We start from the raw sequence: 72,089 nt of genomic DNA, 5'->3' as shown, positions 1-72,089 counted from the left end.
TTCCAGTGGTCCCTTAAACTAGTTTCATTTTTAAAATTTATTTTATTTTTTACTGTTCTGATTGGGTGATTTCCATTATTCTATCTTCCAGATCACCTATGCATGCTTCTGTATCACCTAATATCTCTAGAGTATCTTTCAATTATTGAATTCTTGAGCTCTGATTGGTCCTTTTTTATATGATCTAGTTATTTGTTAAAATTCTCACTATGTTCATCTATTCTTTTCTTCACTTTAGTTAGGATTCTTACTACCATTGTTTTGAACTCTTTATCAGGTAAATTATCTGTTTCAGTAGGGTTTTTTCCAGCATTTTTCTTCCTCTGTTCTTTAATTTGAAATATATCTGTCTTTTTATTTTGTTTAACTTCCTCTGTCTCTTTGGAATTTGGTGAAACATTTACTTATTCCAGTATTGAAGGTGTGTCCTTGTGTGGGAGTGTCTCTATGCAGTCTGCTTGTGCCCAGTAACTTTGTTGACAGAGCTGGACCTGAAATGAGCACAGGCTGCATCTTTTCCTGGGGTGTGCTGGCAGTCACCGCCTTGGTGGGAGGTAGGGCTGGAGTCAGAGGGTTTAGAACCAAAGCCAGGTACAAGTCAGGACTTCTCTTGTGCTCGATGGCCATCACTGCTTTATCATGGATGGAGTTGGGGGCTAAAGGCTGGTTCAGGAGACCTGAGGCAACTCAGGCTTCTCTTCCATATCCCAGACCAAGGCAGTTTCCATATTGGTCTGGTATATGGCTGGGGCTTGAGGGCTTGAGGGCTTGGGGTTGCAACTCTTAGCTGGTTTCATTTTTCCCCTTGCATACATGCCTTGGTTAGAGGTTGGGTCCTGGTCAAATGGGTTGTGTACTACACCACTGAGCTGCTCCTCCCCTCTGCCAAATGTGTACAAGGCTGTATGTTTTTGCAGTGGCTGTCTCTGCCCTGGAGTTAGTTCCACATTCTCTGGAGTGTGTACAGGAACATGCAAACTGGTAATGGCTGTGCTGCGCTAGTCAGAGGCAGAGGCGGGTCTGAGCAAATTTCCTTCAGGTATGTTCATTCTAATTGGCAATGGCACACTCCATGATAATGGGTAGCAACAATGGAGCACGAGGGGCTGGAGCAGGAACTTGTTATGGGCAGGGGTGTGGTACTGGAGCAGTCCTGGCAAATTGGCTAGATTTCCAGGCAGTTTTCAGTCTGTTGCCTCTGAGCTGTGACTGTGAGTGTGAAAGTCTATGCACTCTTCAAGAAGAGTGTCTTGGCTTCTTATAGCTATACACTAAATGCTACTGTTTTTAAAACAGCTAAGGGGTCTTGTGTTCCCAATGTTAGATACCAGAGGTAAGGTGCATCATATGTAGCTCAAACTTAATATTAATTGACCTATCAATAGCATTTAACACAATTTATTATACCTTTTCTTTTTAAAATAGATATATCTATTAACATTTATTTGACTATGACCAGTGTGTTCTCTTGGCAAAAGTTTATAAGCCTTTGACCTGCTTCATTTTGTACTCCAAGGCCAAACTTGCCTGTAACTCCAGGTAATACTTGGATACCTACCTCCTACTTTTGCATTCCAGTCCCCTATGATGAAAAGGACATATTTTCGGGGTGTTAGTTCTAGAAGGTCTTGTAGGTCTTGTAGGTCTTCAGCTTCTTTGGAATTACTGGTTGGAGCATAGATTTGGATCACTATGATATTGAATGGCTTGCCTTGGAAATGAACAGAGATCATTCTGTCGTTTTTGAGATTGCACCCAAGTACTGCATTTTGGGCTCTTTTGTTGAGTATGAAGGCTACTTCATCTCTTCCAAGGGATTCTTGCCCACAGTTGTAGGTATAATGGTCATCTTAATTAAATTCGCCCATTCCAGTCCATTTTAGTTCACTGATTCCTAAAATGTCAATTTCAATCTTGCCATCTCCTGTTTGACCACTTCTAATTTACCTTGATTCATGGACCTAACAATCCAGGTTTTTAATGCAATATTGTTCTTTACAGCATCTGGACTTTATTTCCATTACCAGTCACATCCACAACTGGGTGTTGTTTTCGCTTTGGCTCTGTATCTTCATTCTTTCTGGAGTTATTTCTCCACTCTTCTACAGTATCATATTGGGCATCTATAGATCTGGCAAGTTCATCTTTCAGTGTCATATCTTTTTGCTTTTTCATACTGTTCATGGGGTTCTCAAGACAAGAATACTGAAATGGTTTGCCATGTACAAGTCCTCTATACATGGACATCACCAAATGGTCAATACAAAAATCAGATTGATTGATTATATTATTGGCAGCCAAGGATGGAGAAGCTCTACACAGTCAGCAAAAGCAAGGCCAGGAGCTGACTGTGGCTCAGATCGTGAACTCCTTATTGCAAAATTCAGACTTAAATTGAAGAAAGTAGGGAAAACCACTAGACCATTCAGGTATGACCTGAATCAAATCCCTTATGATTATACAGTGGAAGTGACAAATAAATTGAAAGAATTAGATCTGATAGACAGAGTGCCTGAAGAACTATGGACAGAGGTTCATTGCATTGTACAGGAGGCAGTGATCAACACCATCCCCAAGAAAAAAAAATACAAAAAGGCAAAATAGTTGTCTGAGGAGACCTTACAAATAGCTGAGGAAAGAAGAGAAGCTAAAGGTAAAGAAGAACAAGAAAGATATACCGATTTGAATGCAGAGTTCCAAAGAACAGCAAGGAGAGATAAGAAAGTCTTCCTTAGAGATCAATGCAAAAAAATAGAGGAAAACAATAGAATGGGAAAGACTAGAGATCTCTTCAAGAAAATCAGAGATACCAAGGGAATATTTCATGCAAAGATGGGCACAATAAAGGAGGGAAATGGTGTAGACCTAACAGAAGCAGAAGATATTAAGAAGAGGTGGCAAGAATACACAGGAACTATACAAAAAAGCCATGAAATTAAAAGACGCTTACTCCTTGGAAGGAAAGTTATGACCAACCTAGATAGTATATTAAAAAGCAGAGACATTACTTTGCCAACAAAGGTCTGTCTAGTCAAGGCTATGGTTTTTCCAGTGGTCATGTATGGATGTGAGAGTTGGACTGTGAAGAAAGCTGATCGCTGAAGAATTGATGCTTTTGAACTGTGGTGCTGGAGAAGACTCTTGAGAGTCCCTTGGACTGCAAGGAGATCCAACCAGTCCATTCTAAAGGAGATCAATCCTGGGTGTTCATTGGAAGGACTGATGCTAAAGCTGAAACTCCAATACTTTGGCCACCTAATGCGACTAGTTGACTCACTGGAAAAGACTGATGCTGGGAAGGATTGGGGGCAGGAGGAGAAGGGGACGACAGAGAATGAGATGGCTGGATGGCATCACCGACTCTGTGAACATGAGTTTGAGTGAACTCCGGGAGTTGGTGATGGACAGGGAGGCCTGGCGTGCTGTGATTCATGGGGTCGCAAAGAGTCTGACACGACTGAGTGACTGAACTGAACTGATACAAAAAAGATCTTCATGACCCAGATAACCATGATGGTGTGATCACTCACCTAGAGCCAGACATCCTGGAATGCAAATCAAGTGGGCCTTAGGAAGTATCTCTATGAACAAGGCTAGTGGAAGTGATGGCATTCCAGCTGAGCTATTTAAAACCCTAAAAGATGATGCTGTGAAAGTGCTTCACTCAATATTCCAGCAAATTGGGAAAGCTCAGCAGTTGCCATAGGACTGGAAAAGTTCAGTTTTCATTCCAATCCCAAAGAATGGCAATGCTAAAGAATGTTCAAACTACCGCAAAATCGCACTCATCTAACACGCTAGCAAAGTAATGCTCAAAACTCTCCAATTGAGGCTTCAACAGCACAAGAATGGTAAACTTCCATATGTTCAAGCTGGGTTTAGAAAAGGCAGAGGAACCGGAGATCAAATTGCTAACATCATCAAAAAGCAAGATAATACCAGAAAAACATCAGCTTCTGCTTTGCTGATTATGCAAAAGCTTTTGACTCTGTAGATCACAACAAATTGTGGAAAATTCTTCAAGAGGTGGGAATACCAGACCACCAGATTTGCCTCCTGAGAAATCTGTATGGAGGTTAAGAAGCAACAGTTAGAACTGAACATGGAACAACAGACTGGTTCCACATTGGGAAAGGAGTACGTCAAGGCAGTATATTGTCACCCTGCTTATTTAACTTCTATGCAGAATACATCATGCAAAATGCCAGGTAGGATGAAGCCAAGCTGGAATCAAGATTGCCAGGAGAAATATCAATAGCCTCAGATATGCAGATGACACCACCCTTATGGCAGAAAGCAAAGAACTAAAGAGCCTCTTGATGAAAGTGAAAGAAGAGAGTGAAAAAACTGGCGTAAAACTCAACATTCAGAAAACTAAGCATGGCATCCGGTCTCATCGCTTCATGGCAAATAGATGGGGAAACAATGGAAACAGTGACAGACTATTTTGGGGGGCTCCAAAATCACTGCAGATGGTGACTGCAGCCATGAAATGAAAAGATGCTTGCTCCTTGGAAGAAAAGCTATGACCAACCTAGACAACATATTAAAAAGCAGAGACATTACTTTGCCCAGAAAGGTCCATCTAGTCAAAGCTATGGTTTTTCCAGTAGTCATGTGTGGATGTGAGAGTTGGACTATAAAGAAAGCTGAGTGCCAAAGAAATGATGCTTTTGAACTGTGGTTTTGGAGAAGACTCTTGAGAGTCCCTGGAAGGAGATCCAACCAGTCAATCGTAAAGGAAATCAACCCTGAATATTCATTGGAAGGACTGATGCTGAAGCTGAAATTCCAATTCTTTGGCAACCTGATGTGAAGAACTGATTCCGTGTAAAAGACCCTGATGGTGGGAAAGATTAAAGACAGGAGGAGAAAGGGACAAAAGAGTATGAAGTGGTTGGATGGCATCACCGACTCGACGGACATGAGTTTGAGCAAGCTCCAGGAGTTGGTGATGGACAGGGAAGCCTGACATGCTGCAGTTCATGAGGTCACAAAGAGTTGGACATGACTGAGTGACTTAACTGACTGACTGACATTTATTTGACTTCACCAAATATTCATTGTAGCACATGGGATCTTTATGTGTGGCATGTGAACTCTTAGTTGCTGCATGTGGAATCTAGTTCCCTGACCAGGGGATGGAACCTAGGACCCCTGCATTGGGAACTCAGAGTCTTAGCCACTGAGACACCAGGGCAGTCTCTACACCTTCTCTTTGATAAACATTTTTTTTGATCTCCAGAATGGCATTCTCATGTTTTTTCTCCAACTTCATTGACAGCTTCTTCTCACTGCCCTTTCTATTTTCCCCTATGGTAGATAACCTCTTAACATTGGCACTCCCCAGAGTTCAGTCTTTATTTCTCTTCTCTGTCTATACTTACTCCCTTGCTTATATCAGTCTTGTGGCCTGGTGGTACAAAATAAACAAGATATTTTTACCCATAGTAGAAATGTATAATTAGTAGGCAGACAGACATCTACCCAAATCCCAGATTGTTACTATAAAATTATATAAATATTGTAGTGAAATATATTTTTTAAAAAGGAATGTAAAAAGAGTACCTTTGAACAAACATGTAGTTTGTTTGAATAGTTTCACAGGATACCATAAAGTAAAACCCCTTAGGTTAGGATCAGATTGGATGTAGCTAGACCCACTGATAAAGAGAATAGCTAGGTGGGAAGCTTTTGTGGCTGGATGTGGAGCATGCATGGTAAGAGAAGGAGAACTCACAGCTAACCATTTGAGGTTGTGTGAGTCTCAAATATGTCAAGGCAGCACATGAATCTTCAGACTTTACAAAACAGAGCTAAAGAAACTAGACATAAAAGCCTCTGTCTATGGACTATTAAGAACATTTACATTTAAGAACAGATTAAACTAGCCTATAGTTATAGAAATGGAAACAATAAATGTTTGACATGGAGACTGATTGCAAAGGGACATGAAGAAATTTTATGCAAATATTTTATATCTCCATTTGAGGATGAATTTTGAGGGTGTATACATTTGTGGAAACTCATTGAATAATATGATTTCAATATAATTATTTCACTACATGTGAACTATATTAAAGATGAATGTACATGCACATGTGTGAAAGAGAAGGGGCAGAGAGAGAACAGAGAATGGGATGAGAGAAATTGTATATATCAAATATTAACAAAAATTTTTGTTATACGCTGCAAGTGATTAACCTGTTGCCAGATAACAGTGAAGTGATATCAGGGAACATTTCTTTTATGATGGAAGAAGTGATAAAAAATGTTATGTTTATTGGAATGATCCACTGGAGAGCAAAATGTAAAGATGCTTTTACAGGAGAATGAAGAAAAAATTGCTGGGGCTTAAGCAAATGTAGTTAAAAGAATATGCGATTTAGTGCCAAAAAGATTGGTTTTAGAGAAAAGGAAGGAAAAGATCATCTTTGTACAAGCAAGAAGTTAGAATATATAGATATAGATGCTGCTAAGTGGATAGAAGTAATGATAACGTATGTGGAAATCCCCTTTAAATGTTCCAGTTTATCTCCAAAGTGGGAAGCAAAGAAATCTGCTGAATGAGAGGATAGAGGGGGATGGTATTAGAGATTTGAAGAGAGAGAAGAAGCTGTGAACTAGTCACCTTTGTGGATAGGAGATTTAATGTATGTAAAACAAATAATATATCTAGAAAGGTTAAAAAGATACTTTAGGTATGTGGTCATTAATTTATTGTTATGCACTTTTTTCTCCAGTCATGATCAGCTTTTCAGGTGCAGGCATGAAAGAAAGTTGGATTTAATTAAGGTTCCAGTTTCCCAAGTAAGTGTGCCAGAATGAAACAAGAGCAAGAGAGTCAAGGACATATACGAGAAAATGATTATCATGATTGAGCACAAATTTGAGCTGGACAAAATACCTAGATACAGAGACTATTATTGCTATAGATTTCCTATAAAATTATTTGATAAAGAAGGATTGATAGTTTAGAAAAATGTATAATTATAAAAGCATCACATGTTCCTTGTTTTTTTAAAAGTAAAATACACAAAATAAAAAAATTTAATTCCCAACATCCACACCTCCAACCCTCACCAGAGGGCCAACTAATATTAAATGCTTTGTATGTATGCCTGAAAAGTAAAAGTCTGGTTGATTTTCAAATCCTCTCCCTGCAAATTCAGTGTTTTTGAGGAGTAAAAGGGCTGCAGTCCCAGAAAGAGGAAGATTCATGAATCAATGAATAAATAAATAAATCCAAGCTCCCCCATAATTAGCAAATTTTGGGAAGATAATTTAGGAAAACAATAGGAAAAGATAGTTCCTCTAATAGTTAAAGTCACTTTTATTAAAAGCAGAAATTTTTCTCAAGTGGTTCTGTTCTTGCAACAGGGAAAGAAACATTTGAACCCTGTCTTTAGCAAAACGTGTTGTTGCCAGATGGGAAAGGTAAAGTACTTAATGGGGAGAGTTTAAAGGTCCTCAGTGTTTTCAAAGTAAATACTAGTTAAATAATATTGACAAAGTGCTTAAGGACTCTGAGGCAGGCCATTACGAATATCATGAACCATAGGGACTATTCAGGTCAAAAATTTCACTGTATGCATGTTGGTAATGAAAACTTAATTACAGAAAACAATAGGGAAATGAGCACAGATAGGAGTATCTATTGACATCGCCTATAAAAAAATTATGTGGGCAAGATAGAACGCATCAGCTGAAACTATCAGGAAAATAACAAGGGAAGAACTCAGCATTCCATAACATCACACATACACCTAATTTATTTTCATTAATCCAAAGTAAAACTTATTGTCTTTGATCAATTACATCACAATGTTATATTCCAAAGACTCCAGTTCAATAACCAAAAATTATTGAAAATCAATTTTGAATAGTCACCTCTTCCTAGGAATGTCTCCTGACCCTTTCCAAGGTAAATTGAGCTGATCTTTTTAGGGCCCTTCAGTTCTGCAGCTCTATTCATTATTCCAATCAGCACAATAAAATATCATGTCAGAGAGCTGCCCCTGCAACAGGGGATTCCTCCTTATAATATGGTAATGAAGGACAAAAGAGTAGCAATACTTAATGTAAGAAAATTTAGTCAGCTAAAAGCTGTTTGTAAAAGCTAACATTTATTGGACACTTATCATAAAATAACTCTATGATGTAGGTGCCATTTTTATCAACTCCTTTCTACAAATGATAAAACTGAGGCCTAGAAAGTTTCAGTAATTTGTGGGATAGAATTTAAACCCATGCTCTGATGCTAGTACCCATGTACATCATTAGATTAGAGAGCTAAAATTCTTTGAAATTTTTAAATTTAGAAAAGTGAATTTGCTATAATGATATTAAAAGTTCAGAGAATGAACAGGAAACTGGACGGTTGGGCTAGGAATAACCAACAGTGATGGCATAGCATGATTGGTCTAATAAGGATACTAGCACATGGTTTTCTTAGACCTCAGACATTTTCAATCTTGTTTCCCAATGATTATGATCCAAAATCTAACCACAGAGCATTATATTATTCTAACTTATCTCAAGATATGCCTGCCTCTTGGTTAGAGGAGAAATCCCGTGATTTAAGTAGATTTCATATAAAGGACAAGAATACTTCTTTAAAAAGAAGCTGGACATTTCTCCAAAGAAGACATACAGATGGCTAAAAAACACATGAAAAGATACTAAAAATCACTCATTATCAGAGAAATGCAAATCAAAACCACAATGAGGTATCATCTCATGCCGATCAGAATGGCTGCTATCCAAAAATCTACAAACAATAAATGCTGGAGAGGGTGTGGAGAAAAGGGAACCCTCTTATACTGTTGTTAGGAATGCAAACTAGTACAGCCACTATGGAGAACAGTGTGGAGATTCCTTTAAAAACTGGAAATAGAACTGCCATACGACCCAGGAATCCCACTTCCGGGCATACACACCGAGGAAACCAGAATTGAAAGAGACACGTGTACCCCAATGTTCATCCCAGCGCTGTTTACAATAGCTAGGACATGGAAGCAACCTAGATGTCCATCTGCAGACGAATGGATAAGAAAGCTGTGGTACATATACACAATAGAATATTACTCAGCTATTAAAAAGAACGTATTTGAATCAGTTCTAATGAGGTGGATGAAACTGGAGCCTATTATACAGAGTGAAGTAGGCCAGAAAGAAAAACAGCAATACAGTATACTAATGCATATATATGGAATTTAGAAAGATGGTATAACGATGACTCTATATGTAAGACAGCAAAAGAGACACAGATGTAAAGAACAGACTTTTGGACTCTGTGGAAGAAGGCGAGAGTGGGATAATTTGAGAGAATAGCATTGAAACATGTATATTACCGTATGTGAACTAGATCACCAGTCCAAGGTCTATGCATGAAACAGGGTGCTAAGGGCTGGTGCACTGGGACAACGCTGAGGGATGGGATTGGGAGGGAAGTGGGAAGGGAGTTCAGAATGGGGGACACATGTACACCCATGGCTGATTCATGTCAATATATGGCAAAGACCACCACAATATTGTAAAGTGATTAGCCTCCAATTAAAATAAATAAATTATAAAAAATAAAAATAAATAAATTATTTTTTTTTAAAAAGAAAATAAGCTGTAACCAAATCTTTCGGTGGGTTCAAGAGAGAAGCTGCACTTACATATTCTTCTTTCTGCCATGGTTCAGGAGTAGAACTCGGAGGCCCTCTCACCTGAAACAGTTCTCATGGTGACCTTTAAGCAAAGTTGTCCAGTCTGTGCTTGAAACAAACTCTGCAGAGACCTTGCATCCTAGCCTGAGTATTCAAATATAAATTAATTTGGAAATCACAACTGATTAAACCTGAGTAGCATTATCTTGGCTGACTAGCAGATATTTGGTGATGAGATACACCTCTATTTCTGGAAATTAAAATCATCTCAGAAATAAAATTAATAAATAAATTGGAGCACAATAAGGACTGGAAAAGTTAATGCTAGGTTGTCCAGAAGCAATATATGTCTATTAGAAGCCATGCTTAGAGCTGCCTAACATCTACATACCCTTCTTCCAATATACTTTCTTCCAAAATTGTTCTTACCTTAAAAGATAGCATTATCTTATGAAATGGAGCTTCCCAGATGGCACTAGTGGTAATGAATCCACCTGCAATTCAGGAGACTCAGGTTCAATCCCTGGGTCAGGAAGATCCGTTGGAGAAGGAAATGGCAACCTACTCCAGTATTCTTGCCTGGAGAATTCCATGGACAGAGGAGCCTAGTGGGCTACATTCCACAGGGTAGCAAAGTGTCAGACACAATTGAAGCAACTTAGCACACACACAGCAAATATTTTATGTAATATAATCCAAAATAAATTCTGTCACTTTCCAGTATTTCTTCAGTCACTTCACTGAGCTTCAATTCCAGGATCATGGGTAATGCTCATACTTTCTCTAGATCTATTATGACTATGTTTCAACATCCCTCAACCTGTGGACTAAATTTAGCCATTTTAAAAACCATTTACTTATAGTTTTGGAAGAAATAGATTATATTAATTAAAATATATAGATATAAATCCATGACCAAGAAGAAAGAACCTATTTGTAAAGACCAAAGCCCTCAGTTCTGTAGCTGGCATTGAGGTCATATTTAGCATTTATGACTTCCTTACTCCACTGTCCATTTAATATATACTTTTCTTTTACCAGCACCTTAGTAGTTGGGCTTCATTGTTCAGTGGAGTATATGCAAACTAATTCTTGGCTGATCTGGGATGCACTGCCAGAGAAGAGATGCACTGATTTACTTTCTGATTCTAACTTTTCAATACAGATAACAAGTTTACATTGTTTTTCTAGCATATATCCATATCATGCTATTCAGGCAACAAGTGATTGCAAAAGTCCCCTACCCAGTAAGTGATAGAACCACGGTTTAACTCCAGGTTCCTCCGATTCCAAAATTCACACCTATAGTTCTAGTCTGGCTCCTTGAATGAATAAGAAGAGACTGAAATAAGAAGTAGGAAATAAAAGGAACAACATCAGCAGTCATAGGCCCATTATCAGCAAAGAACAGAGGTTTGGATGGGCAGTAGAGAGATGGAAAATAGGTAAGACAGCTGCCATAACAAGATAGGGGAAGGGAGGTGCAGGCTGAGACAACCCCTTGCAAAATCGTACCTTGCAAAGTTAATAATTTGCAAGGAAACAAAACAAATAGGTGATAGCAAGAGCAAAAATCAACTTAGACCTTGTGAGGGCATTTTCATCTCAAATTCTGGGAAGTGTGGTATATTAAACTGAAAGAGTAACCCTTGTTTCTCCAAGCTGCAGAAAGGCACCATTATATCCAAATTGCTTTACTTTTCCTTCTTCCTCACATTATTTTTCTCCATAATACTCATAGCCAAGTAAGACCTAGTATATTTTACTTATTTATCAATAGTTTACTGTTTTTCCACACTTGGAATGTAATCTTCACGAATATTTTATTTTTTTGTAGATAGGCCCTCTACTTAATGTCTGTTGATTGAATGAATGAATGTATCATCGAAAGGGTTTGTGCCCCCTGCCACCTGCTTTCGAGGCTCTCAAAATTTGGAATACCAAATTCCAACATTCCAATTGACTTCTTGCAAATGCATGGCTCCTTCTCAAAAACTGATGAAGATTTCTGACTGCTTTTGTTTATTGCTTTCTATTTCCTGCTACAGCTTGACTTTGGACAAATACCAGTATTGTTGGCAATGTCCCTATTTCTATTTCCATGGAGACAGGTAATGTCCTAGCCAAGAGCAGAGGCTCCACAGTGAGACGGCAGTGAGAATCCTTGTCTCAACAAAAAAGCCATTTGATTTAGGGAACATTCCTTAAGCCCCTGAGCCTTTATTTCCTCATTTGCTGCAGAAGTCCCCAATCGTTTTTGCACCATGAAAGACAATTTTTCCACGGACCCGAGGGAGCGGATTTTGGGATGATTCAAGTGCATTACATTTATTGTACACTTTATTTCTATTGTTATTGCATCATCTCCACCTCAGATCATGAAGCATTAGATCCCAGAGGTTGGGGACTACTGATCTACAGTGTTTCCTTTATTTTATAAATAAATATATATATATATATCTGTATGCACCTTCCTTCTCACATCTAGAATATATGGACTCCCTCTCCAAAGAAGATAAGCCAGTGTTCTGACATTCAGCTCAAAATCCAGGATCTCTGGGTGCTGAGCAGATCTATCAGGTCCACATGTAGATCCTTTTGAATTAAAAGTTATATCATCAAGCTCTCCCACATCCCCAATAGACAATGGTGGCATAGCAACAGAATAAGCTGAATAAAAACTATTATAAAAATGGAAGAATGAAAGATATACTGTGATCACTTATTCATTGCAATGATGGAATCCGATCACTACTCTGAAGACATTCTGCACTTTTAATGAGGGAAGTTCTCTGTTTAGATAGTAAATCTTCTCTAAGTGAGAAACTCCCTTGTCCATTGCTAACCATAGACATATCACAAGTGGGTTTGGCGGTTATTTCCTTCCTTGGTGGATACACAATTATCCACATCTCTCTTTCAGAAAGCACAAGTTTGGGGACAAAGCCATACAGTCATAAACTCTTTTAAGAACAAGTTTGTGGTTTCTTTGTTGATGAAATTTCCTCAAAACTCAATAAGCTTTCAGTTTATTTGCAACCAACACTATATGACAGCAAACTTATCCAAATCTTATTTCTAGACATAATTAAGTCTACCTTATTTCTTTCCTTCCTCACCCCCTGCCAACCTCTTTCCTTAATTGAGGCCATCTAAATCTGTTTGATTGGGTGAGAAGGAAACAACATTAATCTGATCTTGCTGAGGACATTTGTTTCAGTTCAGTTCAGTTCAGTCAGTCACGTCCGACTCTTTGCGACCCCATTACTGGAGCACACCAGGCTTCCTTGTCCATCACCAACTCCCAGAGGTTGCTCAAACTCATGTCCATCAAGTCACATCCTCTGTTGTTCTCTTCTCCAGCTGCCTTCAATCTTTCCCAACATCAAGGTCTTTTCCAAGGAGTCAGTTCTTCGCATCAGGTGGCCAAAGTATTGGAGATTCAGCTTCAGCATCAGTCCTTCCAATGAATATTCAGGACTGACTTCCTTTAGGATTGACTGGTTGGAAATTCCTGTAGTCCAAGGGATTCTCAAGAGTCTTCTCCAACACCACAGTTCAAAAGCATCAATTCTTCAGTGATCAGCTTTCTTCACAGTCCAGCTCTCACATCCATACATGACTACTGGAAAAACCATAGCTTTGACTAGATGGACATTTGTCGGCAAAGTAATGTCTCTGCTTTTTAATATGCTGTCTAGGTTGGTCACAGTTTTTTTTTTTCCAAAGAGCAAACATCTTTTAATTTCAAGGCTGCAGTCACCACGTGCAGTGATTTTCGAGCCCCCCAAAATAAAGCATCCCACTGTTTCCATTGTTTCCCAATCTGTTTGCCATGAAGTGATGGGTAGTTTGAGCATTCTTTGGCATTGCCTTTCTTTGGGATTGGAATGAAGTCTGACCTTTTCCAGTCCTGAGGCCACTGCTGAGTTTTCCCAATTTGCTGGCATATTGAGTGCAGCACTTTCACAGCATCATCTTTCAGGATTTGAAATAGCTCAATTGGAATTCCATCACCTCCACTAGCTTTGTTCGTAGTGATGCTCTCTAAGGCCCATTTGACTTCACATTCCAAGATGTCTGGCTCCAGGTGAGTGATCACGCCATTGTGATTATCTTCGTCGTGAAAATCTTTTTTGTACAGTTCTTCTGTGTATTCTTGCCACCTCTTCTTAATATCTTCTGCTTCTGTTAGGTCCATACCATTTCTGTCCTTTATTGAGCCCTTCTTTGCATGAAATGTTCCCTTGATATCTCTAATTTTCTTGAAAAGATCTCTTGTTTTTCCTATTCTGTTGTTTTCCTCTATTTCTTTGCACTGATCGCAGAGAAAGGCTTTCTTATCTCTCCTAGCTATTCTTTGGAACTCTGCATTCAGATGCTTATATCTTTCCTTTTCTCCTTTGCTTTTTGCTTCTTTTCTTTTCATAGCTATTCGTAGGGCCTCCTCAGACAGCCATTTTGCTTTTTTGCATTTCTTTTCCATGGGGATGGTTTTGGTCCCTGTCTCCTGTACAATGTCACAAACCTCCATCCAGAGTTCATCAGGCACTCTATCTATCAGATCTAGTCCCTTAAATCTATTTCTCACTTCCACTGTATAATCATAAGGGATTTGATTTAGGTCATATCTGAATGGTCTAGTGGTTTTCCCTACTTTCTTCAATTTCAGGAGAAGGGGACGACAGAGAATGAGATGGCTGGATGGCATCACCGACTCTGTGGACATGAGTTTGAGTGAACTCTGGGAGTTGGTGATGGACAGGGAGGCCTGGTGTGCTGTGATTCATGGGGTCGCGGAGAGTCGGACATGACTGAGCAACTGAATTGAACTGAACTGATGGGACTGGGTGCCATGATCTTAGTTTTGTGAATGTTGAGTTTTAAGCCAACTCTTTCAATCTCCTCTTTCACTTTCATCAAGAGGCTCTTTAGTTCTTCTTTGCTTTCTGCCATAAGGGCGGTGTCATCCGCATATCTGAGGTTATTGATATTTCTCCCGGCAATCTTGATTCCAGCTTCTGCTTCATCCAGCCCAGCATTTCACATGATGTACTCTGCATAGAAGTTAAATAAGCAAGGTGACAATATACAGCCTTGATGTATGCTTATTCTGATTTGGAACCAGTCTGTTGTTCCATGTCCAGTTCTAACTGTAGCTTCTTGACCTCCATACAGATTTGTCAGGAGGCAGGTCTGGTGGTCTGTTATTCTTGAAGAATTATCATCTCTTGAAGAGTTTTCCAGTTTTTTGTGACCCACACAGTCAAAGGCTTTGGCATAGTCAATAAAGAAATAGGTGTTTTTTCTGAAACTCTCTTGCTTTTTTGATGATCCAACAGATGTTGGCAATTTGATCTCTGGTTCCTCTGCCTTTTCTAAATCCAACTTGAACATCTGCAAGTTTACCGTTCTTATACTGTTGAAGCCTGGATTGGAGAGTTTTGAGCATTACTTTGCTAGCAAGTCAGATGAGTGCAATTTTGTGGTAGTCCAAGCATTCTTTGGCATTGCCTTTCTTTGGGATTGGAATGAAAACTGACCTTTTCCAATCCTGTGGTCACTGCTGAGTTTTCCCAATTTGCTGGCATATTGAATGTAGCACTTTCACAGCATCACCTTTTAGGATTTGAAATAGCTCAACTGGAATTCCATCACCTCCACTAGCTTTGTTGGCAGTGATGCTTCCTAAGGCCCACTTGGCTTCCTGTTCCAGGATGTCTAGCTCTAGGTGAGTGATCACACCATCGTGGTTATCTGGGTCATAAAGATCTTTTTTGTATAGTTCTTCTGTATATCCTTGCCATCTCTTCTTAAGATCTTCTGCTGCTGTTAGGTCCATACCATTTCTGTCCTTTATCGTGCCCATCTTTGCATGAAATGTTCCCTTGGTATCTCTAATTTTCTTGAAGATATCTCTGGTGTGAAAAGACATCTGTTTAAGGGAAGTCTTAATAAGCCGTTTTTCTTCAAAGACATTTTTCTTTTTGAGTTAATTAAAACTTCTTCTACTTGGAGTTAATTTTTGTATGTAGTGTGAGGTAAGGGTTCAACTTCTTTCTTTTGCATCCAAATATCCAGTTGTCACAACATCATGTGTCAAACAGACTATAATTTCTCATTGAATGGTCTTGGGACTCTTGCCAAAAATCAAGTCACCATAGATGTATGGGTTCATTTCTAGACTCAAATTCTATTCCACTGATCCACATGTCTAGCAACACCAGTACCACACTACTATGATTACTGTAGCTTGACATAGGTTTATGTGTAATTTCTAAATCTCTGTTCTTTTTCAAGATGTTTTGGCTACTCAGGATCCCTTGTACTTCCTGATGAATTTTAGGATCAGTTTTTCCATTTCTATAACAAAAGGTGGTTGGAATTTTGATAGAATTACATTTAATCTGTGGAATCATAATGGATGAGTAATGCCAACTTAATATTAAGTCTTCTAAACCATGAACCCAGGGTGACTTTCTATTAATTTATGTATTTTTTACTTTCTTTCAACAACATTGTATAGTTTCAATGTACAAGTCTTGCATTTTCTTAGCTAAGTTTATTCCTACATATTTTAATCTTTATGATGCTATTGTAAATGTAATTGTTTTCTTAATTTTCTTTCATATTGCTTATTGCTAGTATATAGTGTAGATATACACTTGATTTTTGTATGTTGCTTTATATCCTACTTTATGGCTGACCTCCTTTATTAGTTCCAGTGGTATCCTGTGGATTCTTTAGGGTTTCATCTGCAAACAGAGATAGTTTATTTTTTTTTTGAAATTTATTTATTTCCTTTTCTCACCTAATCCCTTTAGATGTAAATACCAGTAAAATATTGAATATAAGTGGTGAGATTAGGCATCCTTGTCTTTCCCCTGATTGGGGAGAGATGCTGCCAGTTTCTCGCTATTGACGATGGCATTAGCTCCGGGTTCTTAATAAATGTCCTTTGTTATGTTGAGGAAGTTTCCTTTTATTCCTACCTGGTTGATTGCTTATATCATGAAAATGTGTTTAATTTTTCAAACACTTTCAATTATTGAGATGATTCTGTGTTTTTATTCATTCTATTAATATAAAGTATTATATTGATTGAATTTTATATGTTGAACCACCTTTGCTTTTCTGGGTTAAATCTCCCTTGGGTATGGTGTGTAATACTTTCCATATTTTCTAGATTCAGCTTACTAGAGTTTTGTTGAGAATATTTGCATCTATATAAATGACATTGGTATTTTTTTCTTTTTTTGTGATGTCTTTTTCTGGCCTTGGTATCAAGGTAATATTGGCCTAATAGGATAAGTTAGGAAGTGTTCTTTATTCTATATTATTCCAAGAGTTCAAAAATAATTGATCTTAATTATTTTGTAGAAATTGGTAAAATTTGACAGTGAAGTCATATGGGCCTGCACATTTTGGAATTTTCTGTATGTACCTATTATGACCATTGGCTCTAGTGTTTTTTTTTTTTAATTTTTTATTTTTTTTAAAGTAATTTATTTTTTATTGGAGGCAAATTATTTTACAATATTATATTGGTTGGTTTTGCCATACATTGACATGAATTCACCCTGGGTTTACATAAGTTCCCCCTCCTGAACCCCCCTCCCACCTCCCGCCTTCCTTTATCCTCCCTCTGGGTCATCCCCGCACGCCAGCCCCAAGCATCCTATAACATTCATCAACCCTGAACTAGTGATTCGTTTCACATATGACAACATACGTGTTTCAATGCCATTCTCCCAAATCATCCCACCCTCACCCTCTCCCACAGAGTCCCAAAGACTGTTCTATACATCTGTGTCTCTTTTGCTGTCTCGTATACAGTGTTATCATTTGCATCTTTCTAAATTCCATATATATGCGTTAGTATACTGTATTGGTGTTTTTCTTTCTGGCTTATAGGCTCCAGTTTCATCCACCTCATTAGAACTGATTCAAATGTATTCTTTTTAATGGCTGAATAATACTCCATTGTGTATATGTACCAAAGCTTTCTTATCCATTCATCTGCAGATGGACTTCTAGGTTGCTTCCATGTCCTGGCTATTATAAACAGTGCTGCAGTGAACATTGGAGTACACGTGTCTCTTTCAATTCTGGTTTCCTCGGTGTGTATGCCCAGGAGTGCGATTGCTGGATCATATGGCAGTTCTAGTTCCAGTTTTTTGAGGAATCTCCACACTGTTCTCCATAGTGATTGTACTAGTTTGCATTCCCATCAACAGTGTAAGAGGGTTCCTTTCTCTCCACATCCTCTCCAGCATTTATTGCATGTGGACTTTTGGATAGCAGCCATTCTGACTGGTGTGAAATGGTATCTCATTGTGGTTTTGGGATGTTGAGCATTTTTTCATGTGTTTGTTAGCCATGTTTATGTCTTCTTTGGAGAAATGTCTGTTTAGTTCTTTGGCCAATTTTTTGATTGGGTCATTTATTTTTCTGGAATTGAGCTGCCAGAGCTGCTTGTATATTTTGGAGATTAATCCTTTATCAGTTGCTTCATTTGCTATTATTTTCTCCCATTCTGAAGGCTGTCTTTTCACCTTACTTATAGTTTCCTTTGCTGTGCAGAAGCTTTTGATTTTAATTAGGTCCCATTTATTTATTTTTGCTTTTATTTCCAATATTCTTGGAGGTGGGTCTTGGAGGATCCTGCTGTGATTTATGTCGGAGAGTGTTTTGCTTACATTCTCCTCTAGGAGTTTTATAGTTTCTGGTCTTACATTTAGCTCTTTAATCCATTTTGAGTTTATTTTTGTAAAAGAGACCATAGCAAAAATCAACAAAGACAAAAGCTGGTTCTTTGAGAAGGTAAATAAAATTGACAAACCACTAGCCAGACTTATCAAGAAACAAAGGGAGAAGAACCAAATCAATAAAATTAGAAATGAAAATGGAGAGATCACAACTGACAACACAGAAATACAAAGGATTATTAGAGAATACTATCAGCAATTATATGGCAGTAAAATGAATAACCTGGAACAAATGGACAAACTCCTAGAAAAGTACAACTTTCCAAAACTGAACCAGGAAGAAATAGAAAATCTGAACAGATCCATCACAAGCACGGAACTAGAGGCTGTAATCAGGAATCTTCCAGCAAACAAAAGCCCAGGTCCAGACGGCTTCACAGCCGAATTCTACCAAAAATTTAGAGAAGAGCTAACACCTATTCTACTCAAACTCTTCCAGAAAATTGCTGAGGAAGGGAAACTTCCAAACTCATTCTATGAGGCCACCATCACCCTAATCCCAAAACCTGGGATTAACCCACAAAAAAAGAAAACTACAGGCCAATATTACTGATGAACATAAATGCAAAAATCCTTAACAAAATTCTAGCAATCAGAATCCAACAACATATTAAGAAGATCATACATCATGACCAAGTGGGCTTTATTCCAGGAATGCAAGGATTCTTCAATATCCGCAAATCAATCAACGTAATACACCACATTCAGTTCAGTTCAGTTCAGTTCAGTCGCTCAGTCGTGTCCGACTCTCCGCGACCCCATGAATCACAGCACGCCAGGCCCCCCTGTCCATCACCAACTACCGGAGTTCACTCAAACTCATGTCCACAGAGTCGGTGATGCCATACAGCCATCTCAATCTCGGTTGTCCCCTTCTCCTCCCGCCCCCAATACACCACATTAACAAACTGAAAAATAAAAATCATATGATTATCTCAATAGATGCAGAGAAAGCCTTCGACAAAATTCAACATCCATTTATGATAAAAACCCTCCAGAAAGTGGGAATAGAAGGGACATATCTCAACATAATAAAAGCTATATATGACAAACCCACAGCAAACATTATCCTCAATGGTGAAAAACTGAAAACATTTCCCCTAAAGTCAGGAACAAGACAAGGGTGCCCACTCTCACCACTACTATTCAACATAGTTCTGGAAGTTTTGGCCACAGCAATCAGAGCAGAAAAAGACATAAAAGGAATACAAATTGGAAAAGAAGAAGTAAAACTTTCACTGTTCGCTGATGACATGATCCTCTACACAGAAAACCCTAGAAACTCTACCAGAAAACTACTAGAGCTAATCAATGATTACAGTAAAGTTGCAGGATATAAAATCAACACACAGAAATCTCTTGCATTCCTATACACTAATAATGAGAAAATAGAAATTGAAATTAAGGAAACTATTCCATTCACTGTTGCAACGAAAAGAATTAAATACTTAGGAATATATCTACCTAAGGAAACAAAAGACTTGTACGTAGATAACTATAAAACACTACTGAAAGTAATCAAAGAGGACACTAATAGATGGAGAAATATACCGTGTTCATGGATTGGAAGAAGAAATATTGTAAAAATGAGTATACTACCCAAAGTAATTTATACATTCAATGCAATCCCTATCAAGCTACCAATGATATTTGTCACAGAACTAGAACAAATAATCTCACAATTTGTATGGAAATACAAAAAACCTCGAATAGCCAAAGCAATCTTCTGGAAGAAAAATGGAACTGGGGGAATTAACCTGCCGGACTTCAGGCTCTACTACAAAGCCACAGTCATCAAGACAGTATGGTACTGGCATAAAGACAGAAATATAGATCAATGGAACAAAATAGAAAGCCCAGAGATAAATCCACGCACCTATGGATACCTTATCTTTGACAAAGGAGGCAAGAATATAAAATGGAGAAAAGACAGTCTCTTTAACAAGTGGTGCTGGGAAAACTGGTCAGCCACTTGTAAAAGAATGAATCTAGTGTTTCATTTAAAGTTTTTATGATGAATTTCTGTCTGGATGATCTATCCATTGATGTTAGTGAGGTGTAAAAGTCTGATACAATTATTGTGTTACTGTCAATATCTCCCTTTAGTTCTGCTAATAATTGTGTTATATATTTGATGCTCCAATGCTAGGTACACATATATTAATGACTTTCCAGAGTTTGGTAAAATTGATTTTGACAGAATTTACCAGTTTATTAGTTGTTTTTATGGAAGAACCGGCTTTTAAGACTTTATTCTACCATTTTCTATCTAAGGAGACTAAATGAGCTTTTAAAAAATTTGTATTGGAGTATAGCTGATTCAAAATGTTATGTAGCTTCTGCTGTAGAGCAAAGTGAATCAGTTATACATATACATATATCCACTCTTTTTTAGATCATTTTCCCATATAAGTCATTACAAAGTATTCAGACAAGTTCCCTGTGCTATACAGTAGGCCCTTATGAGTTATCTCTTTTATATATAATATATATATATCACAGTCTCCCAATTTATCCTCCCCTTCCCCACTTCCCCCTAGTAACCATACATAAATTTGTTTTTGACATCTCTGGCTGTATTTCTGTTTTTAAAATAAGTTCATTGATACCATTAGATAACACGTATAAGTGATGTATGGCATTTGTCTTTCTGACTTACTTTGCTTAGTATGAAAATCTCTAGATCCATCCATGTTGCTGCAAATAACATTATTTCATTCTTTATTATGGATGAGTAATATTTCATTTTGTGTGTGTGTGTGTGTATACACGTTCTTTATCCATTCCTCTGTTGATAGACATTTAGGTTACTTCCATGTTCTGGTTATTGTAGATAGTAATTAGCTTTTTTTCTTAAAGACTTTTTCATCCTGAAGTCTTCTTATTTAGAATCCAGAAGTAATTAACATTTTAAATGCCACAAGATCACTGCTATGGACTGAATGTATCCCTCCAAACTTTATATGCTAAAACCCTAATCCACCATGTGACTATGTATGGAGATAGAGCTTTTAGATTGCAATTGAGCAAAAAATGAACTATAAGAATGAGGTCCTAATCACACAGGATTTGAGGCTTTACAAGAAGAAGAAGGAGATATCTCTCTATTTCTACACAAACACACACACACAGAGGCTGTGTCAGGACAGAGTGAGAAGGTGGCTATCTATAAGCCAGGATGCTAATATTTACTAGTTTTCATTCCTACTGTACTTTGATCTGGGACTTCTGGCCTCTAAAATTATGACAAAATTAATTTCTGTTGTGTAAGACACCCAATTGATGACATTTAGCAGTCTAAGACATGTTTTGTTAGTGAGAAATGGGGCTATAGCAAATACCTTAAAATGTGGAAGTGGCTTTGAAACTGGGTAATGGGTAGAGGCTGGAAGAGTTGTATGATGAAATCCAGAAAGATGGACATTAAGCTGATTCTAGTGAGGCCTCAGCAGGAAATGAGCAAAATATATAATGTATATGAGATTCATTGTTTGATTTTATGGAACTGGATCACATGATTGTGGAAGCTGGTAAGTCCAAAACTGGGGGACATTCTAGCAGAGTGGAGATCCAGGGAAGAGCTGATGTTGTAGTCTTGTGCCAAAGGCAGGCCAGAGGCAGAAATTTTTCATCCTGTTCCTACAACTCTGGGCTCTCTAGGGTTGCAGACCATGATCTCCAAACAGAAAGCATTTCTCCCATGAAAACCAACAAGAATCCCATTGCCTGGACACTTCAGGATTCTTTTGTTCAGTGTATAACAAGCAAGAAGAGGAATCACTATCTGTTATGGCCATCCTGCAGACATAGAATGAACCCCTGCTCAAAATTTGTTTCAGACGTCAAGACTGGCAAACACACAAAGTGTGAAAGTCTTGTTGCTTACATGGTAAGGATTTTTCAGAAGAGTCAGATTCTTTTGCTCACCCAAAATCACTTCAGAGATCAGAGAAATAAAACTGGCTTGAGATTTTTATGGTAAGTAGGGTATGGAGATTCTTTTGTGTATGCAGGGACCCATGTAATTTGAACCTATCAGTACCAAAGGAAGGAACACCTAGGTTTCTTGTAAGTTTGCCCAGATGTGGTACATAAGAGGAATAGGGAGAAGTGAGGCTTAAACGATACTAGCAGTCAAACATTAAAAAAATGGATTCAGGGGACTTCCCTGGTGGTCCAGTGGTTAAGGCTCTGCTTTCCAATGCAGGGGTCACAGGTTTGATCTCTGGTCAGGGAATTAAGATCCCACATGCCGTACAGGTGGCCAAAATATAGGTTCAGACTATCACGCCATCTAAACAAGGGCAGTTGAACCCTCTCTATTAGGAGGAGGAAGAAATGTTACACAGTGGAAGTTAGGTTAATATGCTTGGCCCCAAAGAAACAATCCACATGGTGCTTTTTGATATTCCTTTGACCAATTTTGATGGGGAATGGACATACACAGTAACCTTGGCCAAAGAAGTGCTCAAGACTTGTCAGGGATGAGGGTCTCAGTCATGTTACCAAGTGAGGTACAGAGACCAGCTGAAGAGAGGATAAATGTAGAATGGATAGTGGAGGACTCTGGAGGATCTCTTTCTTGGACCTAATATGAAAAAGTAGATTTTGGCAGCATTAGAAGTAGATTGTGTTGGACATGAAAGTGTATCATACATATTCCTCTTCAAGAAAGGACTTCTTTTTCCAGATTCTAGTTGTCCAGTTAGTAGAAAGCCTTCAGTTTTCAGACGTTTCAAAGACAGTCTTAGTTGTAGAGAGATGTCTGGCCCATATCCAATGACTGATTGAGGTGGTTGTGTGAAGGCCCATCCATTTCATTGCATCAGTTGCAAAGGCACTCCCTAATAAACATTGTGTATGTTGAAACTAAACATTCATAAAAAACTAAGATCATGGCATCTGGTCCCATCACTTCATGGCAAATAGATGGGGAAAAAATGGAAACAGTGACAGATTTTATTTTCTTGGGCTCCAAAAATCACTGCAGACAGTGACTGCAGCCATGGAATTAAAAGAAGCTTGCTCCTAGGAAGGAAAGCTATGACAAACCTAAACAGTATTTAAAAAGCAGAGACATCACTTTGCTGACAAAGGTCCATATAATCAAAGCTATGGTTTTTCCAGTAGTCATGTACAGAACTGAGAATTGGACCATAAATAAGGCTGAGCACTGAAGAATTGATGCTTTTGAATTGGGGTGCTGGAGAAGACTCTTGAGAGTCCCTTGGACTGCAAGGGGATCAAATCTGCCAATTCTAAAGGAAATCAACCCTGAATATTCATTGGAAGGACTGTTGCTGAAGCTGAAGGTCCAATACCTTGGCCACCTGATGCAAAAAGCTGACTCATTGGAAAAGACCCTGATGCTGGGAAAGACTGAAGGCAAAAAGAGAAGGGGCCGGCAGAGGATGAGCTGGTTAGATGGCATCACCAACTCAATGGACATGAATTTGAGCAAACTGAGAGATAGTGAAGGACAGGAAAACCTCGTGTTCTCCAGTCCATGGGGTCTCAAAGATTCAGACACAACTTAGTGACTAAACAACAAAAACAATGATGAACTCTGTCTTCTTCCTGGAGAATATAACCTGCAGCATCCCAACTAGTGCTACCAATTTCTGTATGACTTGGAATAAGGCTAGTATTATGGACAGGATGTATGTGTTCTTCCCATTCATATGATGAAGGCCTGTCTCGACTGTGTGGCTAAATATGGACTAAGGAAGTAATTAAGGCTAAATGAGGTGGCCAGAGTGGGGGCCTTTTCTGATAAGATTAGTGTTCTTATAAGAAGAGATACCTAAGAGCTCAGTGGCTCTTCCCACACACAAGTATGCACGAGAGAAAAAGGCATGAGAGCACATGGCACAAAGGCTTCAACTAGGAAGAAAGATTTCAATAGAAATGTGATTTGCCAGCACCTTGATCACAGACCTCTAGCCTTCAAAACCGTGAGAAAAAAAAGTTTCTCTTGTTTAAGCCAATCAGTTTGTGGTGTTGTTATGGCAGTCTGATCAGACTAATACAGCCAGGCTGCTTAGTAAATATTCTCAAAATAAATATAATTCTTAAAGAAGACAGAAATTTATTTCTAGTCACTTAATCATCTGCAATAAGAATTTTAGGTCAGTGGCCACCTCTCTTCCATGTAAGTATTTAGATATCAAGGTCTTTTCCATTCCGTTTTACTGGAAAGGCAGAATTTTTAACCTGGAGTCAGAAAAACTTCAAGGATATTTAAGGATAAAATTCTGAGAGCCTATACATTTGTTTATGAAAAAATTCATCTATAACTTTACCAGCCTCCAACCAAAATTTAGCATTTTGTTCATTTACAAATGTGAGCCACAAACCACAGTAGTGGCCAGTGTACCTGTGGTTTTTGTCACAAAGTTCACATAATTTCAAAGCACATTATTATTGTTAGAGATATCTTGAAATATCACATACTTCTTTTTACTTTGGAAAGAATGTTTTCATTATACCACTTATAAGATCTAATTAATACATTGTGGTTGAAGCATACATATTACCACATTAGTTATTTCAATTGCATTATTTTTATAATTATATTTCAATATTACTGATGGCCTTTGTAATGCTAAATTTTTTGGCATTTAAATTTTCTACTCTGAAAAGAGGCACATATATTGCACCATGCTAAAGAGCTCTTTATCTTCCTGGTGATCAAACTATTAATAGATCATGAGTAAGTCCACAATCCAGTTCAAATGAGATGGAAAAAGAATGAAAGAGGTACCTGACTTATTGTAATGCCTTAACCAGTAAATGTCACACCACACCTATACTCATATTCCACTGATGAGAACTTAGTCTCATTGGCACCCTTAATTGTAAGAAAGGCTAAGAAGAAATATATTAGGGAAGACTTGTGTCTATGATTCTATTACGATGGAGAAAGGAAAAAAGAGTTAATTAACTTCACACAATCTATGCCACTACTCTTTCATACCTTGTCCCCCTGCAAGTTTTCTCCCTTTTGTTCTAAGAGTTTAATCATAGATTTTTATTGGGTTTTTCTGTGCAGAGAGATTTGTTTTCTCCTTTCTGCTCTATTTTTAATAATGTGTATTTATTTTTCTTATCTTGCTGTATTCACTGGGACCTCCAGGGTAATGTTTAATAGGACCAATGATAAAGTATTTGCCTTTTTCCCCAATTTAGTAAAAATTCTGCTGTGAACTTTTACTGCTAAATGATATATTGGTATAGGTATTTTATGATTAACCCTTATGAAATTAAGGAATTTATATTTTAGTCCTGATTTGCTAGAATAAACTGAGATTTATAAGGTAAATAGTGACCATCCTTCATGATCCAGCTACAGGAATAAGTGATTAAATGAGATTTATTCTCTAATAAGATACATGAACTGCTAGAAAGATAGTGTCTTCATATTTCCCAACTTACAACTGGAGAAACTGATATTTCTCTCAGAAGAATTTCTGATTGAACTCATTTGGGGAGGTTTAGAGAGGGAAATGTATGGCATTTACTCAGGTCTCTGGAAGTAGGGCCTGAGCTAGAAAGCATATCCGCAAATCAGGAGACCCAAACTATAATCTTGGCTCTGGCCTTAAGTTATTGGCTAATGTTGACCAACAGGAATAACAATTAATATTTATAAGGCTTTTAATAAAATATCTGGGCTTCCCAGGTGGCACTAGTGTTAAAGAACCCACCTGCCAATGCAGGAGATATAAGGGACTCAGGTTCAATTCCTGGGTCAAGAAGATCCCCTGGAGGAGGGCATGGCAACCCACTCCAGTATGCTTGCCTGGAGAATTCCATGGACAGAGGAGCCTGGCAGGCTACAGTCCATGGAGTCACAAACAGTCAGACACGACTGAGCAGCTAACACTTTCCTTATCAGATGTCTGGCTCCGTGATAAGAACATTACATTCATTATAGCAGGAATGTTCACAAAATCCTGTTGACATAGGGTTCCCATTTTAAAAATAAGGAAAACAAAGTGAAGGGTTTAAGTACCTTGCCCAAGATCACAAAACAATATAAGCAGCAAAGCCAGAATTGCAATGTAACCTCAGTGAAACCAAACTGCATGTTAGCAATGATTTTTCTGTCCTATACATCACCTTTCCTGTCTGGACTTCCAACATATTATCCATAAAACCAAAATGTAAGCTATACCAGGAGTAAGCAAACCTCCATCCAAATTGTCTAATAAAACACCAGAATGGTTGTGGGCTATATACTTTTATAAACATATATATTTATTTCAACCTGAAAGTGCAATATTTGCAAAAGGACTTATGCACTTGTTATTATTTCTCTGTCACTGAAGAACTGCACCTTAGAGCTAGAATTTCAGATAGTACATCACTGACAGTCACTGTACTATTTGTGTGTACTGAATTCTAATACTGGGGCTTTGAATACATATTGTCTGAGAGGAAGTCTAGTTTAGTAGATGGGGGTAGAAGAACATGAGCAGACAAGGGGAAGTTGCTGAAGCATCTGAGAACAGGGAAGTATCAAACTTCAGTAAAACTAACCAGGAGATTTATACTTGAGCAAGTGGAACAGGGGTACAAATTTTAGAAAGGGGTCTGATTAGAACACAGAAAAGGAAGGGCTATGAGTTATAATATGAACAAATCACTTTCCTTCTCCCCTCCCAGCTTATAAATTAGAAATAAGAAAACAGTTTTTAGGGGCAAGGTGGGCTTGTGCAGTGAAGTTCATCTTTGTCTCTCTTGCTTTTTGGTACCATGCTTGTTAGGTCACAAAAGCTGCATCCCTACCAGCAGCTCTCAGTCGGTGACTCAGCCCTGTAGTGAAAACATCTTTTTACAAGCCAGCAGTGGCAGTTCTGGCAAGAATACAGAGAACAATTTTGATTAGGTGGGAAGAAGGAGGTTGAGAAGTTCACATAAAATCCACTGCATTTATGCTGCTTAATATTCGTTGTACTTTTTACTGGAATCATGGGGTATGATGACCTGACCTTCATTTCAACTATTTGCCAAGAGGGCAGAAGACAGGGCATTTGTCAGTCCAGTAAAATTCCTTGGAGCTAACTAATTGGGATGGGAGTGGATGTTCTGACAAAGAAGAACTCATTGACATGGGCCCTTCTTGTGCTTTGGATACTGAGCCACTCATTGACTATCTGATTGCAGAAGTGACCTCTTTCTCACCCAATGTAGTTCGGCTAGGGTCCAGCCTCCATGCCTGCACAAAGGAAATCATGTCCAAGCCCATATCGATCACATCAGGCTATACTATTTATTTATTTCTCATTGCAATAAGCACATGAAATTAGCCAATAGCCTCTTTCCCAGCTACACTTCTGTTGGGTCCACAACTTTCCCTAGAAAGAGAATACTCCTAGTGTTTTTCTCCAATATCAACAACAGGAAAGATCTATCAAATTGGATGATAGGATGAAGAAGAGTTGTCTCAGGCTGATTCAGGAATCTGACTTCAGGAACGGCTTCAGTTCCCTTTTCACCAATGTAAAACATAGCCTTGTGGGCGACCTGTTGGGGGAGAACAAACACTGCTGATCCCCTGAAGAAAATTACTTTGAAACAGTTTAGAAGTAGGGAAGTAGAAGGAAGGATGGGGCTACCCCTTTACTATACTGTGTTGATTGTGCTTGAATATGAAAGACACTAGTCTAAGTGTAGTTAATGAATCTCTGCTGATTTTAGAACTTGCTGTCAAGGGACCAACTTTCATTCATGGCTTTCTGACTAGAAGTCATTTATTAAACTTTCTCCTGCCCCTGCCACCTCCTCAAGGACTGTATCCCATCAGAGTCAATTCTGATGATTAAGTTCTTCCATCAGAATCATTTTAGAACATGAAAGTTGAGGATGGAAGTAAATGCTACAATGACTTGTTTTGGGGGTAATGAGAATGACCCTGGAGTAAATCTGGCCTAGGAAGAGTTATTCTGCCTCTATAGGCTTCAGAATCATCACTGATAAAATGAAAGATCTGAATTAACTGCTTGTCAATGGCCCTTGCATCTCATATATTAAAGGATTCTATAAACTTACATTGGAAACTTTAAGACCATTGTCCTTTGTGAGTCCAGAAAAATCAGCATTGTCAGCAAAAGCATCCTGGATGCCCATCTTCAGAAGGATATCTCCAAGGTCATATGTGGCAGAAATGGAAAACTTTGGAACAAATAAGTCAACCCACCTGTGGGGAAAGGAAGAGGGAACATATGGCTATTAGAACACCAAGCTCATGATTCCCTCCCTTTCTGTCTCCTTGGTATGCCTTGGACTCTGCTCTTTCTCTAGGTATTGATAACCACTACTATGCAGGTCAACACATGATACCAAAACCTCAGAAGTTATCCTAGAAGGAATGCTCTCTGGTTCAGCCCATTTGGGACTGTGGCAATGGAAGTTGGAAGATGTGACCCACTTATAATAAAAAACAAACATTTCTAGGGATATTCAAGGTTGGGATGTCAATGGCATCAATGTCAACTGATAGTACCAGGGGAATTACATGGATTTCCATCTAACACCTCTAGCCCAGTATGGAACATCTATCAATATCTTACCCATCCCCCAAACTCCAGCTGGACTCTGGGAAAGCATTATTTTTACTAGCTGGCTGACTTTGTATAGTTCATTTCATTTTTCTAGTCCCAACTTCTTCATTTGAAAAATTCTTATAATATTATCTCCTTTGCAGGTTTATTGATGAGTTTAGATGAAATAATGTATGCAAAGTACCCTGCAAAGGAACTGGCAAAGAGGATCTCCTCACTATACTTGAGTGGTCATCACACAGCTCTGAAGTGGTTCAGAGTGTTTCTCCTACCTCTGGGTTTCTTCTGAACTTAGTCTTATGCCCACCCTCCACTTTTCACATCATCTAAGATGTTTACCCCTTCCGCAGTAAGCGGTTCCACTTCTTCAGTGTTTTAGATGACATGGCCCCTTCCACCCACTCCATCTGACCCTCCTTGGGAAGGACAAAGAGTGCCAGAGCATTCTTGCTGTAGTCCATTTGCAGCACTGTGCAGTTCAGCTCTGTATCCACCAGGTGATAGTATTGTTCCATCTGGTGCATCATGGGCACTTGCACTGTTGTGGTCTTGTCCACTAAGAAGCTGGAACCCTCTTCTGTCTTGGATGGATCAAAAGGATTTGCCCACTGGGCTTAAAATACAAAGAGGAGAGAGTTTGTTTTAAACCTGTATTAGCGCCAATGTGAACCTCTCCATCTGTCATCTAATCTAGTAATGAATACCACCACAGAGGTAGGTAATGTCTGTCAACCAATTTTAAAAATGAGTAACTGAGGATCAGGGAGAGATAGTGACTTTATATGGTCTCCCAGGTAGCTGGTGGCAGAGCCAGGAGTCACACCCAGGGCTATTGGACTCCATGTTCAACAGATGTTCCGTCTGTGTTCAAAATCACTATACTTACACTAAACCCATCAGAGCCACAGTTTCCTCTTCCGTAAAAAGGTATAAGCACATCCAACACACAGGATGAAATGAGACAACAGATCTGTTCTGCCGTTTTATCCGTCTACAAGTGTGTGATCTGTGGCCAAGAATCGTTCACTCTTCCACCAAACATGGCTGACATGTGCTGTAGAACCAGGAGAAATCATTTGGGCACAGCACCTTCAGAAAAGAGTCACATGATTCTTGTTGTTACAAGAACCAGCTTTAGAATCAGACAAACCTGGGTGGGAATACCAGCTCTGAAATTTATTAACTGTGAAGATTAGATGAGACAATGTGTGTCAAACACAGATGTAGCATGGAGCTTAGTATATAGTGGGTACATAGTATGTGATAGAAGTCTTTATCTAACATACCCAAGAATGAACAGCAAGTGAGGGTCACAACAAGGTTTAAAACTAACTCTGTTTACCTGCGAAGTGCAAGCTTGTCTCACTTCACCAAATCTTTAGGAAACCATGATCTAGATGTGAGCAGGGTGTTCAAACCATTGTAACTCCTCATTTCTCTGAATGTTCCGTCTCCCTAGAGATTTCCTGGTTTCATTCACAGATCTATGTGTCCCTCCGGGAATATCCAAAATTATACACAGCTATATCCAGTGGAACAGGTCTCTGTGGTATGAGAGACACCCACTAATGCCAGTGAGAAGACACCATGAGTTCCCTCCAGTGCCCCATCAAATTACTGGAACATTGAACTAGAAATTGACATCTTAGAACCTTACCTTTAAAGCAAAGATAGTTCACCAGGACTGTGATGGTGTTTGGTTTGAGGTCTTGGATGAGGCCCACAATTTTCCCTTTGGTTTGCCTCTCCACATGACTATTGATCTCCTGCTGGGCTGCAGAAACATTGGAGAAGTCGGTAGAAAAGACTTCAGTCTCATAGAGGTTCTTCACATCATCCAAGAACTTTGCCAGTGGTTTCAGCTGCTTCCCAATGAAAAGGGCATTTCCCATCTGTAATTCCAGCTCCTTCTTTGGAAAATTCAGTGAACAGATCAGGTGCTGGAAGCCCTGCTGGATCTCTGCCATTGGGGTGTCTGTAAGGTTGAACCCCAAGGTTTCCAGGATTTGAGTTTGGGTGCTGGAGCAGGCCCCAAGGGAGAGCATGGCCAATCCTGCAGAGATGCTCACAGGGGAAAAGAAGATGTTCTGATCTGGAGTCTCCACAGTGAACCTCCGGTACAGGTTGAATGCAAAGTCAGCATTGATAGATGACATCTTATAGAGAGTGGCATTTTGTTGGGGGGAAAGGCAGGAGGTTATTTTGCCTTCACAGCTGTTAGGTGGTGCACAATGAAGCCCCAGTATCAAGAGAACCAGAGAGAAGAACAGTGGCATTTTGGAAGGAAGGTAATCTATAAGAGATGAGGTGAGAAAACCATTGGGGAATCTTAGCTGGATGAAAACTCTGAATCAGAAACATGTAATAATCACGCATCGTGATTAGTAAAACAGTAGAGAATATTTAATGGTGTGCTCACAAAGGTCTATGGGGACGCTTTTCTCCCCTGAAAAACTAATGACACATCTAATAGGAGCAGGAAATAGGTTCCTGGGACCACAGAAATAGTGACAAGGATTGTCATTCATATGTAATAGTGTTATGTGAAAATTCCAGGAGTAAACTGAATTTATGGAAATTGAATTACTTTTTATTTGAACTAGAGGCAACATTTTGGAGTGAAAAGAATCTTTAGATAACATTAGCACTCTTCTGCTTACATTATTTTTATATTAATATATAAGAATTTTAGATTTTTTTTATTTTGGCATTTTTCTTAAGATAAAATCTATGAGAGGTGAGATGACAGAAAGCTTGTACTTTTCTTTGAATAAAAGACTAAAGGAGGGATTTCCATTGCGGTTCAGTGGTTAGAACTCTGCCCTTCCACTGCAAGGGGCACAGATTTGATCTCTGACAAGGGAACTAATATCCTGCATGCCATACTGTGTGGCCAGAAAAAAAAAGGGGGGAAATAATTTTCACAAGAAAAGTATATTTAGTTGGAATGGAAGGGTGGTAGTTTATGGAGCCATGTACATGATCATTAGCTGAAATTAATACATTCATGCAACATATGGAAAGTATAGGAATATTTCTAAATAACAGGAAAATGAAAGTGTAACTTTTTGCATTTCAGTATAATACAGAGTCATTTCTAAATTGCAAGACATCTAAACACTATTATTCTTATATTCATTCACATTATATTTTTAATTATCAGAGCAGCAATCAGAAAATATGATGTAAGATTCTCTGAGCCTGAAAGAGTACAAGACAGCAGAGTAAGGGAGTCAGCTGTGGAATCCAATGGCCATGGACAGGAGTGATATGAAGAAAGAAATAGTCCTCTATTTTCTTCCTGAGTGATCTTATCCACTTCCAGGAACTAAACTGCCATAGCACAAAACTACATACTGTACTACAGTATTCTTCTATATTCTCAGTAATTTGTCCAGCTGCCTACTGCATGTATCCACTACAATGTTCCACACATACCTCGGTTTCAATTTGGAAATCTGTTTCCTAATGTAAACACATCATCTCCTTGACCTTCAAGGCTGCTCCTTCATCTTCATTCCATATCACTATCTACTGAGGTTCCCATGCCAGAAACCTGGGAGTCATCTTAGGGGTTTCTTCATTCTCATCCCCCACATCTAATGACTTATGATGCCCTATGAGTGGTACCTTCTAAATACCTCTCAAAACTGTTCCTTTCTCTCCCTTTCTACAGCCACTACCTCAGTTTATGGACTAAACTACCACTATGTCACCTGGAAAGCCTAAACTATTTCACCATCTCCTAGCAAGTCACATAGCCTTCAATCTCTCCCAATTCAACACCCCTGCTTCTACCCCTCTGTCCAATCTTCATGTTGTCACCAAAGTCTTTTTTCTGAAAAAGTCACAGAGGCTAGTAGGGGGTCAATTATCAGAGGATCACACTTAGACCTTGCCCTCTAGAATTAACAATCTGAAGCTCGTGATTATTTGGAATTCTGACTTGCTGACAGAAATGCTCAAAGTTCCAAAAGAGGAAAAAAGTACTTACAGCACATGCCCAAGAAGTCACTTGCATATCTCAGAAAGCAAAATCTTTCCATTTTTATAATGTGCCCTCCTCTATTGCAAAAGTAGAGTGTTCTTAGTTACTCATTAACGCCAGGCATTAGCCCTGGGATGATAGTTTCAAAGCTGATGTACAAAACCAAGGCCAAAAAGAACAAAGTGAAAAATGATAAGGATGGAACTTTGAATGATTGCTTTGCTGTCACATCTTTCAACTATAACAAGAGAGGAAAAGGATTGTCAGAGTTGGTAGGGTCTGGGTTTGTGTCTTTTCAGCAGGCAGAATGAGGACCAGAGGCAAAATTGCCAAGAGGCAGCAGGACAGACTGTTTTCCCTATCATGGCTGGGATCAGCAGCCTTTTCAAGGAAAGGTACACACAGGCAGAGACTGGGTGAACCTCTTTAATGGGTGCTGTAGACATTATTTATACATTGGCTTGGAAGAGATCCTGTCAAAAGTAGCTTCCAACTCCAGATTTCCGATGCTGGACACATCTACGTCTGCTCAGGGGGAAATCAGTCCTGTCCTCTGGTCACTAAAATCTCCTGTTCCATCCCTTGGGCCACGGGACCCTGAAAAGGATGCAGAAGGAGCCAAGGAGAATGGAATCAAAGGTTTCATTGTTCAATAATCACTATGTACTGAAATGTGTGCTGCAAAGAAGCAAAGGGAGCTAAAAGCACTGGACTCGTTCAAGAGACCTGAGTTCCACCTTGCCTCTGCCAATTTCTAGATCTAGTGGTAGAAGTAGTATTAGCAGTAGTCATAGTAGCAGCAGCAGCATGTGCAGGGTGTGATGTGAAGCATCTAATTTCAGACACTGGCTGCTTCAGGACTACATTAAGGATGTGCATATGTTAAGACTGGGGTGATTGTTGGGGGAATGGGAGTTAGTTTGAGATAAGCTTAGATCACAGTCTATGGTGGGACTTGAACCAAGTTAAATAGCGCAAACTTCACCTAAAGGGCATTAGAAAGCCACTGGGGGATTTGACTAGACAGAGGGTGATAGTACGGTGACATCGTTTTAAACAAACATCGATAGAGCTCCTACTGTGTGGAGATGACCAAACTTAGCACTGGGATTTCAAAAGAGACTGCCAACTATTGGTTCTGAACCCAAGGGATCTTTCTAACTACCTGATATCCACTGTGCAAACTGAACAGAAGATGGTACACCTCACACATAGGATGGTCACGGGTGCATTTGTCCTGCCACAAGGCAATGGAAAGCTCAGAGCTCCCAACACTGAGGTCAGTCCATACTCATTCCTGGTATACAGCATATAATCTACTCTCAGTTATAGGTATTTGCTTCCTACGAAACAGACTGTCTAGAAAGAAAATTTTCAAAGTTGCGCCCTCTAGCGTCCTAGTCAGGCAATAGCACGACTTATTTTCTGTATCTGATTCAGCTAAGCTTTTCTGCTGCTGCTGCTGCTGCTGCTGCTGCTGCTAAGTCACTTCAGTCGTGTCTGACTCTGTGCGACCCCATAGACGGCAGCCCATCAGGCTCCCCTGTCCCTGGGATCCAGGCAAGAACACTGGAGTGGGTTGCCATTTCCTTCTCCAATGCATGAAAGTGAAAAGTGAAAGTGAAGTCGCTCAGTCGTGTCCGACTCTTAGCGACCCCATGGACGGCAGCCTACCAGGCTCCTCCGTCCATGCAGGAACTGCAGGATCTGATGACACATGAGAAGGGCAACCCTCCCCCACCCCCACAGACCCCCCCCTATTCTGCCTTCTGGAGTTCTGTGCTCCTGTCATGACTTTTCTATGTAAGAGTTGTGCAATTCGAGGAAAGCAACTTAACGTCCCTGAACCTCAGTTTCCTCTCCTCTATAGTGAGATGATATGGGCTGATAGCTCTGTTGGTAAAGAATCCGCCTGCAATGCAGGAGACCCCGGTTCGATTCCTGGGTTGGGAAGATCAGCTGGAGAAGGGATAGGCTGGAGTGGGTACTCCAGTATTCTTGGGCTTCCGTTGTGGCTGGGCTGGTAAAGAACCTGCCTGCAATGCGGGAGGCCAAGGTTCGATCCCCGGGTTGGGAAGATCCCCTAGAGAAGGGAAAGGCTACCCACTCCAGTATTCTGGCCTGGATAATTCCATGGACTGAAGTTCATGGGTTCACAAAGAGTCGGACACGACTAAGTGACTTTCACTACTTTCACTACTACGTTAACAGTGGAATGATAACAATCCCCATATCATGTGGTTATCAGAAGTATTAAGTAAAATTTAGAGATGCTGTCTGGAAACTCCTATATTGTACTTAGCACATAGGAGGGATCCAGAAACTGTTAATTCTCTTCCTCGTCATCTATTATCTTGATTCTCTTCCCCCACCCCAAATCTCCACAGTTCTGTCCTTCATTCCTATCATTTTGCCTTTTCATACTGTTCATGAACACCTTCCTCTCATTCCTGACTATTGTTCATTCTGCATTCTGCAAATACATTCTCCCTAATATGAAATTGATTGACTGTTAATGTGCAAGATCTTCTTTAAAACTTACATTTAAAACAATTATTTCAGTCTTGTATAAATCTGTTAGAACTAACACATTGAATATAGAATATCTAGGAAGTGCTGCCATATCAATAAACTCAACTAAATCCAAAAATATGTCTCTCTCTTATAATTCAGAGGACCATTTCATTACTTTGTCATTTATTTTCATATTCTCTTTATAGAATATAAATTGGGTTTTCAACTGCCTTTACCCCACTAGATCAGATAATCAATTTTAAATTATCATAATTTATTAAAATTCCAATGGCATTTTTCACAGAACTGGAACAAATAATCCTACATTTGTAAAAACCACAAAAGACCCTGAGTAGTCAAAGCAATCTTGAGAAAGAAGAACAATGCTGGAGATATCACACTCCTTGGTTCCAAACTATACTATGAAGTTATAATAATCAAAACTATATGGCACTGGCACAAAAACAGACATATAGGTATCAATGGAATAGAACAGACAGCCCAGAAATAAGCCTATTTTTATATGGCCAATTAGTTTATGACAGAGGAGCCAAGAATATACAGTGGGGAGAACACAGTGCCTCTAATAAATGGTGTTTTGAAAACTGAACAGACACATGCCAACGAGTGAGCTCAAAGTTATTTAAAAACATAAATGTAATACCCGAAACCATAAAACTCCTAGAAAAAAAAACATAGGCAATATATACTTTGACATCAGTCACAGTGACAAATTTTTTTGGATTCATTTCCTCAGGTAAAGGAAACAAAAGCAAAAGTAACTAAACAGTGCTATATCAAAGTAAAAAGTTTTTCCACAGTGAAGGAAACTAATAGATTACAGTGAACAATATCAGATTCATGATCTCTGAAGAAGATTTAGCTTTGTGATCAGGGACCAAGCTTAATCACTCAGAGCTTTTTTGTGTGGCAGAAGTTTTATTACAGTGACAAAGGACAGAGAAAGCTTCTGACATAAATATTGGAGGGGGGACAGAGTGTGCCCCCTGGCAAGTCTTAGCAAGGCCTTATATACTTTTGCCAGACTTACTCCCACAACATACATCTTATATTAATAAGATTAGAACTAACAATAGAAAGGTGGGGCTTCCCTGGTGGCTCAGAGGTTAAAACGTCTGCTTCCAATGCGGGAGACCCGGGTTCGATCCCTGGGTCAGGAAGCTCCCCTGGAGAAGGAAATGGTAACCCACTCCAGTATTCTTGCCTGGAGAATCCCATGGACGGAGAAGCCTGGTAGGCTACAGTCCATGCAGTCGCAAAGAGTCGGACACGACTGAGCGACTGAACGAACAGAACGGAACCAGAACCACTCCCAAATAAGATAACAGGATTAGTCAAAAGGTTCTTATTAAGGAGAAACATGTCCTCAAGCAAGATACATTTGTTGTTATAAATTCCTGAAAGATGATGCTGTGAAAGTACTGCACTCAATATGCCAGCAAATTTGGAAAACTCAGCAGTGGCCACAGGACTAGAAAAGGTCAGTTTTCATTCCAATCCCAAAGAAAAGCAATGCCAAAGAATGCTCAAACTACTGCACAATTGCACTCATCTCACACGCTAGTAAAGTCATGCTCAAAATTCTCCGAGCCAGACTTCAGCAATATGTGAACCATGAACTTCCAGATGTTCAAGCTGGCTTTAGAAAAGGCAGAGGAACCAGAGATCAAATTGCCAACATGCGCTGGATCATGGAAAAAGCAAGAGAGTTCCAGAAAAACATCTATTTCTGCTTCATTGACTATGCCAAAGCCTTTGACTGTGTGGATCACAATAAACTGTGGAACATTCTGAAAGAGATGGGAATCCCAGACCACCTGACCTGCCTCTTGAGAAACCTGTATGCAGGTCAGGAAGCAACAGTTAGAACTGGACATGGAACAACAGACTGGTTCCAAATAGGAAAAGGAATTTGTCAAGGTTGTATATTGTTACCCTGCTTATTTAATTTATATGCATAGTACATCATGAGGAACGCTGGGCTGGAAGAAGCACAAGCTGGAATCAAGATTGATGGGAGAAATATCAATAACCTCAGATATGCAGATGACACCACCCTTATGGCAGAAAGTGAAGAGGAATTAAAAAGCTTCTTGATAAAAGTCAAAGAGGAGAGTGAAAAAGTTGGCTTGAAGCTCAACATTCAGAAAACTAAGATCATGGCATCTGGTCCCATCACTTCATGGGAAATAGATGGAGAAACAGTGGAAACAGTGTCAGACTTTATTTTTTTGGGCTCCAAAATCACTGTGGATGCTGACTGCAGCCATGAAATTAAAAGACGCTTACTCCTTGGAAGGAAAGTTATGACCAACCTAGATAACATATTAAAAAGCAGAGACATTACTTTGCCAACCAAGGTCCATCTAGTCAAGGCTATGGTTTTTCCCGTGGTCATGTATGGATGTGAGATTTGGACTGTGAGGAAAGCTGATCGCCGAAGAACTGATGCTTTTGAACTGTGGTGTTGGAGAAGACTCTTGAGAGTCCCTTGGACTGAAAGGAGATCCAGCAAGTCCATTCTAAAGGAGATCAGTCCTGGGTGTTCATTGAAAGGACTGATGCTAAAGCTGAAACTCCAATACTTTGGCCACCTCATGCGAAGAGTTGACTCACTGGAAAAGACTCTGATGCTAGGAGGGATTGGGGGCAGGAGGAGAAGGGGACGACAGAGAATGAGATGGCTGGATGGCATCACCAACTTGATGGACATGAGTTTGAGTGAACTCCGGGAGTTGGTGATGGCCAGGGAGGCAGGGCGTGCTGTGATTCATGGGGTCGCAAAGAGTTGGACACGACTGAGGGACTGAACTGAACTGAATCCTTAGTACAGAGCTTAAGGAAAAAAATACCCTTGAGCCATTAGCTCCAAGCTTAAAGAAACAATGTTTTATGTGACTAAAACAAAGGGATGCAGGAAAAAAGTTTGTCCTTTTCTCCTGCTTGAGAACTCTGGACCCCTTTCTCCTTCTCAAGAGCCCCGTACTCCTTATCAAACTACCTAAGAGTTAACTCTCCCAAAGCTATCAAAAAAACCAAAAGGAAATGTACTGAATGGAAGAAGATATTTACAAATAGTATTTCCACTGAGGAGCTAATATCTAAAATATACAATAAACTCATACAGCTCAATATATAAAAAATAATATAGTTCAGGATGGGGGACACATGTACACCCATTGGTGATTCATGTCAATGTATGGTAAAAATGACTACAACATTGTAAAATAATTAGCCTTCAATTAAAATAAATTAATTAAAAATAATATGAATAAAATATGAGCAGAAAATTTGAATAGACATTTTCCAAAGGAAGATATACAGATACCCAACAGATACATGGAAAGATGCTCAACACCCCTACTCATTAGGGAACTGCAACTCAAAATTAAAATGAGTTATCACCACATACCTATCAGAATGGCCGTTATCAAGAAGACAACAAAAAACAAATGTTGGTGAGAATATGGAGAAAAGAGAACCTTAATGAACCATTGGTGAGAATGAAAATTGGTGCAGCCAAGATGGAAAACAGTACAGAGATCCCTCAAAAAAACTAAAAGTAGAACTAGCATACAATCCAGCAATTACAACTTTGCATATTTATTTAAAAGAAAAAAGCCCCACTAATTTGAAAGATATATGCAAGTCAGTGTTCCTTGCATTATTTAAAATAGCTAAGAAATAGAAGCAAACTAAGTATCCATTGATAAATGAATGAGTAAAGATGTGGTATTTATGTATACAATGGCATCTTACTTAGCCCGAGACAAGAATGAAATCTTGCCACTTGCAGCAACATAGATGGAACCTGAGGACATTATGTTATGTGAAATAAGTCAGGCAGAAAAAGATAAAACTCTCTGATCTCACTTATATGTGGAATGCTTTTAAATAAACAAAACACAAACAGAGAACAAACTGGTGGTTAACAGAGAGGAGAGTGGTAGGGGAATGAGCCAAATAGGAGAAGGAGATTCAGAGGTACAAACTTCATTTATAAATTAAATAAGTCTCAGATGTGTAATATATAGCATAGGGAATATTGTTAATAATATTGCAATAATATTATAATGGCAGATGTTTGCTATACTTATTGTGGTTTTTACTTTTCAATGTGTATAAATGTTGATTCACTATGTGATACATTTGAAACCCATATGATTTTGTACATCAAGTATATTTCAATTTAAAAGAGAAAGAGGGAGAGAAACAACAGAGGCCATAATACAGAGTTAAAAACAAAAAAAGCCTGTCAGTATTGTCAACCAACAACACAAGAGAAGACACTACACATGGATATCACCAGATAGTCAATAACAAAATCAGATTGATTATATTCTTTGCAGCCGAAGACAGAGAAGCTCTATACAGTCAGCAAAAACAAGACCGGGAGCTGACTGTGGCTCAGATTATGAACTCCTTATTGCAAAATTCAGACTTAAAATGAAGAAAGTAGGTAAAACCACTAGACCATTCAGGTATGATCTAAATAAAATCCCTTACAATTATACAGTGGAAGTGACAAATAGATTCAAGGGATTAGATCTGAGAGTGCCTGAAGAAGTATGGATGGAGGTTCTGACCTTGAACAGGAGGCAGTGATCAAGACCATTCTCAAGAAAAGAGATGCAAAAAGGCAAAATGCTTGTCTGAGGAGGCCTTACAAATAGCTAAGAGGCTCTTTAGTTCTTCTTTGCTTTCTGCCAAAAGGGTGGTGTCATCTGCGTATCTGATGCTATTGATATTTCTAAAATATCAAAGAGAAGAAGAGAAGAGAAAGGCAAAGGAGAAAAGGAAAGATATACCCATTTGAATGTTGAGTTGCAAAGAATAGCAAGGAGAGATAAGAAAGCCTTCCTCAGTGATCAATGCAAAGAAATAGAGGAAAACAACAGAATGGGGAATGACTAGAGATCTATTCAAGAAAATTAGAGATACCAAGGGAACATTTCATGCAAAGATGGGCATAATAAAGGACAGAAATAGTATGGGCCTAACAACAGCAGATCTTAAGAAGCGGTGGCAAGAATATACAAAAAAACTATACAAAAAAGATCTTCATGGCCCAGATAACTGCGATGGTCTGATCACTCACCTAAAGCCAGACATCCTGGAATGTGAAGTCAAGTGGGCCTTAGGAAGCATCACTACCAACGAAGCTAGTGGAGGTGATGGAATTCCAGTTGAGCTATTTCAAATCCTAAAAGATGATGCTGTGAAAGTGCTACATCCTCGAGGCATGAGGGCATGCCAACCCAAAAGATGTGAACAGAAGAGAGAGGCTGGCAGCCCAATTTTGGCTCCTCTTTTTATGTTTTTTCTCCTCCCCTTGGGCCTGCCCTATGTAAACTGGGCTAGCCAGGAGTGCTGTTTGTTTTACCTGAGATCCTCACTCTGGTCCTCAGACCTTCCTTTGTTCTACTTTTACAAGCTTTTCCCTTTCTTGTCTTTTAGCCACTGCCATTCTGGACTCCTTTTTCCTATTCTATCTACCTAACAGATCGAAGTCTCAGGAGGGTGTTGCTGTCAAGTAGTCAGCTTCCCCTAGCTGGCCATCCTCTCACACATAGCTGTGTTCCTAGCCTAGGTGCCTCAGACCTTAAAACCACAGGAGCATTTTGTTCAGCACTCCCTCCACTGTGAGACAACCTCCTTGTCTATGTTCATCCATCTGATCTCAAGCTGGTACTGGTCCATGGGCAAAACAGAGAAGAGTGGGGTCAGCACTTTCCCCAGTTTAACCTTTCGCTTTTCTTATTGCAGTAAGTGATTTAAGTAAGGCTTGAGTATTACTTTTACTTTGGCATGTTGTCTTAAGCAGCTACTCTGACATCTGGCAGATCAGCTTTCTCTCCAGCTCAGCTGAGCTTCTGACAAGCTTAGAGAGCCAAGAAGTCAATTAACCACAATGCTCTCCTGGAACTCAAAAAGCCTGAAGATCCCACACAGTACCTTTGGGAGTTATCAAAGGAGTCTGCAGGGCATATTAGAAGGTTGCTAGTGAATTATTTGCAAGAGTCTAAATGTCCCATGGGGCACTTTGCTAGTCATGCATATGGATCTTTGGGAATGCCAGAGGAAGCCATGAGGCATTCTTAGGAGGGTGTTAGCGTATTTTTATATAAACTTTTCCATTCTGCGGGCAATTTCTGGTCCTCTTTAGTGCCTGACCACCACCAGATCATCCCCCAGCAGATCTCATATGGCTGGTCAGATAAGTGACCCAACAGAGAGGGTCAAAGAAAGGTAAGGAAGCAATATCCTAACCACTGTTTAGGGCTCTCCAGCAATGATATGGGGGTGGGAGTCATCACACAAGCTGAGTAACTTGAACAATATGTCCCTGGTGCCAATAAACACCCTGGTGTCAGCAAGTTGTTGAAACTTCAAGAGAGAAAAAAAAAGCGTAGTACCCTTCAAGATTACTTTGTCCAACAGCCCCCAAAGAGACCTTAGAAACTTAATTAGATCTCCCCAGAGGTAATCTGACTAAAGTTAATAAAGAGAGAGTGGCACAGTGTAGGGTGCTTTACTACAAACCCTGTCCTTCATAGTGCCTTTATGGCAGCCGTCGCCAGGGTAACAGAATGCAAACAGCAGCAGCAACAGCAGCTGTGACCTTCTGGTTGGGCCCCCCACCCTGCTCCCAGAAAGACTGGGCTCTGCTTGAACCGGCCCATCCTGCACGCCCCTAAGAGTCCCAGCCAGGAAGCAGCTGTTCACCCCAGTCAGTTGCCTCACCCACTCTCTGCTCCTTCTCCCTCTCCTGCTTCAGAGAACTTGTGGTCAAATCCAGGGAGGTAGCCTTGCTGGGGTCTCTATGTTGTCGGCCCCTGTGACTGATGCAGGTCCACCCCTCTCTGTGGACCTGGGAATAGAGGGAAAGGCCCAGGAGCTTTTCGTCTAAACTATAAGCTATTTTTTTCTTTTTCTTCTTTAAAACAACTACTTTTTGACTGAATTTATCTATTTTTTTAGACTTATTATTTTATATTGGAGTACCACTGATTAACAATGTGTTAGTTTCAGGTGCATAAAAAGTGACTCAACTATACATATATATGTATCTATTCTTTTTCAAATTATGTTCCCATTTAGGCTGTTACATAAAATTGAGGTGAGTTCCCTGTACTACATAGTAGGTCCTTGTTGGTTATCCATTTTAAATACAGTAGTGCGTACATGTCGATCCCAGGCTTCCCGGGTGGTTCAGTCTTAAAGAGTCCACCTGCCAATGCAGGAGACACAGATTCGATCCCTGGGTCGGGAAGATCCCCTGGGGAAGGAAATGACAACCCTCTCCAGTATTCTTGCCTGGTAAATCCCATGGACAGAGCAGCCTGGCAGGCTGCAGGCCATGGGGTCACAAAAGAGTTGGACACAACTTAGTGACTAAACAGCAACAACAACATGTCAATCCCAAACTCCCTAACTATCCCTCCTCCCTGCCTCCCACCTCTAGAATCATAAATTTGTTATCAAAGTCTGTGAGTCTGTTTCCTTTTGTAAATAAGTTCATTTATGTCATTTTTTAGATTTTTCTAATAAGCGATATCATATTTTCTCTGTCAGACTTACTTCACTATGTCAGTTGCTAGGTCCATCCATGATCATTTAATTCTTTTCAGTGGCTGGGTAATATTCCCTTGTATATATGTACCACATCTTCTTTATGCATTCTTCTGTTGATGGACATTTAGGTTGCTTCCATGTCTTGACTCTTGTAAATAGTGCTGCTATGAACATCAGAATGCATGTATCCTTTCAGACTGTGTTTTTCTCTGGATATATGCCCAGGAGTGGAATTGCAGGATCATATGACAGCTCTAATTTTAGTTTCTTAAGGAACCTCCATACTGTTGTCCAGAGTGGCTGCAACAGTTTACATCCCTACCAATAGTGTAGGAGGGTTCCCTTCTTTCTACACCCTTTCCAGCATTTAATGTTTGTGGATTTTCTCAGCCATCAAAAGAATGCATTTGAATCAGTTTTAATGAGGTGGATGAAATTGGAGCCAATTATACAGAGTGAAGTAAGCCAGAAAGAAGAACATCAATACCGTATATTAACGCATATATATGGAATTTAGAAAAATGGTAACCTGAACCCTGTATAAGAGACTGCAAAAGAGACATAGGCATTTAGAACAGTCTTTGGGACTCTGTGGGAGAGGGTGAAGGTGGAATGATTGGAGAGAATGGAATTGTAGCATGTATATTATCATAAGTGACCAGTCCAGGTTCGACGCATAAATTTTCCTCTGTTCAAAAAAAAAAAAATGTTTGTGGATTTTTTGATAGCCATTCTGACTGGTGTGAGGTGATATCTCATTGTAAGTTTTGATTTACATTTCTCTAATAGTTAGCAATGTTGAACATCTTTTCATGTGCCTCTTGGCCATCTGTATATCTTCTTTGGAAAAATGTCTATTTAGGTCTTCTGCCCATTTTTTTATTGGATTGTCTATTCAGCATAGTTTTGGAAGTTCTAGCCATGGCAATCAGAGAAGAAAAATAAAAGGAATCCAAACCGGAAAACTGTCACTGTTTGCAGATGACATAATACTAAGAAAATGCTAAGGAGAATATCACTACAAAAATCTCAATAAAACTACTATAGCTTGTCAATGAATTTGATTAAGTTGCAGGTTAACAAATTAATACACAGAAATCTATTGTATTTCAATATACTAACAATGAAAGACCAGAAAGAGAAATTCAGGAATCAATTCCATTTACTCTTTCATTGAAAATAATAACATACCTAGGAATAAGCTCACCCTTGGACTGCAAGGAGATCCAACCAGTCCATTCTAAAGGAAATCGATCCTGGGTGTTCATTGGAAGGTCTGATGCTAAAGCTGAAACTCCAATACTTTGGCCGCCTCATGCGAAGAGTTGACTCACTGGAAAAGACTCTGATGCTGGGAAGGATTGGTGGCAGGAGGAGAAGGGGACGACAGAGAATGAGATGGCTGGATGGCATCACCAACTTGATGGACATGAGTTTGAGTGAACTCCGGGAGTTGGTGATGGACAGGGAGGCCTGGTGTGCTGTGATTCATGGAGTCGCAAAGAGTTGGTCATGACTGAGCGACTGAACTGAAGGAGATAAAAGACCTGCAGTCCAAAAACTATAAGATGCTGATGAAAGAAATCAAAACAAAACAAACAGATGGAAAGATATACCATGGCCTTGGATTCGAAGAATCAATATGGTGAAAATCACTGTACTATGCCAGGCAATTTGCAGATTTGATGCAATTGCCATCAAATTACCAATGGCATTTTTCACAGAACTAAAGCAAAAAAAGCATTTACAATTTGTATAGAAACACAGAAGACCCCAAATAGTCAAAACAATCTTGAGAAAGAAAAGCAGATATGGAGGAATCAGGCTCCCTGTCTTCAAACTATACTACAAAGCTATAGTCTTATGACTATAACAGTATGGTACTAGCACAAAAATAGAAATATAGATCAATAGAACAGGACAGAAAATCCAGAAATAAACCCTCATGCCTATGATCAATTAATCTACGACAAAGGAGGCAAGGCTATACAATAGAGGAAAGACAGTCTCTTCAATAAATGGTGCTGGGAAAACTGGACAGCTACATGTAAAAAAAAAGTGAAATTAAATCTTTCTTTAACATCATACACAAAAATAACCTCAAATGGATTAAAGACCTAAATTTGACACCGGATACTATAAAACTCATAGAGGAAAACACAGGCAGAACACTCTTGACATAAATCACAGCAATGTCTTTCTCAATCTGTCTCCCAGGATAATAGAAATTAAAAACAAAAATAAACAAATAGGACCCAATTAAACTCAAAAGTTTTGCATAGCAAAGGAAACCATAAACAAAACAAAAGCAACCCATAGAATGAAAGAAAATAATTGCAAATGATGTGGTCAACAAGGGATTAGTCTCCAAAATTTACAAACAGCTCATGCAGCTTAATATCATCAAAAGAAATAGTTTTTCTTTTAATTGAGGTCTAAGTGATATATAACATTATATTAGTTTCCAGTGTAAAATACAATGATTTGGTGTTTATATACCTTGTAAAATGATCACCACAACGTCTAGTTAACATCTGTCACCTTACATAGTTACAAATTTGTTTTCCTTGTGATAGCATTTACTTTCTTAACAACTTTAAAATATGAAATAGAGTATTAACTATAGTCACTGTGCTGTATGTCCCCATGACTTATTTATTTTAAAACTGAAATTTATATTTTTTATCCCTTTTACCCATTGTTGGTTATCTATTTCATATATAGTAGTGTGTATATGTTAATCTCAAACTCTTAACTTATCTTTCCTCTCCAATTTTCCTCTTTGGTAACCATAAATTTGTTTTCTAAGCCTGTGAGTCTGTTTCTGCTTTGTAAATAAGTTCATTTGCATGATTTTTTTCTTATTCCACATACAAGTGATATCATATGATGTTTGTTTTCTCTAAATGACTTCAGTTCAGTTCAGTTCAGTTCAGTCGCTCAGTCGTGTCCGACTCTTTGCGACCCCATGAATCACAGCATGCCAGGCCTCCCTGTCCATCACCAACTCCCGGAGTCCACTCAAACTCATGTCCATCAAGTCGGTGATGCCATCCAGCCATCTCATTCTCTGTCGTCTCCTTCTCCTCCTGCCCCCAATCCCTCCCAGCATCAGGGTCTTTTCCACTGAGTCAACTCGTCGCATGAGGTGGCCAAAGTTTTGGAGTTTCAGCTTTAGTATCAGTCCTTTCAATGAACACCCAGGACTGATCTCCTTTAGAATGGACTGGTTGGATCTCCTTGCAGTCCAAGGCACTCTCAATGATAATCTCTAGGTCCACCATGTTGCTGCAAATTTATTTCATTTTTTTATAACTGAGTAATATTCCATTGTATCCATGTGCCACATGTTCTTTATCCACCCCTCTGTCAATGGACATTTAGGTTGCTTCCATGACTTGCTTACTGTAAACAGTGCTGCAATTAACATTAGAGTGCATGTATCTTTTCGAATTATGGTGTTCTTCAGATATATGCCCAGGAGTGGGATTGCTGGGTCATGTGGTATTTTTAGTTTTTTAAGGAAGCTCCATACTGCTATACATTGTGATTATACCAATTTACATTCCCACCAACAGTGTAGGAGGGTACCCTTTTCTCCATACCCTCTCCAGCATTTATTGTTTGTAGACTTTTTGATGATGGTCATTCTGTTTGTATTTTTCTATCTGACTTTTTTCACTTAGCTTAATGCCCTCAAGGATCATCTGTTTTCATAAAATGCAAGATTTCATTCTTTCCTATGCCTGAATTATAATATGTATGCCATATTTTTTGTCCACTCATTCATTAATGAACATATAGATTTTTCCATACTGGGGCTAATGTATATTGTGAATAATGCTGCTATGAACATGGCCATATGTATCTTTTTGAATTAGTGTTTTTGTTTCCTTCAAATAAATACCCAGAAGTGGAATTGCTAGATCACACAGTAGTTTCATTTTTAATTTTGTGGAAACGTTATACTATTTTACATAGTGGCTACACTGGAAGGACTGATGCTGAAGCTGAAACTCCAATACTTTGGCCACCTCATGCGACGAGTTGACTCACTGGAAAAGACTCTGATGCTGGGAGGGATTGGGAGTGGGAGGAGACAGGGACGACAGAGAATGAGATGGCTGGATGGCATCACCAACTCGATGGACATGAGTTTGAGTGAACTCCGGGAGTTGGTGATGGACAGGGAGGCCTGGTGTGCTGTGATTCATGGGGTCACAAGGAGTTGGACATGACAGAGCGACTGAACTGAACACCAATTTTATTCCCAGCAACAAGTCACAAGCACTCCCTTTTCTCTATGTACTCACCAACACGTTGTTTTCTTTTTGATAATAGTCATTCTACCAAGTGTGAGGTGGCATCTCATTATGATTTTGATTTGTATTTCTCTGATGATTAGTGATGCTGAGCACTTTTTCATGTACCTGTTGACTAACTGTATGTCTTCTTTGGAAAAATATCTATTCAGACCTTCTGCCCATTTCTTAATCACGATGTTTTGCTCTTGAGTTGCAAGAGTTCTTTATATATCAATATTTTAGATATTAACCCTTGAATATATGATTTGCAAATACTTTCTCTCATTCAATAGATTGCCTTTTCATTTTGTGAATGGCTTCCTTTGCTGTGCAGAAGCTTTTTAGTTTTACATAGTCTCACTTGGTTTTGTTTCTTTTCTTTTTTTGCTTTTTCTTTTTATGTTGGATTCAAAACCTTATTACCAAGCTCTATATGAAGTAGCTTACCATCTATGTTTCTTCAAGTTTATTGTTGCCCATCTTAAATTTAAGACTTTAATATGGTTTGATTTAATACTTTTGTATAGTGTAAGATAATAATCTGATTTCATTCTTTTGGCATGTAGCCATACAGTTTTCCCAATACTATTTATTGAAGGGATTGTCTTTTCCCCATTGTGTAGTCTTGGCTCCTTTGTTGTAAATTAATTGACCATTTATGTGTGGGTTTATTTCTGAGGGCTGTATACTATCCCACTGATCTATGTGTCTGTTTTTGTGTCAGTACCATGCAGTTTTGATTTATACAGCCTTATGATATACTTTGAAATCTGGGAGCATGATGCCTTCACCTTGCTTCTTTCTCAAGATTGCTTTGGCTGTTTGAAGTCTTTTACACTTCTTTACACATTTTAGGATTGTTTGTTCTATTTCTATGAAAAATGCCTTTGGAATTTTGGTAAATTCTTTTGGGTAGTATGAACATATTAACAATATTAATTTTTCTAATCCATGTGTATGGTATAGTTTTTCACTTATTTGTGTCTTCTACAATTTATTTGATCAATATCTTGTAGTTTTCCTTATACAGGTCTTTCATCTTTTTGGTTTAATTTATTCCTAGGTATTTTATTCTTTTTGGTGCAAGTGTAAATGGATTTTCTCTTAATTTCTCTTTCTGATAACTTGTTATTAGTAAATAGAAGCACAACATATTTTTGTACATTGATTCTGTATCCTGCAAACTTACTAAATTCTTGTATTATTTCTAACAGCTTCTTAATGGAGTCATATATATACATATATATATATATATATATATATATATATATATATATATATAAAACATCTTGTCATGTGCAAATAGTGAGGGTTTTCCTTCCTCCTTTCCAATTTGGATGTCTTTTATTTCTTTTGCTTGCTTAATTGCTCTAGCTAGGACTTATAATACTATGTTGAATAAAAGTGGTGAAAGTGAGTATCCTTGTCTTATACCTGCTCTTGGAGGAAAAGTTTTCAGCTCTTTATCATTGAGTATGATATTAGTTGTGCGATTGTCATATGCTGTCCTTTATTATGTTGAGGTACATTCCCTCTATACTCTATTTTTTGAGATTTTTTTGCCATAAGTGGTGTTAATTTTGTCAAATGATTTCTGCATCTATTGAGATGATCATCTATTGAGGTAATTTTTATCATTCATTTTGTTAATGTGGTATATTGCATTGATTGATTTTCAGATGTTGAACCATCCTTGCATCCCTGGAATAAATCCCACATGATAATGGTATGTTATCCTTTTAATGTCTTTATTGCTGAGCTTGGTTTGCTAATATTTTATTGAGGACTTTTACCTCTATGTTCATCAGAGATTCAGCCTATAATTTTCTTTACTTGTAATGTCCTTGCATAGTTATATCAGAGTAATGCTGACCTTCTGAAATGAGTTTGGAAGAATTCCCTTCTCTTCAATATTCTAGGAGTTTGAGAAGAATTGGTATTAATTCTGTTTTTTAATGTTTGAAAGAATTTATCAGTGCAACCTGGAGTTTTATATGTTGAGAAGTGTTTCTACTATTATTATTACTAATTCAATCCCCTTATTAGCAATATGTCAAGATTTTCTATTTCAATCTTTGGTAGGTTGCATGTTTCTAGGAATTTATCCATATCTTCTAGGCTGTCAGATTTGTTAATCTGTTGTAACAAATTTGTTGACAACAAATTTGTTGATTTGTTGATCTGATTTGTTGTAAGCCCATATGATCTTTTGTATTTCTGTAGTAGCAATTGTAATATCCCCTCTTTCCTTTCTGATTTTATTTACCTGAGCTTTTTTCTCTTTTTTCCTTGTTGAGTCTAGCTAAAGGCTTGTCAATTTTGTTTATTTTTCCAAAGAACCAACTCTTATTTTCATTGATCTTCTCTATTTTCTTTTTAGTCTCTATTTCATTTATTTCTGCTTGATTTTTGTAATTCTTCTCTTTTTACTAACTTTGGGCATATGTGTTCTTTATTTGTAGTTCCTTTAAGTTTAATGTTAGGTTGTTAGCCAGAACGTGGAAACAACCTAAATGTCCATCGACAGTTTAACTTATCCACTTTTGCTGTATAGCAGAAACTAACACAACATTGTAAAGCAACTATCCTCCAGTTAAAAAAAATATGTTAGGTTGTTTATTTGACATTTTATTGTTTCTTGAAGTAGGCATTTACTGTTTCTCTCTTAGAACTGGTTTTGCTGCATCCCCTAAATTTCATTTCAATTCATTGTATTTCCAATTTTGTTTGTGTTACGGTATTAGTAAATTTTTTCTTTGATTTCTCTTCTATTTGGTAGTTCTTATATTTCTATTTCTTTGTTGAAGTTCACACTCTGTTCATCCATACTCCTGAGTTTGATGAACATCTTTACTTTTACTTTACCATTACTTTCAACTCTTTATCAGCTTTAAATTATTTATCTTCATTTCATTAAGATTTTTTTCTGAGACTTTATCTTTTTTAAAACTTAGGAACATATTCCTATGTTTCTTCATTTTGCTTGATCCTCTATGTTGACTTCTATTCATTAGATGAACCAGGTACCTCTCTCAGCCTTGAAGTAGTGGCCTTAGATAGAGGATGAACCTTGTCATTCAACCCTTCCCTAGATCTTGGTTCTCTCTCAAACAATTGTGATTGTCCAAGCAAACTATTATAATTTTCATAGCTCCAAGTAGTTGAGGCTGTGCTGAGACCTGTCAGTGTCCCAATAGGTAGAATCTCATTTGGGACATAGATTCAGGCTGATTGGAATCCAGATCCTCAGGAAGCAAAATTTAAAGTATGCAAATAAATACAGTATTCTGGCTACCAAAGCCAGGCAATTTGGAGGGGTCCCCTGGGCAGCAGTCTCAGAAATTGGGTCTCCAGATAAGTATAAGCTCTTTTATTGGAGATACTGGCAAGCTTTAGCAAGGCAGAGGGAGAACACAAAGATGGCATCTACTGTCCTACATTCCCTGAGAGCAGCTCCATAAACTCCTAGGTATGAGTCAAAACTGAAGCTTACACCTCAAGCCAATGCTCCAGAACAATCTAGGAAGCTTCTTTCACAGAAAGACTGGAGGTGCATTTCAGTCCATTGTTTCTGCAGTCTTCTGGGGGGATAGCTTGTAAAGAAATGTTTCTCTGATTGCCACTCTCCCATGAGACCCAGGAACACAATTTTCCCTGGCCACAAAAACCAGGGCCCCAGACATGCATAAGCGTGCCCCTCTGAGAGATAGTGTTGCTCCTGAGCACAGCAGAGGGAGAATGTAAAGACAGCACCCATTCTTTGAGGTCTGTAGAAAGGATTACAGTCATGCCTCAGATATGTACTTAGTTAGAAGCTTGCCCCTCAGTCTGCATCTATGATGATTAACTAACAGGCTTATTTCACAGAGACTGAGCTCCTGGCTCTGCTGCTTCTTGTTGTGCCCTGGAGATGCTAACTATTTAAGGACTATTTTTCTGTTCGTTAAAATCCTGTGGGACCCAGAACCAGGCTGTGTTAAGGCATTCCCTGGTGGCAGTTGTAAGAATCTGGGCACCAGGCAACAATATAAGATCTTTCCTGGGAGATACCAGTGAGCTGTAACAAGGCAGAGGGAGAGTGCAAAGATAATTTCCACTGGCCCCTGTTCCCTGAAATTACTTCTTAGGGCACTAAATGTGTGTTAAACCAGAAGTTTTCCCCTGAGACCAAAGTTCCTGGATAAGCAAATAAGCCTATTTCAAATACCAGGGTATGTTCAGCTACTGTCTGTGCAATGCCTTATGGGTGGTAGACTGCTAAAAACTAAAAACTGTCTCTCTGATTGATACAGTTCCATGGTACCATGAACACAATTTCTCTTGGCCTCAAGAACCAGGAAATAAAGGGGCATACTCTAGCCACAAAAATCAGGACAGCAAATTTGTGTAAAACTCCATCCCTGAGTTACTGGTGCTCTGGAACATGGCAGAGGGAGAATGTGAAACTGTTGTCCACCAGTTACAATGAGGCAGAGAGGAAGCATAAAGATGGTTCCCACCAGAAATAGAAAAACAAATTAAAAGATGGTACCTGCTAATAAGGTAAGGCAGAAAGTGAAAGTATTAGTCACTCAGTCATGTCCAACACTTGTGACCCTGTGAACTATAGCCCATCAGGCTCCTCTGTAAGGCAGAGGGAGAGTACAAAGATGGCTCCCTACAGTCCTTGTTTCCAGAGAGCATTCCAGCAGACTCTTAGATATGTGAGTTAAATAAGGTACCTGACCCTCAGATCAATACTTTAGTACACACAAACCTCTTATACTTAGCCTCTGAATGCAACTGCCGACCTCTGAGCTAAGCCCTAGGGTAGTGAACACAAGCACTTAAGCCCTTTTAGATCCATTTCTCACATTGCTATAGTCTCATAGGTCTCATGGATATGAGTCTCTAGGTCCATCACATCTCTTGGTTTTTAAAGCTAGATGTTTTGGGGTTCACCTCTTAGGTGCAAGTCTTAAAAGTTTGGGTGCCCAATGTAGTGTTCAAATCCTTTGCTACTCAGGGAGAAGCTCCAGGTTTTGAATCCCATGCCAGTTATGGGTCACCATGTTAGCACACATGTGAGGGATGGCTTTTATGGCAAGACTGTATTCCAGTCTCTTCTACCCACTTTTATGTGGTTTCTTTCTTGCTTGCTTGATGTATAGTCATTACTCAGCCAGTCTTTCGGTTTTTTCCCAGAGGAAATTGTTCCATATGTAGCTACAGGCTCATTGTGTCCATGTGAGAGGATAAGTTCAGAATCTTCCTGTATAGCTAACTTGAACCAGAATCTGACCTCTCAGCTTTCAAATACAAATAACACTCAGGTCAAGCCAATGGCCCTCTGTTACCAGGGGGATCAGAATTCCTACGCAAAGGTTAAAATTTAGTAGAGAGGTGAAAAATTAAACTTTCTAATTTTCTAACTATCATTTCATAGATGACTGTTCTCCACACAATTACAGGCACCAAGGTGAGAGAAAAGTAGATAATACCTTCTGATTTGGAGCCTAAAGCCACCACCATTAAGACCCTTGCTTAAGTTTGACAATGGCAGGATCCCTTAAAGCTTCTACAAATCTGTTTTTATGACTCCCATGAATGAATGTTTTATTGGTATTAACATATTGTCTATGTGCATCTCTGATAGCTTTTGCCTTCAAGCCCTGATGGGAATTGCTACAGTTAAGTCCATTTTAGTGGGACATATGGAAAACCATAAATTTATGTGACTCAGGTTATAGCTAATGGTGTGGAAATTTGATCAGACCACTATCAAGGCTCAGACTGGTATACAAAATGAGGTTTATTGTGGGGTAGAAACATTTAAATAAAAATCAGTTCTGTTGATAATAGACTTTGTATTACCAATACAGATGCTCACTAGAAAGGCCTCTAATAATGGTGAGGGAAAGCATAATCAACTAGCAGACTATACTTGTCAGCTAAATCAGGAGAATGAAGTGTCTTCTACCCTAAAGCAGCTGGATTTACAATAGCTTGCCTCCTGGATGCCACTGCCATTTGATAATGCTGAAAGAGCACAGAAAAGCTGTTGCACTGGGCAAAGCCTCAGTTCAGTGAAGTTCAGTCACTCAGTCGTGTCCGACTCTTTGCGACCCCATGAATCACAGCACGCCAGTCCTCCCTGTCCATCACCAACTCCCGGAGTTCACTCAAACTCATGTCCATCAACTCGGTGATGCCATCCAGCCATCTCATTCTCTGTCATCCCCTTCTCCTTCTGCCCCCCCAATCCCTCCCAGCATCAGAGTCTTTTCCAGTGAGTCAACTCGTTGCATGAGGTGGCCAAAGTATTGGAGTTTCAGCTTCACATCAGTCCTTCCATGAACACCCAGGATTGATCTCCTTAAGAATGGACTGGCTGGATATCCTTGCAGTCCAAGGGACTCTCAAGAGTCTTCTCCAGCACCACAGTTCAAAAGCATCAGTCCTTTGGTGATCAGCATTCTTCACAGTCCAAATCTCACATCCATACATGACCACTGGAAAAACCATCGCCTTGACTAGACGGACCTTGGTTGGCAAAGTAATGTCTCTGCTTTTTAATATGCTATCTAGGTTGGTCATAACTTTCCTTCGAAGGAGTAAGTGTCTTTTAATTTCATGGCGGCAATCAGCATCCGCAGTGATTTTGGAGCCCAAAAAAGTAGAGTCTGACACTGTTTCCACTGTTTCTCCATCTATTTGCCATGAAGTGATGGGACCAGATGCCATGATCTTAGTTTTCTGAATGTTGAGCTTCAAGCCAACTTTTTCACTCTCCTCTTTCACTTTCATCAAGAGGCTCTTTAGTTCCTCTTCACTTTCTACCATAAGGGTGGTGTCATCTGCATATCTGAGGTTATTGATATTTCTCCCAGCAATCTTGATTCCAGCTTGTGCTTCTTCCAGCCCAGCATTCCTCTTCATGTATTCTGCATATAAATTAAATAAGCAGGGTGACAATATACAGCCTTGACGGACTCCTTTTCCTATTTGGAACCAGTCTGTTGTTCCATGTCCAGTTCTAACTGTTGCTTCCTGACCTGCATATAGGTTTCTCAAGAGGCAGGTCTGGTGGTCTAGTATACCCATCTCTTTCAGAATTTTCCACAGTTTATTGTGATCCACACAGTCAAAGGCTTTGGCATAGTCAATAAAGCAGAAATAAATGTTTTTCTGGAACTCTCTTGCTTTTTCCATGATCCAGCGCATGTTGGCAATTTGATCTTTGGTTCCTCTGCCTTTTCTAAAACCAGCTTGAACATCTAGAAGTTCACGGTTCATGTATTGCTGAAGCCTTGCTTGGAGAATTTTGAGCATGACTGCACTAGCGTGTGAGATGAGTGCAATTGTGCGGTAGTTTGAGTATTCTTTGGCATCGCCTTTCTTTGGGATTGGAATGAAAACTGACATTTTCAAGTCCTGTGGCCACTGCTGAGTTTTCCAAATTTGCTGGCACATTGAGCGCAGCACTTTTACAGCATCATATTTCAGGATTTGAGATAGCTCAACTGGAATTCTATCACTTCCACTAGCTTTGTTCGTAGGGATGCTCTCTAAGGCCCACTTGACTTCACATTCCAAGATGTCTGGCTCTAGGTGAGTGATCACACCATCATGAATATCTTGGTCGTGTAGATCTTTTTTGTACAGTTCTTCTGTGTATTCTTGCCACCTCTTCTTAATATCTTCTTCTTCTATTAGGTCCACACCATTTCTGTCCTTTATCAAGCTCATCTTTGCATGAAATATTCCCTTGGTATCTCTAATTTTCTTGAAGAGATCTCTAGTCTTTCCTATTCTGTTGTTTTCCTCTATTTCTTTGCATTGATCACTGAGGAAGGTTTTCTTATCTCTCTGTGCTATTCTTTGGAACTCTGCATTCAGATGCTTATATCTTTCCTTTCCTCCTTTGCTTTTTGCTTCTCTTCTTTTCACAGCTATTTGTAAGGCCTCCCCTGATGGCCCTTTTGCTTTTTTGCATTTCTTTTCCACGGGAGTGGTCTTGGTCCCTGTCTCCTGTACAATGTCACAAACCTCCGTCCATAGTTCATCAGGCACTCTATCTATCAGATCTAGTCCCTTAAATCTATTTCTCACTTCTACTGTATAATCATAAGGGATTTGATTTAGGTCATATCTCAAAGCCTAGCCAACACTAAAAGCATTGCCTAAGGACAGATTCTCCAAGCCATGGGCTGGGACATTGTTAGCAGGTTAATCACATTGAGCCTCTGGTCACATCTGGAGAGGTTCACTGGATCCTGACTGCTGCAGAGACTTTCTCTGGGGTTTGGCCTAGCCATTTATAGATATTTCACTGACTTGGCCACATTACCCTAGACCTACAAAGCCACATTAGTTTCCTGTACAGGTTTCCTGAACACTATCCATCTAATAATGTCTTCAGATTTGTGACCCAAGTACACATCAATGGACCCAATCATAGGGTATATAAAACAATCTCATGCTTCATATCACCCGCAAAGCACAGATGTAATTAGAAAATTTAAAGGATAGGCTTATGCAGCTGACAAGATGGAACAAAATAATACCAGCTTGGATTACATATCTCAAGTAAGTAGTCTAGGCTATCAACACACCAATTCTGCCCCTCCCCCAAAGGCCCTTATGCCATATGTTTGATCATGCTATCTACCTTCTTCCTTCAGTTATGTATCCTTCTTTTATAGTATTGACACTTTGATCTATGTAGTAGACATTGCAAGGACCTTCTATATCGTCTTACATTTTTCTGAAGACCCAAATAGGTGGGAAATCAAAATAGCATTTAAACATTTACTGGTTCACTATAAATGATGCAACTCAGGAATAGTGAAGTAGAAGAAATGTATAAGCTAAGATATGGGGTAGTTTCATGGAGCTTCCATGCCCTTCCAGTATTTTGATGCCGGGAAACCTAGAGGCTTCCCATATCCTGTCGTTTAGGGATTTTTCATGGAGACATAAGAGAAGTGGATTTGATCCCTGGGTCAAGAAGAAGATCCCCTGGAAGAGGCATGGCAACCTACTCTAGTATTCTTGCCTGGAGAATCCCATGGACAGAGGAACCTGGCAGGTTACAGTCCACAGGTTCACAAAGAGTAGGACATGACTGAGGTGACTTTGCATGCATGCATACATGGAGATTTAATTATGTGGACACCATTGATAAAGTCATTGGCCATTGGTGATTAAAATCAATCTCCAACCCCTCTCCCCTCCCTAGAGATTAGTACATGAGACTGAAAGTTCCAAACCTCTAATAATGGCTTGGTCTTCCGGGTGACCAGCCCCAATCCTGAAGCTATCTAGGGTCTAACCAAGAGTCATCTCATTAGCATAAACTCAGGTATGGTTTAAAGGGGCTTGCTATAAGTAACAAGATAAGTTTCTATCACCCCTATGACTCAGAAAATTCCTAGGGTTTTAGGAGATTCTGTGTCAGAAACTGGGGATATGCTTCCCATTTTTACCACATTTGTGTAAATTGCTTGCCCCTTCAGGACTTGCTCAAGGCAAATCTTCCACTTCCCAGCTATACCACTATCATTTGTTGATGAAATTCTATTGTTTACCTCCAACTTTATGGTTTAATGGATTAAGCAACACTCAATTCATCAGGGTTATTTCTGATTACATGAGTGTTTGGTGACCCATGGTCAAGCATCAGTTTGTTCTAGAGTTCAAGATCAGAAAAGAAGTTGCTGCTAAAAGGACAGTGATGAAGGGAAATCTCAGTAGCCAAGACTTCAATTACTTACTTTCCTTGAAATGAAACATGAAAAGAAATATGCTGCTGCTGCTGCTGCTAAGCCACTTCAGTCGTGTCCGACTCTGTGTGACCCCAGAGATGACAGCCCACCAGGCTCCCCCGTCCCTGGGATTCTCCAGGCAAGAACACTGGAGTGGGCTGCCATTTCCTTCTCCAATGCATGAAAGTGAAAAGTGAAAGTTAATAAATATGTATTTACCCTAATTAATGGACAAAGGTTAATGTTTTGCCTGAATGTTTGGGAACATGGTAAGGACATGAATACAAAACAGTTAATAAGGAGGTCTGAGGAAGGGGTATGTATGTAACTCTCTGCAAATGATCATGGAGCATGAAGATATTTCTGTCCCATATGAATCCTTACCAAAGAGCAATATTAGCAGAATGTAAATTTAATAATTAGGAGGATAAGATAATGCAAACTGTGGATGTCAATAAGTCACTTTTCCCAGATATTCCTGTCCTTGCCAAGATGAGATCATGAAGAAAGTGGCTATATCAAAAATTCTAAAGTTTATGCATGGGCTCAGAAACATGGACCTCTATTCAAGTTCAATGTGACCACAAGTACAGCAGATACCAACACTGAGATTCAAATAAGGCGTTGCACCTCAGGTTAACTAACAAGTTATTTGGTTTTACCTTGTTTACATTGGACCACATACGTTATAGAAAGGGCATTGTTTTGTCCTCACAGGAATAGACATTAACTCTAAATGTGGCTTTGTCTTCCTTGTCCATAGTGCTTTTGCCAAAACTATCATCTGTGGACTTAGACTGCCATATCTACCATCATGATATCCTACATAGCATCAATTCAGTTCAGTTCAGTCATGTCTGATTCTTTGCTTCTGACAAAAAAGAACAAATTTCAAACCAAGCTAAATGTGGTCATGGGCTGATACCCATGAAACTCAGAGGTCTGACCATATTTCCCATCACTTTGAAATAGCTGGTCTAACAGCAAGTGATAGGGCCTTTTGATGACTCAATTTCAGAACCAGATAGATGACAACACTTTGTAGAGTAGGACAAGCCCTTTGTGATGGTATATGCTCTAAATCAGCATTCAAAATGTGATGTAGTTTCTCCCGTAGTCTGGATTCACAGGTTGGGGAATCAAGGAGTGAAAATGAGTGTGAATCCTCTCATTTAGTTCAGTTCAGTTCAGTCCAGTCACTCAGTTGTGTCTGACTCTTTGCGACCCCATGAATCACAGCACGCCAGGCCTCCCTGTCCACCACCAACTCCCAGAGTCCACTCAAACTCATGTCCATCGAGTCGGTGATGCCATCCAGCCATCTCATTCTCTGTCATCCCCGTCTCCTCCCACCCCCAATCCCTCCTAGCATCAGACTCTTCCAGTGAGTCAACTTGTCGCATGAGGTGGCCAAAGTATTGGAGTTTCAGCTTTAGCATCAGTCCTTCCAATGAACACCCAGGATTCATCTCCTCCAGAATGGACTGGTTGGATCTCCTTGCAGTCCAAGGGACTCTCAGGAGTCCTCTCCAGCACCATTACTCCCCTATTAATCCACTGGCATAATTCTTGCTTCCTGTCCCTATGAACTAGGCTCTCCTGGTTCAAATGAATGAACACTTCCACTGAGGTGATACAACAATGGTTCCACTGAACTTGTAGTTGATATTGCCATCTGGCTACCTTGGTGCCACTGAATGAATAGGAAAAAAGAGTACTAATTGAGGTGGTAGATCCTGACCATCAAGAGGAAATGGCATTGCTACACAAAATGGGGATTTGTAATGCAGGAGTTTCCCGGGGATGCCTCTCAGTACTGCTATACATGAGCAGGACCCTATGGGGCCTTCCTAGGGACACATCCCCAGGTCCTTTGCTAGTCTCTTATCTGTAGAGAAGGCCTCCTATGCCTTCCCTGAGTTCCAGTCAAGCAAGACAAAATAATAGTACTTCAACCATTAAACAAAGTAAAGGACATTTAGTTCCTCTTCAAGGGCTATAAATAATATTCTGAGCCAAGTCCTTTGAGCTGTTTTACAGATACTGAAACCCCATCACCACCAGGTGGAAGAAGTTAACTGCATGCTGCCCACAAACACATAGACCTCAGAATGGTTGGAATCAGAAGATTGATGATGTGCACTCCCAATTACCTCACCAGAAATCAATCAGAAGAATGTCCACAAGCTGATCACATACCCCACAACCCACCACCCCACTCCCTCACCCTGTCTTTAAAAACCTTTCCTTGAAAGCCATTGGGGAGTTTGTACCTTTTGAGCACTAGCTATGTGGACTCCTTACTTGGTGCCCAGTAATAAATGCTGCACTGTCCTTCACCACAGCCTGGTGTCAGTAGATTGGCTTTATTGCATACAGGCAAGCAGATCCAAGTTTGGTTCAGTAACATTCCTATGTCCTGTGAACAAAATCAATGGAAAACTATAACAGCCCATACAAACAGAACTGCTAATAGTCCAGACCCTCTAGAAAGGAAAAATTAGGTCATTCCACCAGGCAAGGAAATTAACCCAGCTAAGGGACTTGCTTATAGCAATGAGAATATGAAATGAGTAGTAGAAGAAGATTGTATATTTTGGAGATTAATTCTTTGTCAGTTGTTTCATTTGCTATTATTTTCTCCCATTCTGAAGGCTGTCTTTTCACCTTGCTTAGAGTTTCCTTTGCTGTGCAGAAGCTTTTGATTTTAATTAGGTCCCATTTGTTTATGTTTGCTTTTATTTCCAATATTCTGGGAGGTGGGTCATGGAGGATTCTGCTGTGATTTATGTCAGAGAGTGTTTTACCTACGTTCTCCTCTAGGAGTTTTATAGTTTCTGGTCTTACATTTAGATCTTTAATCCATTTTGAGTTTATTTTTGTGGATGGTGTTAGGAAGTGTTCTAGTTTCATTCTTTTACAAGTGGCTGATCAGTTTTCCCAGCACCACTTGTTAAAGAGACTGTCTTTTCTCCATTGAATATTCTTGCCTCCTTTGTCAAAGATAAGGTGTCCATAAGTGCATGGATTTATCTCTGGGCTTTCTATTTTGTTCCATTGATCTATATTTCTGTCTTTATGCCAGTACCATACTGTCTTGATGACTGTGGCTTTCTAGTAGAGCCTGAAGTCTGGCAGGTGATTCCCCCAGTTCCATTCTTCTTCCTCAAGATTGCTTTGGCTATTCAAGGTTTTTTGTATTTCCATACAAATTGTGAGATTATTTGTTCTAGTTGGTGGGAATGCAAACTAGTACAGCCACTATGGAGAACGGTGTGGAGATTCCTTAAAAAACTGGAAATAGAACTGCCATATGATCCAGCAATCGCACTCCTGGGCATACACACCGAGGAAACCAGAATTGAAAGAGACACACGTACTCCAATGTTCATCGCAGCACTGTTTATAATAGCGAGGACATGGAAACAACCTAGATGTCCATCTGCAGAAGAATGGATAAGAAAGCTTTAGTACATATACACAATGGAGTATTACTCAGCCATTAAAAAGAATGCATTTAAATCAGTTCTAATGAGGTGGATGAAACTGGAGCCTATTATACAGAGTGAAGTAAGCCAGAAAGAAAAACACCAATACAGTATCCTAACACATATATATGGAATTTAGAAAGATGCAAATGATAACCCTGTATACGAGACAGCAAAAGAGACACAGGTGTATAGAACAGTCTTTGGGACTCTGTGTAAGAGGGCGAAGGTGGGATGATTTGGGAGAATGGCATTGAAACGTATATTATCATATGTGAAACGAATCACCAGTCCAGGTTCAACGCATGATACAGGATGCTCGGGGCTGGTGCACAGGGATGACCCAGAGGGAGGATAAGGGGAGGAGGGAGGTGGGAGGGGGGTTGAAGAAGGGGAACTCATGTACACCCGGGGCGGATTCATGTCAATGTATGGCAAAACCAACCAATATAATATTGTACAATAATTCAGTTCAGTTCAGTTCAGTCACTCAGTCGTGTCCGACTCTCCGCAACCCCATGAATCACAGCACGCCAGGCCTCCCTGTTCATCACCAACTCCCGGAGTTCACTCAAACTCATGTCCATCGAGTCGATGATGCCATCCAGCCATCTCATTCTCTGTCGTCCCCTTCTCCTCCCGCCCCCAACCTTTCCCAGCATCAGAGTCTTTTCCAGTGAGTCAACTCGTCGCATGAGGTGGCCAAAGTATTGCAGTTTCAGCTTTAGCATCAGTCCTTCCAATGAACACCCAGGACTGATCTCCTTTAGAATGGACTGGTTGGATCTCCTTGCAGTCCAAGGGACTCTCAAGAGTCTTCTCCAACACCACAGTTCAAAAGCATCAATTCTTCAGCAATCAGCTTTCTTCACAGTCCAAATCTCACATCCATACATGACCACGGGGAAAACCATAGCCTTGACTAGACGGACCTTTGTTGGCAAAGTATGTCTCTGCTTTTTAATATACTATCAAGGTTGGCCATAACTTTCCTTCCAAGGAGTAAGCGTCTTTTAATTTCATGGCTGCAATCACCATCTGCAGTGATTTTGGAGGCCCCCAAAAAATAAAGTCTGACACTGTTTCCACTGTTTCCCCATATATTTCCCATGAAGTGATGGGACCAGATGCCATGATCTTTGTTTTCTGAATGTTGAGCTTCAAGCCAGCCTTTTCACTCTCCTCTTTCACTTTCATCAAGAGGCTTTTGAGTTCCTCTTCACTTTCTGCCATAAGGGTGGTGTCGTCTGCATATCTGAGGTTATTGATATTTCTCCCAGCAATCTTGATTCCAGCTTATGCTTCTTCCAGCCCAGCGTTCCTCATGATATACTCTGCATAGAAGTTAAATAAGCAGGGTGACAATATACAGCCTTGACGTACTCCTTTTCCTATTTGAAACCAGTCTGTTGATCCTACAATAAAAAATTTTAAAAAAAGAAACAAAAAAAAAAAAAAGAAGAAAGTTGGTGAAAACACCAGTTATGACCACCAGGGTTTTCCAGTTGAAAACTCTAGGGCTATAATAGTCATGAGTATTTTTGCTTATTTTAATATCAATATATCTGTCTTTTATTAGTTATTTTTCTTCTGCCTTCCTTTCCCCTTATTCTTTCCTATTTATTAACATATAGCATATGGTAATAATGGTTAATTTTTTTAAATTTAGTTATTTTAATTGGAAGCTAATTACTTTACATTATTGTATTGGTTTTGCCATACATTGACATGAATCTGCCCCAGGTATACATGTGTTCCGCATCTTGAACCCCCCTCCCACCTCCCTCCCCATCCCATCCCTCTGGTTCATCCAAGTACACCAGCCCCGAGCATCCTGTGTCATGCATCGAACTTGGACTGGCGATTCATTTCACACAAGTTACCAGATGTTAAAGTGGTCTGAGAAGAAAAATGAGCATCTCACCCAAGATGGATGAAGGTAGTCGTACCTTCTTTTATGAAGGGAGTAAGCATGATTTTTACATGGGAGAGTTGCATTATGATAGGCTGAAGCATGGCTTTGCTCTTTTCTTTAGTTGAAGTGTGTATGGATGCCAACTTGACAAGGGCTGGACTATGAAAGCAGTAAAATGTGTCAACTTGGCCAAGCCAAACTACATTTCCCATAATTGTTTACTTTGCATGTTGCAAGTTAGGGTTGATCACCATAAAATGAAAATTTGACATGAAACAGTAGCCATGTTTTACTCCTGGAAGAATGATGTAGTCAGGCACCATGTTGTAGATCACACACTGCTGCTTCCCCTTGTTGACAATGGCAGTGGCCAGGCTCACAACTCAAGCATTCAGGGTCATATTCCTCTAGCTTCTCTAATTTCTGGGCCAAGTTCAAGAAGGACTTTGTAACAAAAGTTACATTTCTCCAGCAAATTTTTAGGGTTGATGATAGACAAATTCTGACATAGGGTCTAATGAAAGAAAGGAAGATGCAGGTTCCATCTTCTTGTGTGTTTCAAATTTTCCCTACATTTCTTGAGTTCATATTCATTCTTCCTTCCTGGCCTTGTGTCCTGTGAGTTGAGAATCAGCACCAGATGTAACAATAATGGCTGAATCAAAATTTTTTTACCAGTTTTTACAATAGTGTAAGTAAAATTCCATTGTATTTCTCTTCTTCCTGAGAGATAAAGTTAAGGACACTCTGAGAGGACAAGAGCATTTTGAAGGGGCAACATGAAAACTGTCCTTTCAAGTCAGGTGTCTGATGCCTTTCTTTTGGTGTACACCTTACATCCTTCCTCTTACTTTCTTGAGAAAAGCCCACTCAATGTGTCCTCTTCTGATGCTTTCAGATACATAGTTTGTTCAGTTCAGTCACTCAGTCATGTCCGACTCTTTGCAACCCCATGGACTGCAGCACGCCAGGTTTCACTGTCCATCACCAACTCCCTGAGCTGACTCTAACTCATGTCCATCGAGTCAGTGATGCCATCCAACCATCTGATCCTCTGTCATCCCCTTCTCCTCCCGCCTTCAATCTTTCCCAGCATCCAGGTCTTTTTCAATGAGTCAGTTCTTCACATTAGGTGGCCAAAGTATTGGAGTTTCAGCTTCAGCATCAGTCTTTCCAATGAATATTCAGGACTGATTTCCTTTAGGATGTACTGGTTGGATCTCCTTGCTATCAAGAGTCTTCTCCAACAGCAGAGTTCAAAAGCATCATTTCTTTAGCCCTCAGCTTTCTTTATAGTCCAACTCTCACACCCATATGTGACTACTGGAAAAACCATAGCTTTGACTAGATGGACCTTTGTTAGCAAAGTAATGTCTCTGCTTTTTAATATGCTTTCTAGGTTGGTCATAGTTTTTTTTTTTTTCCAAGGATCAAGCATCTTAATTTCATGGCTTCAGTCACCATCTGCAGTGATTTTGGAGCCCCCAAAATAATCTCATTGTTTCCATTGTTTCCCCCTATATTTGCCACTAAGTGATGAGACCAGATGCCATGATCTTCATTTTTTGAATGTTGAGTTTTAAGCCAGCTTTTTCACTCTCCTCTTTCACTTTCATCAAGAGACTCTTTAGTTCTTCTTCACTTTCTGCCATAAGGGTGGTGTCATCTGTGTATCTGAGGTTATTGATATCTCTCCCAGCAATCTCGATTCCAGGTTGTCCTTCATCCAGCCTGGCATTTTACATGATGTATTCTGCATAGAAGTTAAATAAGCAGGGTGACAGTATAGAGCCTTGTTATACTCCTTTCCCAATTTGGAACCAGTCCTCTGTTTCATGTCTGGTTCTAACTGTTCCTTCTTGACCTGCATGCATATTTGTCAGGAGGCAAATGGCATTCCCATCTCTTGAAGAATTTTTCCACAGTTTGTTGTGATCCACACAGTCAAAGGCTTTGGCATAGTCAATAAAACAGCAGTAGATATTTTTCTGGAATTCTTTTGCTTTTTCAATGATCCAACAGATGTTGGCAATTTGATCTCTGGTTCCTCTGACTTTTCTAAATCCAGCTTGAACATCTGGAAGTTCACAGTTCATGTACTGTTGAAACCTAACTTGGAGAATTTTGAGCATTACTTTGCTAGCGTGTGAGATGAGTGCAATCGTGTGGTAGTTTGAACATTCTTTGTCATTGTCTTTCTTTGGGACTGGAATGAAAACTGACCTTTTCCAGTCCTGTAGCCACTGCTGAGTTTTCCCAATTTGCTGGCATACTGAGTGCAGCACTTTTAACAGCATCATCTTTTAGGATTTGGAATAGCTCAACTGGAATTCCATCACCTCCACTAGCTTTGTTCATAGTGGTGCTTCCTAAGGCCCACTTGACTTCATATTCCAGGATGTCTGGCTCTAAGTGAGTGGTCACTTGGGTCTTGAAGATCTTTGTTGAATAGTTCTGCTGTGTATTCTTGCCACTTCTTAAGATCTTCTGCTGCTGTTAGGTCCATACAATTTCTGTCCTTTATTGTGCCCATCTTTGAATGAAATGTTCCCTTGGTATCTCTTATTTTCTTAAAGAGATCTCTAGTCTTTCCCTTTCTATTGTTTACCTCTATTTCTTTGCATTGATCACTGAGGAAAGCTTTCTTATCTCTCCTTGCTATTTTTTGGAACTCAACATTCAAATGGATATATCTTTCCTTTTGTTTAGCTTCTCTTCTTTTCTCAACTATTTCTAAGGCCTCCTCAGACAACCATTTTGCCTTTTTGCCTTTCTTTTTCTTGGGGATGATGTTGATCACTTCCTCCTGTACAATGTCACAAACCTCCATCCATAGTTCTTCAGGCACTCCAACAGATCAAATTTCTTGAATCTATTTGTCACTTCCATGGTATTAGGGATTAGGTATTCCAAGGTATTAGGGATTTGATTTAGGTCATACCTGAATGGCCTAGTCATTTCCCCTACTTTCTTCAGTTTAAGTCTGAATATTGCAATAAGGAGTTTATTATTTGAGCCACAATCAGCTCCCAGTTTGTTGTTTTTTTTTTCCCTGATTGTATAGAGCTTCTCGGTCTTTGGTTGCAAAGAATATAATCAATCTGATTTCGGTGTTGACCATCTGGTGATATCCATGGTAGAGTCTTCTCTTGTGTTGTTGGAAGAGGGTGTTTGCTATAACCAGTGTGTTCTCTTGGCAAAACTCTGTTAGCCTTTGCCCTGCTTCATTTTGTACTCCAAGAGCAAATTTGCCTGTTACTCCAGGTATCTCTTTTTTTTTTCCTTTTAACTATTATTTTTTTTAATTGGAGGCTAATTACTTTACATTAATATATTGGTTGGTTTTGCCATACATTTACATGAATCCGCCCCGGGTGTACATGTGTTCCCCTTCTTGAACCCCCCCACCTCCCTCCTCCCCATATCCTCCCTCCAGGTATCTCTTGACTTTCTCCTTTTGCATTCCAGTCCCCTATGATGAAAAGGACATCTATGTTATTACATAGATGGTAGTAAATATATTATACGTGATGATAGTTTAGTTATAGATCCACTTCACATTTGGTCTTTTCTCCCAGAAAAGGCTTTGAGCTTCTCATTTTGGGGGATTGTGGCACTTATTTCTCAGTCCCTGTCAATGCTTCTGGTCAAAGGTGGAGGAAGAGTGGTGGAGACAGCTTAGTCTGGTCTTTCTGATTCCCTTACTTGGGGCCATTGACTTTCTCTGTGGCTAATTAACCTTCAGATGTCATGTTGCCCCCAAAGCTGGATAGAAAAGAAGTAATCTTGTTTAAATGCCAATTAGACATCAGAAAACCTTGGGTAGAGACTTGACTCTGCCATTAATTTTCATGACCATTGGCAAGCCAATTAGGTGCTCTGGGACATTGATTTTCTCTGTGTCTGGTTAGTTACCTTGCTACATTCCCTTCAAATTTAAATCAACTTTTTTGACAATGCCATGCTCCCTTCTTGGGGTGAAACCAGAGATAAAATTAACTACCATATGATCCAGCTATCCCTCTTCTGAGTATTCATACAAAAAATATGAAAACACTAATTTGAAAAGATATATGTAGCTCTTTGTTTATGGCAACATTATTTACAATAGCAAAGATATGGAAACAACCTTAGTGGTGACAATCAATAGATGAATGGATAAAGAAAATTCAGTGCATATATATATATATATACATTGCATCTTCTTTATATATATATATATATATATATACACTAGCCATTAAAAAGAGAAAGACATGTAGCATACAGTTTCACTCATTACTGGATTGTAAAAACCAAACAAACATAATAAATAAAGAAACAAACCAAAAGCAAACACCTAGATACAGAGAGCAGAGTAGTGGTCACCAGAGGGTAACCACTGAGGGGGAGGAGAAAATGGGTAAAGAGGATCAACCACACTGTTATCAAAACTCAGGTTTGCTGCTCACTTCTTGAAAGCCAATACTCAAGGGGCAAGGTTGGTGGAAAGGAAAGTTTGCTTTATTCCAGTCTGCAGCTGGGGGAGAAGGCAGACTCAAGTCCAAAGGCCAACTCCCTCCTGACAATCTGTAGGCATAAGCTTTTAAGAGGGAGTTTCAGTGTGTATAGTCAGAGGGAGAGGGACGTGTAGAAATAGCCCAGTCCGCTCTGACAGTCATCTTGAAATTGGTCAGGCAGTGGTCTATCAATATCATCTTGATTGTTCTAAGTACAGTTAATATTCAGTTCCAGAGTTGGTTTGTCCAATTTTCTTGAGGCCAGTTCTCAGAATTGTGGCAGCTTATGTCATGGCTATAGTCTGGACATCATGCACTTAACTCCTTTCACCTGGTGTGGGATTCAGTATCTACAAAACAGTTCAAAGGATATGTCTCAGAATATTATCTATAGATTTTGAAGAGGAATAGAAGTCCTTGACTTTGTTTATTGACTATTATTACTCCAGAGTTGGTTTGTCCCATTTTCTTGAGGCCAGTTCTCAGAATTGTGGCAGCTTATGTCATGGCTACAGTCTGGACATCATGCACTTAACTCCTTTCACCTGGTGGGGGATTCAGTATCTACAAAACAGTTCAAAGGATATGTCTCAGGATATTATCTATAGATTTTGAAGAGGAATAGAAGTCCTTGACTTTGTTTATTGACTATTATTCGGTCTGGCTTGACTTCTTTCCTTTCCTTCTGCTTTTTCTCACTTCTCTGATTAAATTTATTCTTTGACTAAAGTTTTTCTATAGACAAAAAGCGGCAGAGGACATGGGTGTGTGTGTGTGTGTGTGTGTGTGTGTGTGTGTGTGTGTGTGGTGTGGGGGGCAGGAGTGTGTGTGTGTGGGGGGGAGTTCTGTCCTGGGAAGGCCTGATAGGCTCCTGCTCTGCTTCAATATGATGATAAATGGAAAGTAAATTTTTGATGCTGAGCATGTTACTGTATATGCAGAAGTGGAAATTCTATGTCATACACATGAAACTTACATAATGTTATGAAATAATTTTACTTCAATAAAAAACACATTAGTTTTTTTTAAATTCATTGACATTTGGTTGAAAAGATGAAAGGGATTTATTATATTTTTCTGATATATGATAATTCATAATTCATTTCCTATGGCTCTCTAAAATATTTTTCAGTTACAAAATGCTTTAAATTTCAGAGTAAATACAAAAAGTTACCTATATTTTTAAAAATTTGCTTTTTACACATGGTTTCTTGGTTTAGTGGGTCTGAATGCAGCACAAAGCCTTAGTTTAACTCAGATCATCCTAGGAAGGCTGCCCTTTTAAAGTCTTTTATGGTTGCCTTAAATAAGCATTCTCTTTTCTGTATTAATTCTTTAGAGGCTTGGTGTGTTTTTCGCAGCATTTATCAAACTTCCAGCTCCTGTTTCTAACATTTCTTCAACCCTTTGTTCTGATTGATGCCATTTAACTTTATATGTTCTTTATTATTAAGGAATTTTAATAATGTTAGGAAGTCTAAAATCTTTTCTCTCTCTCTTCTTGGAAGTTATTGCCACTGCTGAGATCTGAGCTATACAATTTTTAATGACTCTGTCCCTACTGACATGAGCTGGCCTTTGATGAAATGGGGAGAGGGGATTACAGTTCTTATGCTACAGGGTGCAGTCATATTGGAATACTACAGTTTTGCTGACAATTATGAAATTAACAGGATTTGTGGACCTGTGTGTGCCTAAAGGCCAAACAAGGACTTTAACGTTTCAAAGATAAAGGGGATTCCGAGTAACCCAGAACCTAGGGGCCTTGAGCACTCACTGGACACCAGGAATGTCAATCCTCACTTCTCAGCGAATGAGCTTAGGGCTCGCTGATGACGAAAGCGCTCCTTTGTTGACCGTTCAAGGTTTAGCTTCTATCACCCGCCCCTCTGATTCTTTCATAACTTGGCCACCGCCAGCTTGGCACCAGTCTCTGTGAGCTCTACCTATCGTGGGACCCCCCTCAGGCAACTTTTTAGACTTCTATTATCTGCTCAACCGACTTCTCTGTCACCCCACCACCTCCCTGTAGTTCCTGCTGCCAACAGCGTCCAGTCGGTGGCAGTCACTTTGGTGGCAGCCATCTTCTCCACAGTCCTTTCTGCACTTGATCACAACTTGGGTCCAAGTAGGGACAAGTGGGTTCTTCCCACCATGTCAACCACGCAGGAACAAGACCCAGCTCATAGTAGCCAGAATGTAGTTGATGGTGGGGAGGATCGTGATCCTGGACTCACTGGCGTCCCTGTGATTCCCCTTGCCGAAGGGTCAGATGGGGTCGAAGGGACTGCTGCCTTTCTGGTTTCACAGGCAGTCACCAGAGCTCTTCTGGAGGAGGGTGCTAGGCAGCAGGCCGCCCAGACCGCAGTCAAGGAGAACAGGGACATCCCCTCAGCAGAGCAAGAGGAGGACCAGGAGGAGGGTGAAGAGGAGGAGGAGGAGGAAGAGGAGCTGGACTATGATGGCATGGAGAAAGATGAATACGAGGAGAAAGACCATGACGATGAGGTACAGGAGGGCACAGAAAGCGTCGTAGGGGCTCATGAGTTACCCATGGCAGGGTTTTGATCCCTGTTCCAGAATCTGGTCCATTCCCTTCTATGCAGTATCATTATAATAACCACGTCTTGGTTCACTCTCATTCAGGCTGCGTAATGGTCAAGTGTGGCTCTCAAGAGCTTGAGGATCCGGGAGAGGGACCCATACCTCGGGAGGGCAAGGGTCTGACAGAGGGAGCAGAGAACTAGGGTGGGAGGGGTAAGTACCTGATAGAGGGAACCGCCCCCTAAATGCCCGAGGAACTTGCAGATGGGACAGCATGCTAGAAGATAGAGGGACCCGAGAAGCCCAAGGTCCAGGAGGGCAGTTCCCTGACTGATGCAGATGTATTCTGTGCACTGGAGGGGCCTATGCAACCGAGGAGACTGAAACTCGCAGGAGGCAGCCAATTCCTGAGGCCCTTGTGGCTTCTGTTGGGGCATCAGACTAAAGGCAGGCCACACTCAGCACTGGCCTCTAGCGGTTAAGCAGAGGGTCAAAGCTCTCAAAAACCTCCAGGCCCAATTTGCACAAGTGGAATTACAATTCTATGAAGACCTTTATGGTCTCGACCAAAAGTATGCTGTCTTCTACCAACCTCTGTTTGATAAGAGAGCTGACATCATCAATGCAGTTCATGAGCCCACAGAAGGTGAATGTCAGTGGCAAGTACCTGTTCCAGAAGGAGTTTGGGAGGAGATGGAAAGATAGCCTGAAGGGAAGGGGCAAACAAAGGGCATCCCTTGCTTTTGGTTGATGGCCTTTAAAGATTCTCTGTAGCATGACCCAGGGAAATGATGAACTTGTACCAGAGCACCTGAAAGATGTAAAAATAAAATTCTCAGGGATCCGGAAACCAATGAGCTTCACCTTAAGAATTCCTCTTTAAGTCAAACGAATACTTTTTCAACAAAGTTCTGATGAACACATGCCAAATGCGTCAGACCCAGATGATTCTGATCCCTTTTTCTCCAAAGGACCAGAAATAATCAGTAGCACAGGGTGTGAGATCTACTGGATAGATGGTAAAGACCTCACCGTGAAAACCCCGAAGCTGCAGAAATGTGAGGGTCCTGGAGGTGTCGCACCAATGTCTAGGAAGATGCCTAGTTAGTTTTTCTTCACCTACTTCTCTCCTCCTGAGGGTAGAATACTGGATGTGATTGTATCACTACTGATTGTAAATTGGGTTATTTTTCCATAAAGTCTGGTTCCAAAGTCCAGATTAATCTTCATGAAAGAAGCTAGTAATTATCAATATAGAAATTCTAATGAAGAGGTCCAAGAACTTGAAGGCAAGGAGGGAAAGAAGATGACAATGAAGAACCAGAAAAAGAACCTGGAAAAGATCCAAATCCAATAGAGTGCAGCCTGGGAGAATTCAGGTTGAGTGTGATCCAACCATTTCTGCATACACATGTTATATTCTTAAATTTTCTTGATAAACAATAATAAATTGTTTAAAAATTATTTTTATAAATCAGTTTTAGGGTTAATAATTTGCATATTCACTAGATAGTATAGAATGCAGAATATTCTGAATTGTACATCTTTCATAGGTACACATTCTTTGAGCTGTAATAAGACTTAACATAGGTGAGAAATTTATCAGACCTGGTAACTGTGACCATATTTGTTTAGAAGACAGTTGCCAGAACTAAGTAGCAAAAGTGACCGGAACATGCGTTAGAGATGGGACTTTGTCATTTGGTGGCCTCTAAGTATTTTTTCTTATACTAACAAGGAAAAAGATAAGAATTTCAAGTAAGATCTTATTTAATGACTTATACCTAAGTGTTTAAACTTTTGTATTTCATGTGTCAGGCAAAATAAAATTAGCTATATTAAGATTTTGGTTATCATTGCATTAGTAATTTAACTTGCATCTCTTCTATCATTTTTCTTCCTTTTTTTTTTCTTTCTCCTTTTACAGATGTGGACTCTGAGGGTCTGGGAGATTAAGAGATTATGGTTTATGGAAAGAACATAGTGTTTTAAGGTGGAAAGACATATTTATATCCCTGACTGGTGTCCTCCTTTCCCCCACCTCACCAGCCAAAAAAAAGCAAACCAACATTTTTGGCATTTGACAAGTCACAGATGAGATTGGTGTGATCAGTTGATTGAACACATGTTCAATTGATGGACAAACACCCTGATACCCAAGGGTCTGGTTTACAATAGGAAAGTTGTGTTTTCTCTTGTTGAGACAACAAATATATACAGGATTGACTATTATTATATTTAGAAAGTCACTGGTGTATTTTAATTGTGTTCAGTTGTTCTTTTATTTCTTCCTACAGTTTGAAGGCATTGAAAGACTTGGATGAAAGAGAAACGGGATTTATTCATCACAGATTTGAGATTTTCTGATTTTTAGTAGTCCATGGGAAATTTATCAAGGCTGATTTGTTCCAAAATTCTTCACCCAAAAAGTAACATTGCTGATATCTAATATTTCTGTTTTCTCTATGTCTGACATAATTTGTTCAAGCTGAAAATAAAAGCCTTT

The 72,089-nt window shown here is 39.5% G+C and overlaps 1 protein-coding gene across 1 annotated transcript; it reads right to left on the bottom strand.

The window, feature by feature from the left end:
• Nucleotides 1-27,560: 27,560 nt before the first annotated feature.
• Nucleotides 27,561-43,254, bottom strand: SERPINA7 (serpin family A member 7). Its single transcript, XM_055438725.2, has 5 exons — nucleotides 43,094-43,254; nucleotides 30,647-31,282; nucleotides 29,329-29,602; nucleotides 28,478-28,625; nucleotides 27,561-27,952 (listed from the first exon to the last, which is right to left on the bottom strand). Exons 2-5 carry the CDS (start codon nucleotides 31,263-31,265, stop codon nucleotides 27,755-27,757), a joined length of 1,239 nt encoding a protein of 412 aa, XP_055294700.2. The 5' UTR covers nucleotides 31,266-31,282; nucleotides 43,094-43,254; the 3' UTR covers nucleotides 27,561-27,754.
• Nucleotides 43,255-72,089: the final 28,835 nt, after the last annotated feature.

Source organism: Moschus berezovskii, chromosome X, assembly GCF_049115385.1.
Source record: "Moschus berezovskii isolate FMDL1 chromosome X, NW_MosBer_1.0, whole genome shotgun sequence".
Taxonomy (NCBI): domain Eukaryota; kingdom Metazoa; phylum Chordata; class Mammalia; order Artiodactyla; family Moschidae; genus Moschus; species Moschus berezovskii.
This window is presented reverse-complemented; position numbering and strand designations above follow the sequence as displayed.

What these genes read in the sequence shown, in the direction of transcription:
- SERPINA7 (XM_055438725.2), bottom strand. Translation starts at nt 31,265, where the DNA reads ATGCCACTGTTCTTCTCTCTGGTTCTCTTGATACTGGGGCTTCATTGT. An exon ending in GAACTATCTTTGCTTTAAAG is followed by an intron (nt 29,603 to 30,646) that starts GTAAGGTTCTAA and finishes TTGTATTTTAAG; the next exon opens with CCCAGTGGGCAAATCCTTTT. An exon ending in AACCGCTTACTGCGGAAGGG is followed by an intron (nt 28,626 to 29,328) that starts GTAAACATCTTA and finishes CTTTCCCCACAG; the next exon opens with GTGGGTTGACTTATTTGTTC.